General features: G+C 35.6%; 1 protein-coding gene across 1 annotated transcript; it reads right to left on the minus strand.

Moving 5' to 3' along the window:
• Positions 1–5,787: 5,787 nt before the first annotated feature.
• LOC136032839 (phosphoenolpyruvate carboxykinase [GTP]-like) lies at positions 5,788–59,490 on the minus strand. The gene is made up of 11 exons (XM_065713248.1): positions 59,306–59,490; positions 57,767–57,912; positions 51,843–52,027; positions 48,491–48,668; positions 46,115–46,328; positions 42,319–42,532; positions 39,869–40,045; positions 35,470–35,696; positions 26,415–26,564; positions 9,748–9,948; positions 5,788–6,005 (listed from the first exon to the last, which is right to left on the minus strand). The coding sequence occupies exons 1-11, from the start codon at positions 59,369–59,371 to the stop codon at positions 5,898–5,900; spliced, it is 1,866 nt and encodes a 621-aa protein (XP_065569320.1). The 5' UTR covers positions 59,372–59,490; the 3' UTR covers positions 5,788–5,897.
• Positions 59,491–72,089: the final 12,599 nt, after the last annotated feature.

Here is a 72,089-nt window from a genome sequence, read left to right on the forward strand (position 1 = left end):
TACACAAGTCAAAGTAAGATCCAATGCCTGTGTTCCTAAGAACTTGCCATCCAAAAAACTCCCAAAACCTTATGACTGGAAGGCATGCTAATTCTGCTAGAAGTTGATGAAACTGTTGGCTACTGCCACTAATATACCCTACCTATTGGAATTTTGTCAAAACAATAGCCTATTCTACCTTATTTTTCAGTTCTTAGTCCAGGTTCCCTGTTTTTAGTTCTGAAAATGTAATTCCTGTTATTTAAGTAAAATTTTAAGCCATATCAATGGTTTCTTCTAAATTTAGGAAATGTGTTTGCAGATCTTTGAAACCTCATAGCCTAGGCTAAATTGGGATTGAGCAAACTTTTGAATCTGAAAATAGTTTTCTTGCACATTATTTATGAAAAAGATCTATTTTGCATTACAAAGTTTTTAGAGGTCACCAAAAGGCATTACCATCTAGAGGGAGAAGAGGCAGAGGTAGGTACTTTAAAATACCTTCCCAGGACATACTTTAGTCTGTAGACCCATTCCTGAAAGATTCATCTTCCCAAACTAACCCCTTTCCAAACAGCAAGAAGTAGCTAAACTAGAATTTTACCATATTTGTAATCAAAATATTTTTCAAGATTGGGTACTGGTTGAGTCCTGTGATTAGGTTATTAAGGAAATAGCCATGTCTAGTCCATGGTTCATACTAGGCAAGCCCATCTCAGCAGCATAGTTTAGATAAAAACATATTTTTTATTCATAGTGAGAAAACGTATGCAGTATTCTCTTTACTAACCATCGTAACAAATACGACAAAAAGGTCCGCCGGGACTTTGCATAGTGCTAGTTTAAATTTAGGAAATTTTTTTCTGCGGCAATGTCATATAAGAATCAAGCCCGAAAAACAATTGATTTTTGCCATCAAATACATGATGGATCCATGCTTCTCCTTCCGCAGAACTATTGTGGTTTTTACCATTTTTCTCGACACTTAACCAAATTTTTTATTTTGTTAATTGGCTCACCTTTGCTCAAAAACAATCTAGACGAACTACAAACTGCTTTTTTTGCAATCAAGCTAACCAACAACTTCAAAAGAAGGCAACAGATTTTCGATTTTACGCGACTGGGACTTCCTGAATTTCTAACTGCAGTCTATTACATTCTACTCCTTTTTGGCAAGTGGCTTGGTTTGAAATAGAGTAGGGATGGGATTAACACCATATCCCCCCTTTCTTCTTGGGAAGAAAAAAATGACAATTCATTTTAAGCCTGCATAATATAAAAACAAAAAGAATAATTAATTAAGAATATGTTTACACAAATCCTGAGGCTAGTATTATGATTTTTCTTCCACCCCAACAAATCAATTTCAAATAAATATTAGAGAAGCGCATGCATTTTGATACTTGATCAGAATGCTCTTTTTTAAGCTCACAAAAATTACAATTTAACTGTTTATTTTTCAGAAGATATAAACTAAAAAAATCCTACAAGGATGCTATATTTGATTTCTCCGTAAAAGTGGGACTAGTGACTTTTCAATGCGACAGATATTGTTTAATTGCTTATATTCTGAATAAACTGCTGATAAGGAAATGTACGGAAATAACTTAGGTAGAATTAAAACAATATTTGCGTTTCTAGGACAACTTCAAAAGTTGCAGCAGCTGTTCGTCATGTTCAGCAACTAGCATTGCAGAAGCAATGTTTTAAATGCATTTCTCCGCAATAAATTGATTGTGGCAGATTATAGCCACTCAGAACAATAAGTCTGAAGAAGAATGTTTTGTTTAAAGTACAAAAGCAATAATAAGTTATAATGTGTTTCTTAAAGACGAATTCAAAATATGATGTACTCTTAAAACTAACTTATTCCCTATTTCCTGGCCTTTAATCAATTTTGTTAATAGTTGATTTTTTAGTTTGTCTCACAGCATACGACTTGGCAAAGTCTATGTTATTGTTTTTAAACTGGCACAAAGTACAAAAGGATACGTAAATTTCCTTTAAATTATAGCACCCGTTCATTACTCAATGTGTATCTTTCATTGAAAATAATTTTGATTCTATTTCTTTCACTAGCTAACTGCCAGATATTTGAAAATAGTGATGTCCTTTCTAATAGGATTAAGGACAGAGGCCTTTTAATTTGTTTAAAAAAAAATGTCAAAATTTTCCCGTCAATTAAAATAACCGAGCTGAACAAATATGCGACAGGAGTGCTTCATTTTCGATTTCTGATGCTGTTGTTTATTAAGGGTCACCTTATTGTGCTTCAGCTCGAGAATCAAAGTCAATACTAATTTAAATATTCAAAAAAAAAAAAAAAAATAGAAAGGTATTTGGCTCAATAAAATGGCTTTGTGGTATCTATTGTCATGTTATTTTAGGTTCTCTTTTTAACGCACTTGCCCTCCCGCATGTTCTCTATCCCAGTGGTTCCCAACCTTTTTCGGTCCGCGTACCCCTAGTCAAGGCCCAAAAAGTTTGCGTACCCCTTTCTTGAGAATCGTTCGTTTTACTTTTTTCTTAACTAAAATCAGATTTTCAAAAACACGAGATTTATTGTCCAATATGACGGTGCTTAAATGTACGTACAAAATCAATGAGAAACTTGAGGCTGCTTTTTTGCTAAAATATTATCAAATCTTGGCTCGATGTCACTAACGGCAATTATAAGGTCATTTTGTACACTCAGTCTGTTTCTGTGTTTGGTTTTGATCAATGACATTGCCGAAAATGACACTTCACAAAGGTAAGTGGATCCGAATGGTAACAAAGCAGACATGGCGATTTCACTTAGTTCCTTGTATTCTCCTTTCACCTCCAGCCAAAACTGGGAAACAGTTACATTTTGGAAGTTCAAATCTAAGGCGCGATCACTGGCAAGTTCGATCAGATTCTCTGTAAGCTTGTCACTAAGACCGGAGCTTGAGATCACGTCTTCAACAAATGGATTTTGGATCCAATCCTGCGTTCTATCTTGGTTCATAATCGATGGGAAATATGACACAAGTTCATCTCGCAACTTTGTCAGATGCTCCCGAATACAATCACAGATTGTATTGAGGTTATCAATTTCACTATCGTCCGCAAACTTGTCAAGGGTCGGGAAGACACTAACGCTGTTTCTTTGAACCTTTTTAAGCCAGAACTCCAATTTCTTGATGAAAGCACACATCTTCGAATTCAGGGAGAGTTCGTCCGTCCGGAAACCTTGCATTGACAGATTCAAGTCATTCAGTTTGTCGAAAATATCCGCAAGATAGGCCAGCCTGCAGACCCAGTCCTGGTTTTCAAAAAGTGAACTGAATGCAGATTTTTGCTTCAGAAGAAACATATGAACTTCTTGTCGAAGCTCGAAAAGTCTGTTTAAAATCTTCCCACGAGACAACCAGCGAACTTCTGTGTGCAGAAGTAAATGTTGATGTTCTGAACCCATCTCTTGGCACAGCAACTTGAACATTCTTGAGTTCAGTGGTCGGGCTTTGATGAAGTTGATCACTTTTACAGCCTCGTTGAGGGTCTCGTGCAGATGTGCGTTAATCCTTTTCGATGCAAGAGCTTGCCTGTGAATGATGCAGTGCAACCACTTCACCTTTGGATTTTTCTTCCTTATCCAGGCCATGAGCCCATTATTCTTCCCTGTTAGGGCGGCAGCTCCATCACTGCAAACTGATAGACACCAGTCCCACAAGATGCCCCCTTCTGCGAAGAATTTGTCAATCACCTTGAATATTTCTTCTCCTGCTGTTCTTGACTGTAGGTTTTGACAAAACAGAATATTTTCTCTTATGTCAGAACAATCTTGATATCGAACAAAGACGATCACCTGGGCTTCACCTGACACATCCGTGCTTTCGTCAAGCTGTAACGCAAACATCTTCGTCAACTTTATTTGCTCAATAACCTACATGACAATATCGCTTGCAATGTCTTCTATCCTTCTTGAAATGGTATTGTTCGACACAGGTATAGACTGAAGGGCAGTAGCAGTTTTCGTGTCAAACATTATTTCACTGACTTTCACTAGTGCTGGTAATATCAGACATTCGGCGATGGTGTGCGGTTTTTTCTGTTTCGCAACTAAATATGAAACAGCATACGAAGCCCGGAGAGCCTTTGAAGAAACTGATGCCACTTTTGCAATTTCCAAACAGTTACTAGCGAATGCTTCTTGTTTACGCTTGAAAAACTCTATGGGCTTACCGACATGAGAAGGGTGCACAGTACTGAGATGCCGGTTCATATGCACAGTTTTCATGGAACTGTTGGCCAAGACTTGACCACAAAGAACGCACTGTGCATTCACTGGATCAGACTTTGTCGCACTAAATCCGAGCCCTAGGTATTCTGACAAATATCGACGCACTTTGACCGATGATTCGTCATATTTCTTCTTCTTAGGTGCAGGTTCAGAGTTTTGGGTACCATCATTCGGCTTCTTGTTATTCCTGATCAGGAATCTATCCATCTTTGTTTGCAACCACAATTCACGAACTTCGTGTTTCAACAGATGACAAGATACTGAACCCGCTGAATTTAAATCGGTACCTTACGGCTATGGAGAAAAATTAGCGGGTTACTGAAAGCGAAAGTTTTGAAAATGAGTCTGAAATTACGTACAATGGGTTATGTTATCTGATTTTGAGGGAAATGTTGGAACTGAGTCAGAAACAAGTTTTAAAGATGTAGACTAAATTAATTTTGGGACCTTCGCGTACCCCCTGCGAGGGTTTCGCGTACCCCCTGGGGTACGCGTACCACCGGTTGGGAACCACTGCTCTATCCTGCCCTTCTTTTTGTGATTTTAAAATCTGCGATTTGTCTACAATTCGTGTTTGTTATTTTCAATATTGTAAATTTTTACTTGGGTTTCTAATTTGTTTAAGTAAAACTGAACTAGCACACTGGCTCAATTTTATCAATGGTCCTTCAAAAGGAACCAACCTTAAAATTTTTGCATACGAACTACTCTTTGTGATAGAGGAAAAATCATCGAACAGTTCTTTATGCCTCCTAGCACATTGGGCATTACCTAGCACCACATTTACCCGCAAAGACGATCTACGACTTCGACCCTATCAAAGCCGGTTGGAAGCGACCTCACGACCGACCGAAGAAACGTTGGCCCGACAGCCTGTCCGAGTTCCTGACGATGGCAAACATCAGGCAGGGGGGAGAGCGAATACTCGCCATAGACCGAAGCGGATGGAGGAGCCAGACGTCACTCTCTACGCTGAGCAGTGCTCAGCAGGAGACATAAGTCAAGTAAGTCAAGTCAAGAATTTTCCACGACAGTATTTTTTTGGGAAGAATCTTCGACCGAAGGAGATTCCTAAGCATTATTTGAAGAACAATCAGATATTGAATTAAAAAAAAAAATCAACTAAAAGTGAGGTCCAACTTGGAGCAAGACTCCCTTCTCCCAAAAAAACTATGAGCATGAAAAAAGGCCTAAAAACTCATGTCTTGATAGGCTCAGAATTTATAATCGTAAGGTACAGGACTAATTGGACCCTATCATATAAGGAAAAAGTATTACGTAAAAGCTTTTTAGTGCTTTAATAAGCTTCTAATTCCAATTCAGCGGCCCTTGTTTTTCAGTTGTTGTTTTTAAAGGATTTCGACAAAGTCAAACTTTAATGTAAAAAGGGATGGACTAAAATGGGCAGTCCCCTCATGTAAAGAATAATTTCTCCTCGTTTCAAGTTTTAATACTGCTACTTACTTTCATTGTGAAAAAGTTGCTTTTTTGTTTAATTACAATAAGTAAATCTTTCGTCAGTTAATGAATATCTAATGGTGAACAACTTTTAAGCATCTTTAATTGCAGTATCTAAAACACAGTAGAAAATAAAGTAGATAAAAAAGAGAAACGTAGAAGCCTAACTTGAACCAAGAGATTAACGACCATTTTCTCACTTAGAAATACCCAATCTCTTTTTCTGGTTCTCAATTTCTTCCCGTATAGCTGGTGGTAGATCCTCTCCAATCTGCTGATTGAAGTAGGTTTCAATGTCATTCATCTGAAAGTAGAGGCTTATTCAATTTATCACTAGAACGAAAAAGTACATTTAATTCCAGCTTGAAAATACTAATCATGATATAAATAAAATGATGAAATGATAGGGTTGACAATTAAATCAGGTAAATTACTGTCATCAAGTATCTCAATAAAATAAAACATATGTATTGTTAGGATAGATTTCAAACCAATCGAAAAAGAGGTTTCGCCCCTTTTTAGAGGGCCATGCTCGGACAGTTTAATTTTTCATTGTACATTAGTTTACTTTTCTAAGCGACTTTCAGACTTAAGTTTGAATCTTGTCTAAAGACAAGAGCTGTCACCTTTTTCGGGCCATCTAATGCCCTCTAAAATTGCTTAAAATGAAAGTTTTGCTCAAGCAATTAATTTTTATTTAAGAATTAACGACACTTCTTGACTACTAAGGTCCCTGCGTCGGCCCTGCAGTGCATTCCTGCAGCGTGATTTGATCTCTGGGTCCCGTATTACCAAGCTAAGGTCAAATCCAAAGCAATTAATTTTCCTATCTAATTGAAAGGAATACAATTAAAAGTAAAAACAGTAATAAATATATCTTAAGCGGGTACGTTAGAATGCTATTTTCATCAGTTCAGCTTTTGATTCAAACACTTGAATTTGAGTAGGTTAATAACACACATGGAAGTCAATAGGTTAACACTACAACAGGTACACAAGTCCTTTGTTCTATTGTTCTTTTTTTTTTACTTTGAACGAACTCTTAAAATTGTCAGTGGAATTTTAGTGTGAATAGTTGGTGAGGAGTTTTCGCCGATTTTACTGTAGTTTACCGTGCTTAAGACCGATTTTTCTATTGTTTTACCGACTTTAAAGTTTAGATCCATTATTTGCCAAAATAATGTCATCAATATGATCAGCCAGTCAAAAAAATTTCAGACTCCTTGCAAAAATATTTTGGCTAGTTGATAACCACTTCTGAATAATTTTTTGAATTAGGTTAGGTCTTCGATGAAAGTGTTGTGTTTTGTTTCTGATTTTTTTTTCCATTTTAAGCTATCATGGCAAATATTTAAGTATGATCTTAAATACCTTCTAAGTAGTGACATTTGCCCCTTTAGAGCCGACTGCTGCAGCTTAGATCAATTTTTACATGTTGGTGCAGGAACAAAAAATTTAGCTTTCAGGTTGAAATTTGTTATTTTTTATTGGAGCTTAATTTACAGATTACTATATATTACGTGTTATAGTGTCCTACCTTAGGCTGATATGGTGCAGAGAAGAGAAATAGCAATCGTAATCTACAAGACATTATATGTATCTAATCATAAGTTAATTTGGTGCCCACATCAGGGTAAGACACTTCATCTTATTGGTGATTTTATTGTAAATTAAACATAAAAAACAAGTTTTTTTAACTGAAATAAGGAGCGGCATTAAAACTTAAAACGAACAGAAATTACCCCGTATATGAAAGGGGCTGTTCCCTCTTCAACGCTAAAGTTAGACTCTTTCTCTCAACTCTACTTTTTAAAACAGTATAAACTTTAGCGTAAAGAGGAGGGTGTTGAAGATGGAACATCCCCTTTCATATACGGGGTAATTTCTGTTCGTTTTAAGTTTTAATGTCGCTGCTTACTTTCAGTTAAAAAAAATTGTTTTTTTATACAATTTCTGAACGTTTTTTAGTTAATCTATGTTTTGATTTCGGCTCTCCACAGATAAATAATTAAAGCGAAATTTGTATATTTGTTTATTTGGCTAAATGGCTTTCCCATGGTTTTGATCAAATGATTATAAGAAAAAATGAGGGGGGAGGAGACCCAGTTGCCCTCCAGTTTCTAGGGTACTTAATAAAGCAACTAGAACTTTTAGTTTTTTACGAACGTTTTCATTAGTAAAAGATATACGTAACTTACGATTTAGCTTACGGAACAAACTTCTATATTCGTATGTTTTTATTACGTATATGAAAGGGTTCGCCCACTCGTCAATACCTCGCTCTTTACACTAAAGCTTAAATTTTGTCCCCTGAATCACAAAGGCCGTAGAATAAATAGTTGAAATTACTAAAAATACTTTAGCGTAAAGAGTGAGGTATTAGGAGGAGGTGAACCCCTTATATGCGTAATATTTTCCGTTCGTTTTAAGTTTTAATGCTACTACTTACTTTCAGTTGAAAAAAAACTGTTTAATATTTATTTTAATCGTTTTTTAAATGTTAGAAAATGCTGCGCTCCCTTCATGGAAATCTTCTTCCCCCATGAAAAATCCCTCCATGTAAAGTTTCCCCCACATAACCCCTCTTCTCAACCCCTCCTCCCAACCAAAAAATCCCCCTGAAAACGTCTATACACTTCCCAATAACCATTACATTATGCAAACACTGGTCAAAGTTTGTAACTTGCAGCCCCTCCCACGGGGACTGTGGGGGAGTAAGTCGTCCCCAAAGACATAGTTATAAGGTTTTTCGACTATGCTGAATAAAATGGCTATATCAGAATTCTGATCTGACGACTTTGGGAAAAAAATGAACGTGGGAGGGGGTCTAGATACCCTCCAATTTTTGGTCACTTAAAAAGGGCACTAGAACTTTTCATTACTGTTCGAATGAGCCCTCTCGCAAAATTCTAGGACCACTGGGTCAATACAATCACCCCAGGGAAAACGAAAAAAAAAAAAAAAAAAAAAAAACAAACAAATAAGCACGCATCTGTGATTTGTCTTATTGAACAGTAGGGTTCTCTGATACGCTGAATCTGATGGTCTGATTTTCGTTAAGATTCTATGACAATTTAGGGGTCTTTCCCCCTATTTTCTAAAACGGGACAAATTTTATCAGGCTCGTAACTTTTGATGGGTAAGACTAAACTTGATGAAACTTATATATTTAAAATCAACATTAAAATGCAATTCTTTTGATGTAATTATTGATATCAAAATTTCGTTTTTTTAGAGATTTGGTTACTATTGAACCGGGTCGCTCCTTACTACAGTTCGTTACCACGAACTGTTTGATCAAAGATTGGCAAGACGGTAAAGAGAATTTGAGCACACAGGGACCTAAATTTAGAATGGGTACATACCCGGTAGATATGACTTTGATAAACATTAGAATAAGAAGTTTAAAGGAATTTTCCAAGAGCAGATTTATATGCAATTGGCGACTCTTAAATATTATAATTCACACAAATGAATGGGACAATTATAGTTCGTCAAACATCAGAAAACATTCTAGGGATAAAAATTAGACATGTAACTAGGAATATTAGCAAAATGTTAGGAGAAGAGGTATGTTTTGAAAAGGCATATTTCACCGAAAAACTCAAAATTTTATAAAAATATTTTACTATTTTGTTTATTTTCTCTTGTAATTTTGTCTCTTATTACGTTTCTCTATGCATTTTTTTTTACGATGAACAAAAAAAAATCATTCTTTCTATATAGCCACAAATGACATGCATTTTTGATACACACACTTCTGTTTCTTTTGCAGCCTATAGCGATAGTAATAAAAAATTACTGATTAAAAATGGCCACGCTTTCTGATTAACTGGCTCCCTTTGACTTGAGGAACACAACTTTGAATTGAAAATCACGCAAGGCTTAGGAAATTGAACAAAAAGAAGATGTGATAGTAATAAAAGAGAAAAATGAAACAATATCTTCTGAAGTACTTTGTTTGAAATTCATGGTTGTAAACTTTGAAATAATACCAATATTCTCTATGAGTCAAAAGCCAAAAATCAAAACGGATTTGGCCGTACCTCTCGCCTCCAAAAATCTTCTGGTAATTCAAACAGCTCCTCCCAGTTGATAGGATCTGGTAAACCTTCTAGATTAATGCTCCCCTCTTTTGGCAACAATCCAATGGGAGATTCAACAGCAATTGGTTCGTTATCACACCTTCTCATTATCCAATCAAGGACCCGTATATTTTCGCCAAAACCTGGCCATAAATAGTGACCCTACTAAAAAAATTCATGAAAAGTGGAATACAATCGATACTTTTCTGTGGCAAAAAATAGTCAAGTGACAGTCATGTGATGCTTGAAGAGGCGGGTTTGTCAAAACCTTTGCACTATTTTGAACTGTTATGTAGAATGGTCTGTTGTTATGCAGTGTTATGCAGTAGTTATGTAGTATTATGTAGAATGGAACATTTTTAAATTTCACACTGAGGTAAAAACGAAACTTTTACATTACCAAGAAGAGCAAAAACTAGACCAACGTTGCCTGAACAACGTGAAGTGTTGCTGCAACCTTTGTCCGGCTTCGCCGAATAAAGTGTTGCGAGAGCAACACTTTGGTTTTCTTTCTTTGCTGTCGGTTAAACGCTGAAGTTGTCAGCGTATCGAAACTTTTAAAACGTTATGTTCAAAGAAAAATGCGATCAGTAATCACATGATCAAAGGCTATTCCTCAGCGTTGAAAAAACAACAATAACAAAAGAATATCGAAAGAAGGGACTTAATTGACTTAGCAGCCAGTTGAACTTTATCCTTTTCAATCATAGACATCGTGACGGATCAAGACTTAGAACAATATCTTATATAATCTAGTTGGTATTATAAAGCTATCCGTAACTTTTCATGATCAAAATACCATAGATGAAACTCTATTAATTATTACGAAACTGCCTCATTGTTTCACGTTATCGTTTGTACCCGTTGCGTAAACACTTAATTCTATGTTACAGTGAGTATGGGTACAACAACTCGCAAGTTACAAACCCCGCAGTGCTTTCATTGTTTTATGTTATCATTTGTACCCGTTGCATAAACACTTAATTCTAGGTTACAGTGAGTATGCGTAGGCTACAACAACTAGCAAAAGTTACAAACCCCTCTTCACTGAAGATGATTGTAGCCTAACAGACGATTATTACTTACAAGTCCCTTGCATGTCTTACCACTGGACTCAAATTGGTCTTGCCATCAAATACACCGGAAAGAAATATTAGGTACACCAACTAGCCAAAGTTACAAACCCCTTATTGCCGAAGATGATTATGGTATAACAGGCGACTGTTGCTTAAAAGTCCTATATTTGTCTCACAATTGGTATCGGCCTATTTTTGGTTTCAGTGTGTACCCTACTACTGAAGTTGTCCACCCCTTGAAACTATGAGTATATCTCATGAAAGAATTTTTGTGCCAAAAAATGGATGACATATACTTTGATGAGTTCATCAAGAGCTATCGATTGCCGTCGAAAAAAATTCTATCTGTCTTAGTTCAAAAGTTGATTTTTTTGCCACAGGCCAACTTTTTAACGCAAAATACCGAATTGGATTTCCCTATGCAGAATCTCTTGATGTACCCATTCACTTTCAGTCAGAAATGCTTCCTAGTAGAAGCATTATGCGTCACCAGTACCCTTTACAACTAGCATGGAGTTTGACCGTCCATAAAGTTCAAGGACAAACCTTTTCAAGCGCTGTCATCAGTATCTCAAACATATTTCAGCCGGGACAAGGCTATACAGCTATTTCACGCGTAAAGGAACTGACTAACCTGTACATCGAAGAACTGAATACTGACAGTTTATACTGTGATGAAAAGATTGAGAACGCATTACAGAGCATGCGAGTTTTCAGTTGCACATTAGCAAACTGGTATTTCCACGACAAACACATTCCCTTCCCGTTCACAATCTTTTCCCAAAACGTTGAAGATTTTGAAGTGCACCGACAAGATATCATCGCCTACACAGATCTGTTACAATGCGACATGTTCTGTTTCACAGAAACAGGTGATACCGAACAACCTCAGCTTCAGCCGTTCTGCCAAATGACAACAATTGCCTCCAACTACACGAAAAAAAGAAACAGAGGAGTACTTCTATTTCTTAACCCAAAGTCTAAGTTTGTCTCAACCGTTGACATGTCAAACACAAATCTTGATTTTGTAGCTGTCACCGTTGTAACAGAACAAGGAATTACACTGCTAATTGCTGTGGTATATAAGCCACCGAAGACGCCAGAGAAATATCTTAGGACGATACCAGAGCAACTCGTACAAATTGCGTCTACGAACAAAGACATCAAGCACACAGTTATCGTTGGAGATTTCAATGTCAACATTAACGAAGACTCTTTTCTTCCTTCCCATTTTGAAAAATGGAGTTTTCAACAGCTTGTTGAAAAGTATACTACTAGAAAAGGAACGTTACTAGACCATGTATATGTAAAATCGCCAGCAAAATGGTTAGCCAAGAATCTAGTGACGTATTACAGTTACCACAACCCAGTTATCGTCGCACTAGAGACAAGTTAGCCAAAACTGATGTTTTTTCTTTTTTTTTTTTTTACTTAGTTCCATTTTTAGTGTTTGTACCAAGTAACTTGCATGATATGTAATATAAACATTTGTCATATTCCAATGTTGACCTTCTCTTCCTTTTATGTTTGCCTATTATAAATGATACATATTACAATATTTGCTACTGAACTTTTTACCTCTTGAGTTTTACTGTTCTGTGTTCTTTTGCCCTGTTTCGCATAACCAACGAATATAATTCATTTTTCTCTATCTTGGACCATATTTGCTTCTCTTGTAAATATTAAACGACTACTAAAGTTACATTTTTTAAGACTTTTAACAGTTGTATTTATGATCTGAATAGTCGAAAAAATTTAATATCACTGTTTGTATTTCCGATACATTTTATTCACAGCCTTGTCGCATGACATGTTCTATATTTAGTTGAGTTACACCTATCGTATTCTCATCTGGCAAAGTTACGGATAACTTTATAATGCCAACTAAGTTCCATGACATAACTAGCAAATTGACTTTGCAGCCAGTTGAACCTTATCCTGTTCAATCGTAGACATTGTGACGGATGAAAACTTGGAACAATATCTTATACGATCTAGTTGGTATTATGAAGCTATCCGTTACTTTTCATGATCGAAATACCATACATGAGACTGTATTAATTATTTTGAAACTATCTCATTGTTTTACGTTATCGTTTGTACTCGTTGTGTAAACATTTAATTCTGTCAGATTTACAGAGATTGAATACAATGTGTACCAAACTGCACACATTTCTAGCCCGAAGTGAACCGATTCTTATTTACAAGTCCCTTTCCCGTGATAGACGTTAACTTCACAGGAAACAAATAAATGGGTACAGCAACTAGTAGAAGTTGCAAACCCCTCATCGCTGAAGATGATTGTAGCCTAACAGCCGATTATTATTTACAAGTCTCCTACATGTCTTGAACTAAATTGATCTAACCATCAAATACAGCGAAAACAAATATTACGTAAACCAACTAGCAAAAGTTGCAAACCCTTCATTGCCCAAGATGATTATGAGCTAACAGCGTACAACAGATTCTTATTTACAAGTTCCTTTCCCGTGATAGACATCAAGTTTACCGGAAACAAATAAATGGATACACCAACTACCAAAAGTTGCAAACCCCTCATCTCTGAAGATGATTGTACCTAACAGCCGATTATTACTTACAAGTTCCCTACGTGTCTTACCACTGGAACCAAATTGGCTTAACCATCAAATACACCGAAAACAAATAATAGGTACACCAACTAGCAAAAGTGACAAATCTCTCATTGCCGAAGATGATTATGAGCTAACAGCCGACTGTTGCTTACGTGTCCCCTACATGTCTCACAATTGGTATTGGCCTATTTTTGTTTTCTGTGTATACCTTGCTACTGAAGTTGTCAACCCTTTGAAACTTTCAAACTGGTAGATTTACAGGGATCGAATACAATGTGCACCAATTTCCACAAATTTCTTGCCTAAAGTGAACCGATTGTTACTTACTAGTCCCTCTTCCGTGATAGACATCAGGTTCAACCGGAAACAAATAACAGATACACCAACAGGCAAAAGTCGCAAACCCCTCATCGTTGAAGAGGATTGTAACCTAACAGCCAATTATTACCTACTAGGCCCCTAAATGTCACTTTGCAGCCGGTTGAACTTTATCCTTTTCAATCGTAGACATCGTGACCGATGGAAACTTGGAACATTATCTTATATAATCTTGGTATTATAAAGCTATCTGTAACTTTTCAGGATCAAAAGACCATAGATGTGTACCAATTTGCACAAATTTGTAGCCCCTCATGAGCCTCCTCTAGCAACCGATTCTTACTTACAAGTCCCTCTCCCGTGATATACATCAAGTTTACCGGAAACAAATAATGGGTACACCAACTAGCAAAAGTTGCAAACCCCTCGTCGCTGAAGATCATTGTAGCGTAACAGCTGATTATTACTTACAACACCTCTACATGTCTCACAATCGGGAACCAAGTTGTTCTTACTATTAAATACACCAGAAACAGATAATAGGTACACCAATCAGCAAAAGTTGCAAACCCCTCATTGCCAAAGATGATTATCAGCTAATAGTCGACTGTTGCTTGGAAGTTCCCTACATATCTCACAATTAGTATCAGCCTATTTTTGGTTTAAGTGTGTACCTTACCACTGAAGTTGTCAACCCCTTGAAACTTTCAAACTGGTGTATCTCATGAAGGAATTTTCGTACCAAAAAATGGATGAGATATACTTTAATCAGCTCATCAAGGTCTATCGATTGCCAGTGAAAAAAAAAATTCTATCTGTCTTGCTATCCGTAACTTTTCAGGATCAAAATACCATAGATGATACTCTATTAATTATTACGAAACTACCTCACTGTTTTACATTATTGTTTGTACTTGTTTCTTCGCTATCGGTTAAATGCTGAAGTTGTCAGCCTGTCGAAGCTTTTAAAACAGTATGTTCTAAGAAGAACGCAATCAGTAATCACATGATCACACCCCAGCGTTGAAAAAACAACAACAGAAGAATATTGAAAGAAAGGACTAAATTGACTTTGCAGCCAGTTGAACATTATCTTTTTCAATCGTAGACATCGTAACGGATGAAAACTAGGAACAATATCTTGTATAATCTAGTTGGTATTAATTATAAAACTATCCGGAGCTTTTCAGGATCAAAATACCATAGATGACATTCTATTAATTATTACGAAACTACCTCATTGTTTTGTATTATCGTTTGTACCCGTTGCGTAACATCTTAATTCTAGGTTACAGTGATTGATAGACCATCGATATGAACTTTCTTACCGACAGATTTACAGGGATCGAATACAATGTGCACCAATTTGGACAAATTTCTAGCCTAAAGTGAACCGATTTTTACTTACAAGTCCCTCTCCCGAGATAGACATCAAGTTCAACCGGAAACAAATAATGGGTACACCAACAAGCAAAAGTTGCAAACTCCTCATCTCTGAAAATGATTGTAACCTAACAGCCGATTATTACTTACTAGGCCCCTAAATGTCACTTTGCAGCCGGTTGAACTTTATCCTTTTCAATCGTAGACATCGTGACGGATGGAAACTTGGAACATTATCTTATGTAATCTAGTTGGTATTATAAAGCTATCTGTAACTTTTCAGGATCAAAATACCATCAGGGACCCATAAATTTCCTGTAATGACTCGCCATCCAGGATCGCTTATTATTGGATGGCGAGTCATTACAGGAAATTTATGGGTCCCTGATTCCATAGATGTGTACCAATTTGCACAAATTTGTAGCCCCTCGTGAGCCTCCTCTAGCAACCGATTCTTACTTACAAGTCCCTCTCCCGGGATATACATCCAAGTTCACCGGAAACAAATAATGGGTACACCAACTAGCAAAAGTTCCAAACCCCTTGTCGCTGAAGTCATTGTAGCCTAACAGCCGATTATTACTTACAACTCCCCTACATGTCTTACAATCGGGAACCAAGTTGTTCTTACCATCAATTACACCAGAAACAGATAATAGGTACACCAATCAGCAAAAGTTGCAAACCCCTCATTGCCAAAGATGATTATAAGCTAATAATCGTCTGTTGCTTGGAAGTCCCCTACATATCTCACAGTTGGTATCGGCCTATTTTTGGTTCAAGTGTGTACCTTACCACTGAAGTTGTCAACCCCTTGATGGGTCAACGCTTATAATAAAAATGACAATTTAGATGAGCATGAAATTAAAAGAGAAAATTTAAATAAAATTATGAATAGCCCGGTAGATAAAAGAGCCTCATAAAAATTAAGTAGACAATTTTGAAAGATTATTGTTATTTTCAGTGAGGATGGAACTTTCTGGAGGGAACTTGAAGAGGGGGAGGGGTTGTACTTTACGTTTGATGAAATTTTCACGAAGGATTTTTCAGTGAGGTGGAGGATTTATATTTCAAGGAGGGTGAGCCAGAATTCTCTGTATTATCGGAAAAACGAACAGAAATTAAATAAAAAATCAAGTTTTTTTAACTGGAAGTAGGAGCAACATTAAAACTCAAAACAAACAAGAAATTATTCTGTATATGAAGGCTTACCCGCTCCTCAATACCTTACTATTTACGCTAAAGTTTGACTGTTTGTCCCAATCTTTTTAAGACTACTGAAACACAGGGATAGTTTAATTAGAGTAGAATTTTTTAACTATCAACAGTCTTAGCGTAAAGAGCAAGATATTGAGGAGGGGGCAACCTCTTGTATACGAAATAATTTCTGTTGGCTTTGATTTTTAACGTTGCTTTGTTGTTTTAAGTTTTGAGATAGCCATTTGTTCAAAAATCAGAGTAGAACGTTCAAATATGCTGCATTAGACGGCTATCTTAAAATTTTGATAGGATTTTCTTAGGGAAAAAAGGACTTGGGAGGGGACTAGGTACCCACCAAATTTTTGGGTCACTAAAACAGGGCACTAGAACTTTTTTCCGTTGGAAAGAGCTCCTTTCTGATTTAATAAGACCATTGGGTCGATGCGATCAGCCGTGGGAAAAAAGACAAAAAAACAAACAAATAAAAAAAATATATAAACCCGCATCAGTGGTCTTTCTTCTGCCAAAAAAATACAAAATTCCTCATTTTTGTAAATAGGAGCTCGAACCCTTCACAGTAGATTTCGCTGACAGGCTGAATTTGATGGTGTTTCTTGGATCGCTTTTTATGGCACTTGGTATCTACCAAGTGATGTAGCGATCGTAAAGTCTGTCGGTCTGTCGGTCCCAGTTTTGCTAGTTTAGGCACTTCCAGGTAAGCTAGGACGATGAAATTTCGCAGGCGTATCAAGAACCAGACCAAATTAAATTGGAAATTGTCATTTTCCAATTCGACCAACTGGGGGGGGGGGATGGAGTGGATGGACGGTTAAATCGAAAAAAAGTAGAAAAAAATGAGGTGTTTTTTACTTACGAACGGGTGATCGAATCTTAATGAAATTTGTTATTTAGAAGGATATCGTGTCTCGGAGCTGTTATTTGAATTCCCGACCGGATCTGGTGACATTTAGGGGAGTTAGGAGGGGGGTCCCTAAAATCTTGGAAAACACTTAGAGTGGAGTGATCGAGATGAAACTTGGTGGGAAAAAAAAGCAGAAGTTCTAGATACGTGATTAACATAACTGGAACGGATCCGTCCTAGTTGGGAGAGTTGGGAGGGGAGGGTAATTTTTGAATTACGAAGGATTGATATAATCCTACTGAAATTTCTTATTTAGAAGGACCTCGTAACTCAGATCTCTTTTTTAAATCCCGACCGAATACAGAGTCACTGGGGGGGAGGGGTTGGGGGAACCAGAAATCTTGGAAAACACTTAAAACGGAGAGATCAGGATGAAACTTGGTGGGAAGAATAAAAACAATTCCAAGATACATGACTGACATAACCGGACCGATTACGCTCTGGATCCGGTGACATTGGGGGGAGTTGAGGGGACCTAAAATCTTGTAAAACACTTAGAGTGGAGGGATCAGGATGAATTTTGGTGGGAAAAATAAACATAAGTTCTAGATACGTGATTGACATAACCAGAACGAATCCACTCTATTTGGAGGAGTCGGGGGGAGGGGAGGGTTAATTCTGAAAAATTAGAAAAATGAGGTATTTTTAACTTACGAAGGAGAGTTCGGATCTTAATGAAACCTCATATTTAGAGGAAACTCGTAAATCAGATCTCTTATTTTAAATCTTGAACAGATCCAGCGTCATTTGGGGGGGCATAAATCTTGGAAACACTTAAACCGGAGAGATTAGGATACAACTTGGTGGGAAGAATAAAAGCATGTCCAAGATACGTAACTGACATAACCGGACTGGATTTTCTCTCTTTGGTGGAGTTGGGGGGGGGGGAATAATTCGGAAAAATTAGATAAAATGAGGTATTTGTAACTTACGAACGGGTGGTCATATCTTTATGAAATGATATTTAGAAGGATCTTGTGCTTTAGAGCTATTATTTTAAATCCCCGACCAGATCCGGTGACATGGGAGGGAGTTGGAGGGGAAAACCCGAATTCTTGGAAAACGTGAAAATTGAGGTATATTTATCTTATGAATGGGTGATCGGATGTTAATGAAACCTGATATATAGAAGGATCTTATGTCTCAGATGCTCTATTTTCAATTAGAATCGGATCCGGGGACACAGAGGGTTGGAGGGGGGAAACAGAAATCTTGGAAAACGCTTAGAGTGGAGAGATCAGGATGAAACTTGATGGAAAGAATAAGCACAAGTTATAGATACGTGATTGACATAATTGGAACGGATCTGTTCTCTTTGAATGAGCTGGGGGCGTTGATTTGGAAAAATCAGAAAACTGAGGTATTTTTAACTTAAGAACGGGTGACCGGATCTTAGTGAAATTTTATATTTAGAAGGAACTCATGTCTCAGAGCTCTTATTTCCAATCCTAACCAGATCTGTTGACATTGGAGGTAGTTGTAGGGGGAACCAGAAATCTTGGAAAACGCTTAGAGTGGAGAAATCGGGATGAAACTTGGTGAGTAGAATAAGCAAATGTCGTAGATACGTGATTGACGTAATTGTACTGGATCAACTCTCTTTGGGGGAGTTAGGGTGTGGGGTTCAGTGCTTTGGCGAGTTTGGTGCTTCTGGACGTGCTAGGACGATGAAAATTGGTTGGCGTATCCGGGAGCTGCACAAATTGACTTGATAATGTCGTTTTTCCCAATTAGACCCTCTGGGGGGCTGAAGGGAGAGGAAAAAGTAGAAAAAATGAGGTATTTATAATTTACCAGGGGGTGAATGGATCTTAATGAATGTTGATATTTAGAAGGACCTCGTGACTCAGAGCTCTTGTTTTAAATCCCGACCGGCATTAAGCCTCTGCTTTTCCTTTTAAATCAATCTATTGATTCTTAGAATTTTGCTAGAGCTCATACCATATGAACTCTTGGCTCGTCTGGCCTCGTCACAAGTGCCATATGAGGTCTTAGCTCTCGTTCTTCTGGTGGATCCCCTTTTTTTGAAAATCAGAAAATTTTTCAAAAGGTCATACCTTTTGATGGGTAAACATTAAACTTTATTGAACTTTATATACTTGGAATCAACTAAAAAGCCAGTTCTCTTGACGTATCTATTGCTATTAATCTTCCATTTGAAGAGCTTCCAGGGTGAGTCACTCAAAGTACAAATTGTGTTCTTGTCTTTAGAAGACATGGGGGTCGTTAGTCCACTCATTTTAGTACCTGATTATTTTGAGGTCAACTTGGTTATCTTTGTAATTTTTGGGTTTCATTTATTTATTGATGGTGATTTGGCGTGATTTTAGTTGGGAAAATTATTTGACCTTATTTCAACTCTTGCCTGGTTTATTATACCTCTTTACTTTTCTTTCAAAAACTTCTCTTGATGATTTTCTTTTTTATTAATCAAAATTTAAGACAAGCAAAAATAAAGTCTTAAAATGAAGTGAACTTAAACGGAGCCTGATTAACGACTAATAAGTTGATCTTTCTTTTTGTACAAAAGATAAGATATTCTATAACACGTCTCAGAACACTTTTTAAATTTGTGTTTCTGATGACAGAGAAATTTGTATTCGTGCTTATTTTCTTCCCGTTTGTAAAACACCACGGCGCTTATCATATACTCCCCTTAATCAGAATAAGGTCTTTCAACCTCTCTACTTGCATGGAATGTTAATGATCGGGAGCGAATTAATCCATCCAGTTTGAATTCGTGACACTGTTAAAAACAAAATTAAATTAAGAAATGTATTTTATCAAATGAAATAAAAAAATGAATTAAATTTTTAAAACGATGAAAACTATTCCGTGTTTTTTCGATTCTAGGCATTTATCATTCCCCCTTTGAAAATACCCCCCCCCCAATAAATACCACTCGTAGAAAATAAGGCATTCTAAATTTGAGAATTGTATTTGAGTTGTTTTCTATAGGGTGAAGGGATTTCAGTTCTTGTGTATTACATGCCGCTAACTCAACAGTTTCTTAGTTCGTTTCATACCCGGTATACTTACCCCCCCCCCCCCCTAATGTGCAAATATACAGCCCAAATTTGTTTCTAAAGTAACGAACAGACCGTTTTTTTTCTCGAGTTTCACATATCGTAAACTTGAGTGAGTGGCGTATAATAAAAAAGTAGCGGAATACTTCATGGAGAAAGTCGGATTATTCCAAGAAGATCAGAAATTAAATTAATACAAACAAGTTTTTTTCAACTGAAAGTAAGGAGCAACATCAAACCTTAAAGCGAACAGAAATTATTACGTCTATGAAAGAGGTTGTCTCCTCCTCAAGACCTCATTTTTTATTGAATTTTGAAACAAATACTATTCTTATAATTAAATGGCCATTGTATTTCAGGAATCGTTCTAAAGAATCAGGACAAAAGTCAAAACTTTAGCGTAAAGAGCAAGGTTTTGTGTAAGGGACAACTTCAATATACGCAATAATTTCTTTTCGTTTTAATTTTTGATGTTGCTCCTTACTTTCAGTTGAATAACTTTTTTTTATTTAATTTCCGATCGTTTTTAAATAATACCGGGAAATCCGGCTCTCTTTCCATAAAAAATTCCAGACACTAGTGTATTACACGCCACTAACTCAAGTTTACGATGCGTAAATCTCGAGAATAAACAAGTTTCTTCGTCAGTTTCTTCGTTACTTAGAAACAAATTTGGGCTACATATTTTGGCTATATATTTGCATATTAGGGGGTTGGGTAAAGTATTGTGGGTCTGCATGTAAAATGTGTTAGGTACAATAATTCTGCTTTTTATGTAAAATGTGTTAGGTACAATAATTCTGCTTTTTATGAAGTAAAAATTGTTTTCTGACTTAAAACTGTCCAAATAATTTACACTCCCTCCCCTCTTATGTGTAAATATATAGCCCAAATTATATATTTCCCATCTATTCTATCACTTGTCTTGATCATGTCTCACGCTAAGCAGAAAGAATCTAACGAAAGAACTGGTTTGTTCTCGAGCTTTGCACAGCGTAAACTTGAGTGAGTGGCTTAAAATACAAAAGTACCTTCCCCCTACGGAAGAAAAAAAAACTAAACTCAAATAAAATTCTCAAATTTGGAAAGCCTTATTTTCCGTTGGGGTATTTCCTGTGGGGATTATTTTTCAGGGGGTCGGGGGGTATATTTTTAACGGGAAGTATTTTCTAGGGGGTATTTTCAGTGTACGGAGGGTATTGCCCAGGGTATAAAGACTGGGAGGGGGATATTTTCTCGGGGGGGGGGGGGGGTAAACGCTTTTTTCATAACCCTCCTTACACGACCTGTAAGTTGTTTTTCCTAAGTTTTTTTCATCAGTTACAGTTCGATTTCGTATGACTTAGCTATAGTATTTGTTAGTATTAGGAGTACTTATAAAGTAGATTTAACTTTTCTGCTTAAGAATTAAGATGCTGGATTGTAACTAAAATTTTGGACAAGATTAAAATCTTCAGATTTTTTGAACAGCAATAGCTTTTTTTTACAATGAAAGTTTAACAAAAATATTGCAATATTATTTTTGCTGAATGGGCAAATAGATAGCTATTGATGGGGATAATCATGACCCCTCGCAACTGTTGGAGAAAGGCCCGTAAGTCATGAAATTTGTCCATTGTTTACGTATAGCGTTTGCTATTGGTAAGTATATAGACACTTTTCCGAGAGGGGGGGGGGTGAGTGAGTTTTCATCTATAGGGATTTTCCACAGGGAGAATTCTTGATGGAGAGGAAAGTTTATGGGGACTGAACTTTCCAGGGGAAATTGTACACTATATGGAATTTACTAGAATTCCTATATTAAACTATTTTTATTTGTTTTACCGATTCAATTTTTGATGTGAAGATGTTAAGGGGAACCGTCCAGGAGAGGTTTTTTCCTGGTTGGAATTGTATAGTGTCTTTCTGTGGGTGGGGGGATTTTTCTTGGGATATATTTTTCAGAGGGAAGTTTCTGTGGGGGAGAACTCTCACCTATGGGATGGGTGGAGGGGGTTACTTTTGCTAGAAACTTCCACAGAGGAGGTGATTACTGGCACTATTTTTTTGGTTTTTAAACAATCAGAAATTAAAGTCTGTTTCAAATTAAAGTGCGCTAAGAAAAATTTCTCAACTGAGATCATCCACAAGAAATTTTGTGGGTGGAATTTTTATCTAGAATATAATTGTCTGGGGGGAATTGGAATATTTTTAATTAAAGTTTGTTAAAGAAAAGTAAAGAGCTCTGTTAAGCCAAAAATGAGAAGAAATAAATGCAAATAATTTTCTAAGCGTAAACCTACCACGAATAACCTTCAAAAACGAATTAAACCCAAAACGAACAGAAATTACAATAAATAACCGATTAAAACTCAAAACAAAATACATTTTGAATGTTTTCATTAAATAAAGAAGTATTAAGACTTTAAGGACTAAATATAAGAATATGTATATTGAACTGACAATCCACGATTATTTGTTTTGTTTTTAACAAAGTGCAAATTATGCTCTGGTCTTCAAAAGACCTTGGGGTTGTGAGCCCAATCCTTTGAATTCTTGGACGTTTCCAATTTGACTAGATTATCTATTGTAATTTCTATTCGTTTTGGGTTCTGTTTATTTATAAATGGTGATTTGAGGTACTTTCTACAATTCGAAGATAAGAAAAACTAACTCGCATAATTTGACAACGCTTTCGTCCGTAAAAACTTAAACAATAATAATATGTTGGTTCCTAAAAGAAGAGGTTGTTCTCAAATGCTTTCAAAGGAAAGCTAAACCTTCTTAAACTTTATGGTGCCATATGTTTTCAGCTCAATTTTTATGATTTTCGCCTACATTTTGTTCTTCTTTTTTTTTTTATTTGGTTCCCGCTGCTGCCAAAAGTTACAGAGGTTCATATAGGGGTCTTTTAACAAAATGGATATGCGATTTTTTTTTTTGTTCCAAGCTTTAAAATACTTATGGTGTATAAATTCCTCGTTTTCATTTTCCTTAGATCTTCTCACCGAAACTAAAAAAATAAAATAGAACACAACTCAAATAAAATTCTTAAATTTGGAAAATTCTATTTTCCGCAAGGTGGGAGGGGGGCTCCTGGAGGCATTTTTCAGGGGGGTATTTTCCTCGAGGGGGGAGTAGACGCCTAGAACCCAACTGTAATTCATAACAATTATAATTTTTCCTGTAGACACCCTTTAATATTTAGTCCACCGTTTTATTAAAAGAATCTTTTCGTGTTACATTTCAATGCAGCCAAAATAGCAAAATTGCAAAAACTACAAAATGGAACGCTATGAACCAATACAACCAGATTTATTCCTCAGCTTGTTACCGCATTAAATCAATGAATAATGTTTCAACATTATTAACATGCTCTCCAGGTCTCTTCACCCTTCGGGATTAAATTTACAGATAGGGTGCTTTGTTTAAGAAAGCTTCTACCCCATTTTGACAGCATACTCCAATTCAAAATACCCCTGTGCAATCCCTCTAGATACTGTGTTGATTTGCGAACAAATCTTTCTTTCTCTTTAAAAATAGGCGTTTGTATTTGGGGCCCAAGTGACACTAGCAGAAAAGTAGATTAGAGGGAATATTCTAAATTAAGAGCAAGAGTAGGGCTGGTGAGCAGACGACTTAATTTTCTTCAACTGCTTTGACAGCATCCTTTTGAAGGGAATATATCTTTAAATAACATAGTCTTTTATAAATTTTCGCCTGAGCTTTATCACTCTGTTTTCTAGATTCATCCTTTCAGCTCCTTATGTGGCTCTTAAAAATCTATACTAGATTTGTCTTTGCTTGATCCTTGGTTCTTGTGTATTCTCAGCTTTCCTTCTGTTTAATGAGCTATTTTGTTAATACCCAAAAAACAAGTATTTATATTAATTTTAAAAAAGATTTAAAAAGAGTTGTTCAAAGAAAATTAAAGAGCAATATAAAAGCCTAGATTAATATAATAAATAAAAACTTAAAAACAATAAAAACTAGACCTACGTCGCCTGAGGAACGTGAAGTGTTGCGGCAACCTTTGTCCGGCTTCGCCGAATAAAGTGTTGCGAGAGTAACACTTCGGTTTTGTTTCTTTGCTATCGGCTAAATGCTGAAGTTGTCAGCCTATCGAAGCTTTTAAAACGTTATGTTCAAAGAAGAACGCGATCAGTAATCACATGATCAAAGGCTATTCCTCAGCGTTAAAAAACCAAGAATAACAAAAGAATATCGAAAGAAGGGACTAAATTGACTTTGCAGCCAGTCGAACTTTATCCTTTTCAATCGTAGACATCGTGACAGATCAAGACTTGGAACAATATCTTATATAATCTAGTTGGTATTATAAAGCTATCCGTAACTTTTCAGGATCCAAATGCCATAGATGACACTCTATTAATTATTACGAAACAGCCTCGTTGTTTTACGTTGTCGTTTGCACCCATTGTGTAAACACTTAATTCTAGGTTACAGTGAGTATGGGCAGGCTACACCAACTAGCAAAAGTTACAAACCCCTCTTCACTAAAGATGATTGTAGCCTAACAGACGATTATTACTTACAAGTCCCCTACATGTCTTACCACTGGAACCAGCTCGGTCTTATCATCAAATACACTAGAAACAAATAATAGGTACACCAAATAGCAAAATTTGCAAACCCCTCACTGCTGAAGATGATTATGAGCTAACAACTGACCTGTCCTTACAAGTCCCCTACATGTCTCACAATTGGTATCGGCCTATTTTTGGTTTTAGTGTGTACCCTTTAGGTTGACAACTGAAGTTGTCAACCCCTTGAAACTTTCAAACTAGTATATCTCATGAAGGAATTTTGTTTCAAAAAATGGATAAAATATACTTTGATCAGCTCATCAAGAGCTATCGATTGCCGTTAAAAAAATATTCTATCCGTCTTAGTTCAAAAGTTGATTTTTTTTTGCCGTAGGCCAACTTTCTAACGTCACCACTTAGAAAGGAGCAAAGGATAAGCTCCAATTTCTTTAGCAATGAGAGAACTTTCAAAGTTTAAGATGTACATCTGATAACATTTCTTTACCTCAATCCCAAGTCCAAAAAAACAAATGATAAACCCAGCGAAAATCACGGCAGCACTTTCGGACCCGTGGGAAAATGCCGCTTTTTTGCTTCTGTAAATATTTATATTTATCACTCAAAAAAGATATATTGGCTGTGGGGCCGGGTAACTGCCGCATATATTTAACACTTATAGATTTTAGTCCCTCTTCAATTTGAAAGTGGTGCATGCCTGCTTGCCTGCTAGAACGGAGCTTTCCACTCGAAAGCAGAAACATAATTTGATGAAACGAAAGCTTGGCTGCACAACTAGATAGTCCTCTCTGACGTAGGCTACATAACTCCACTTCACTTTGCACACCATAGGCTCTGGCTTGTGGACAAGCAAAAACCATACTTTTTTGCCACAGGCAAGAGTCCTGCGGAGCTTTCCAAAATGTAATGCCATATTCATCAATCCAGCCTGAAGTCCACACTGTCCGTAAAAACCGCACAGGTTAGACCCTTACCAGTTTCCAGGAATAAGCCGACATCGGCGGCATAGGAAAATAAAATGGACAAAACCAATGTGTTGCTCTCGCAACACAATTACTACGAGTGAATGAATTAAACCTAAAACAACAAGAAACTAAAATAAATTGCCAATCAACGTTTCCTCCTATCTGACAATTTCTTTAGGCGTCTTATAGATGTCTGAGGAGTTTTTAAGGTATTTGACGTGTCTTTGGAGATTTATATAAAACAAATTTATGATCAAATTTTGTGGCATAATTTGACTTATTGCTCACAGTCACTTTCATTATTCAGACTCAACAAGTTTTGATATAAGTGTATATCAGTAAATTTTTCAGGTTACTGGGGAATAGAATATTTTTCAAACATTAGAAATGGAAGTTTAGAAGGTTAAAAAAAGCAGAAGCAAAAACGAAGACAAAAATTTTAGGTCATTGAATCACCAGCACCATTGAAGGACCTTCTCTCTTGCTGCTGGACCAGGCTTTGTCACCTCACCTGGTATCTGAACATTAGATGTTGCTTGGGAATTTGTTTAACTATAAGCTCCCAAAGCCCATTGATGGTCTTATTTGGTCATTACGTACCTCTTTATTTTTTCTGAACCAATTCACGTGGAATATTTTTGGCATTTTCCTGTTATCCTTCTCCATTTGAAGCCACTGCTCTATGTATTTTCCCGCATTATAACTCAAGAAAGGGCGTGCGGAGAATGGATCATGCATGACCTTATGTCCCTGAAAAAAAAATTTTTCTAAGAACTACTTCCTGAATATCTAGTAGATTCTTATGAACTGTTTGCATAGACATTACCAAGTCAGAAGTCGAACAAGTTTCTAAAGCGATAAAAATATTGTTTTATTTTGTAATTTAAAAGGTGAATACCAAGACCAAAATTTATAGTAAAGATAAACATTAAAAGATGGGTTTTACGATTTTAATAATAGAAAAGTATCTGAAAAATAACAGATATCCTTACCACACCAAATATGTGATAAGTAGAAATTTTTACCACCAAATGATGCAGTCAAATGGGGTTGTACTCCTACATTACTGTTAATCATGAAACAATAAAGAAACAACTAAGGCAATGCTGTTAAAATAAACAAGAAAAGTCTTGGCTATATTTAACAGGCGTAAATATTGAGCATAATAAACAAGGAAATAATATAACAACAAAAACAAGAGAATATCCTACTCAATCTATTTGAAAGCTTGACAAAGTAATAAGAAGCCCCAAAGCTTAGTTAGTGTGAACAAACTGAGCCGTTAGTTGGACAATGGGTGGAGTAAAAACAAGAAAGAGAAAAAAATACAACAAAAATTTTTAGCGAAAAAATCGGATAAGACGGAAACTCTTAGCTCTAATGAAGAGAGCTAAGAGTTTCCTATCTTGTATTTTCTATTTTGAAATCATATTGGAGATGCCGAAATCAGACAGTTTCATTTTAAGAAACTATATGTAAAGAACCCTCGAGATAGTAGTAACCAAAACTTTAAAAACCGAATTTTGAAACAACAGTATCAAGATCGTAAATTTTCCATGGTGATTCCAAATGTGCCAAATTGATTGAGTCTAAATCACCAATAAAAAGCTATTAGCCCGAGAGAACGTGCCAAAGTTCATAAAGAAAAGGGGAAAATATTCCAAACATCGGAGTGATCATGATAAAATAAAATAAAAAAGTTTTTTTTCAACTGAAAGTAAGGAACGACATTAAAACTTAAAACGAACAGAAATTATTCTGTCAATGAAAGGGGCTGTTTTGACTCTTTGTCACAGTTCAACTCTTTTGACTCTTTGTCACAGTTCTATTTTTTAAAACAATATAACACTTTAGCGTAAAGAGCGGGACGTTTAGGAGGGGACAGCCCCTTTCACATACGAAATCATTTCTGTTCGTTTTAAGTTTTAATGTCGTTTCTTACTTTCAGTTGAAAATTTTCTTTTCCTTTAATTTCTGAACGTTTTTGAATTAATGCGTTTTGATTTTGGCTCACCACACATGAATAATTAAAACAAAATTTGTATTTTTTTTTTGGCTGAATGGTTTTCTCATAGTTTTGATCGGACAATTTTGATAAAACAAAAGAGGTGGGGAGGAGGCCTAGTTGCCCTCCAATTTTTGTTTACTTAATAATGCAACTAAAACTTAAAATTTTTTATGAGCGTTTTTATTAGTAATAAATATACGTAACTTACGAATTAACTTACGTAACGAACTTCTATATTTGTAGAATTTATTATTACGTATATGGGGGTGTTTTTTCCCTCGTCAATACCTCGCTCTTTACAAAAAAGCTTGAATTTGGTCCAATTCTATAAGAATGACCCCTGAATCACAAAGGCCGTAGAATAAATAGTTGAAATTACTAAAAATACTTCAGCGTAAAGAGCAAGGTATTGAGGAGGAGACAAACGCCCTTATATATGTAATAATATCTGTTTGTTTTAAGTTTTAATGCTGCTCCTTACTTCCCGTTGAAAAAACTTTTTATTTATTTTCTCATTTACAACCGCGTCTCATTTGCTACCACCCTTTAAGGAGTTTATGTGCAATATTAAAGGATGCTGGAAGGTCATGTTATTGGTGCATATGATATTAGTAATGCTTTCGGATTTCTAATTCATTCTCAGGTTATGCTTGATTTATTAAAAAAGGTAGGGGGGGGGTATCTGTTGATGTAGTTCGACCTCTTTATTGTATGTATAGACACCAATCTTGGAATTAAACAAAGGGTCATTAACTCTCCTACTATTTATAATAATGCGACCCTAGGAGCCCAAGGGGATATATTGCTTTGCTGTAGATTGAATGGTGCTAGTGTCTGTTTTATGTGGATGACGCTCTTAACCTAAGTAGGAATGTGTTTAGTTTGGAAAACAGTTTTAGGGAGATGAAGAAAATTAAATTTTAACACAACTAAAATCATAACATAAATGGATGGCAGCACTCTCGGACCCATGGGAAAATAATTCTTTTTTTTCTGGATTTCTACATTTTTGGATTTATCAATATAAGAAAATTCTTTGGCGATAGGCCGAGGAAACTCGGCACATCATTTTAAATTTTCATCTTACTGGAATTTGAAACTGGTGTCTCCTTGCTTGCTTGAAGAGATTCCCAAATCTCCGACAATTCAAATGAAGTTTTCTGGACTTTATTAGCCAAAATTTGCTTAGCATCAGCAATAATCAGTGAATCGATATTTATCAGTGGATCGTGAGAACTAATTTTTGATCGTGAAATTTTCAGAAAATGTCAAAAAAAATTGAGATCACTAATGTAGGAAAACAGTCTTCCTTTTCTCCTTCTGTCTTTTTTTTTATGTATTTGTCCTGTTGCACTGGTGATTTCTCTTTTCATTATATATATATATATATATATATATATATATATATATATATATATATATATATATATATATATATATATATATATATATATATATATATATATATATATATATATATATATATATATACTAGCTGTTGGGGTGGCGCTTCGCGCCACCCCAACACCTAGTTGGTGGGGCGCTTCGCGCCCCCCAAGCCCCCCCGCGTGCGTAAGTCGTTACGCGCCATATTAGTTACGCGCCATATTAGTTACGCGCCATTGTAGTTGTGTCCCTGTGTCCCACCTGTGAATATAGATAGATTTATATATGTGTTTCAAACTACGTAAAAATTGCGAATATACAATATTCTTGGCTTTCCCATTGTCTGTCCATATACAAAGCCGTATGTACTAATAATGACGTCATATGCAAACGCTCTTTTTACAAACAAACAAACATGCATACACACAACTCGTTTTTATATAGATAGATAGATACAATACAAATTAACTACGTAAAACTTGTGAATATACAACAGTCTTCGCTGTCCCATTGTCTGTGCGTATAAATAGATTGTCAGGTTTACCGACCCTCAAAGATGCAACATACAATTGTACATTGGTAAAGCAATCTGTATTAAGATCTATACCGCATTTTTCTAGTGATTGCCCTTGAGCTTTGTTGATGGTGGTTGCAAATGCTAATCGAATTGGGAATTGCAATCTTTTAAATTGAAAAAGCAGATCCGTTGGAATCATGGGAATGCGAGGAATAAGAACAGCCTCACCCTCATAAGGCCCTGTCAAGATTGTGGCATCTATTAGGTTTTCCATTGTTTTTTTTTTTACGGCAAGTCGCGTGCCATTGCAAAGCTTTGGTGGGTTGATATTTCTTAAAAGTATTATTGGTACGCCTATTTTTAGTTGTAGCAGGTGTGGTGGACACCCTGAAGGATCTATGGAATTTAAAAATTCAGATGGATAATTAACCGCTTCATTTGGTTCCAAAACTGTGTCGACTGACTTGTAAAGGACTGCCTGGTCTTGAATCTTGGTCAAAACAATATTGTTGATTTCGTGGACGTCTATATTTTTGGGTGCGAGAATCGCTCTTTCACTTAGCCATTTATTATTTTTATAATTTTTTAGAATATTCGGAAATACTTTTTCAATCAATTCATTTTTGGACGTCACTAAATTACAGAAATCAGCAGGTAGTTGTATACGTCCTGAAATTGAGTCTACTGGGAGCTTTCCGTTTCCCATTGCCAGCAATTGATCTGAAAATGTTTGACCAGAGTCATCGTTTTGCAATCGGACACGCATATTTGTAGTTAATTTTAATGTTTTTACGTGTGCCCATAAATTAGAATTTTTCAGGCAAGCATTCATTTCGTCTGCAGGAGTTGATCTAGGTATTATAGGTAATGTTTGCCTGAAATCTCCCGCAAGCAATATTAAGGTGCTGCCAAAGGGTTTCGACTTCCCTCGCAAATCTTTCAAGCATTGATCCAGAGCCTCGAGCGATTTTTTGTGTGCCATTGTGCACTCATCCCAAATAATAAGTTTGCATTGCTGCAATACTTTACCCATCCCAGATGATTTGGAAATATTGCACGTGGGAGTTTCTGTAGAATGCAAGTTCAGAGGCAATTTCAAAGCGGAATGAGCAGTTCTTCCACCAGGCAGCAATGTTGCGGCTATTCCGGACGACGCAATTGCCAACGCTATATCATTTTTAGATCGAATTGATGCCAGAATCAGTTTTATCACAAACGTTTTACCAGTACCTCCTGGCGCATCCAAAAAGAAAATTTCTCCAACGTTGTTATCGACACAATGCATTATCGTATCATAAATGTCTTTTTGTTCCGACGTTAACTTGGAAATGTTATTTTGTACATACGACAATAGATCACTCGTACTGTAACTTTGTTCACGATCCAATTCTACACATGTCGAAACAGCAGCGATACGGTTAGGTGAAGGCATTCCCAAATCCTGAAGAGGTTTGTTTGCCATACTTATGCACAAATCTTCTATAACAACTAAAGTGTAGTTATAAATTTCTGATGTAAAATCAAAAGTCATGTCTGACGTCTCTAACTGTTTTCGATGAAGTATATCTTCGGACATTTTTTACTTATATTTTTCCCATAACTCTGTAGGAGCTGATGGAGAGCAAGTTGTTAAAATGATGCCAAACAATGCACAAATTTGACTTGGGGTTGACGTTTCGCACGCGTCATTGATGCAGTTATCCCAGTGTTGGTCATTCTCCAATAAATTCAGAGCTTGGCATGCACTACGGTAAGTGTCATGTATAGTACCATTTACAGTCCTCAAATACTCAAAGGATGTCGGACCGGGTACATTCACCAAAAGCAGGCGTAGAAAGAAGCATTCATGTTGATTGGGGTGAACGGTGTAGAGTCTTCCTATCGTGATATCTTTGAAGATGGTAGGTTGGCCGTCGACTGACTTACCCTGTTTTCGACGTTCAAATACTTTATTTTTAGTATTCCACGTGTAATACGAAGGCACTTCAGTATACAGCAGTTTTTTTGCAAAAGAATCATTTTTGCAAAGCGAAAAAAAAGCTGTTAATGTTGTATCCGGTGGATTCAGGACTCTTTGTTGCACGTTGGTTTCCGTGAAATAAACACGTTGACCATTCTGTAAATGTACCGCTAAGTGAACAACACCTGGACTACGTTCATGTATCGGAAATGAAAGAATTCGCCAAACAGCTTCATTACTGCTTATGTATCTTCCAGCCTGATATTCTACGATTTCATCGAAATCTTTGATTTCGGACTGCAAGCCAAAAACTGCCATGTCACTGCCTTTGTTGACGTATTTACATATGTATTTGATTGCCTTTACGGAGTTACAGTATTCAACGTTTATGTGTGCATTAAATGTTTTTGATAATAATGGGGAATATGGAACAACCCACTGGTTATCTACTTCGATGGTGGTACCGTTACGCTTCTTTATTATTGCTGTTTTACCGCCATCTTCAGTAGATCTTCTTCTATATTGTGGGTAACCATCATTGCCAGTAATTGTTTTGGGTACTAAAAGTCGAGGATATTGCTTTGTGCACCTTCCTTTGGCCATGCATGGTGAATTTTCGCTCAGTGCACCGCAAGGTCCATGTATCATATTTTTTACAATAATATCATGTAACCCCTTATCGACATTTTTATCAGGTATTTCAGCGGAAATCACATCATCAATTTCGTTTGAAGTAATTTTTTTATGTAGCCAGATTAGTATATGTGCGTGTGGCAAACCTCGTTTTTGCCATTCCACTGAGTACATCCAGCATCGCACTGACCCAAACACTTCATGTTTTACAAGGTAGTTTATCAGTGATTTCAACTTTTGCCGGAAGACACGTGCCGTAATGTCATGCCTATGAACCGCCGATTGTCCTTGAAGTAAAAGCTGCAGTATCTCGTCCCAAGATTGATTACATGTAAATGTAATAAATAAATCTGGACGACCATAGAGACGAACATACGCAATAGCATCTTGAGCATATTCATGCATATGACGGGGACTGCCAGCATATGACGAAGGTAAAATTGTTAATCTTCCAACGTTTGTGGTATTACCGTCATTTATAACTGCATCTCGCAAATGAATGTATTGTTCAGAGCGGAGCTTGGTCTGATTCAGGCGGATATATAGCAAACGTTCTGATTCAATTTTAGCATACATATCCACGACAAATTGGTGAAACAATTCACGGCATTTTAAAATATAATTTTCTTCATCCTGCCGAATCATTAGTCTATAGGAATAATAATGCATTGCACTGCATTTCTTATTCATTTCTTTGTTAGTGGCTGGATTCATCAATTTAATATTAAAGTGATAGCCGTCGGCTCCATCCCAAAAAATGATAGGATATTGTAGGGCATCGTAGCATCGATGAGTTTCAGCAATTCTTAACAACTGAGCGTTTCGCTTATGTAGAATAATATCTCGAGGTAAAAACTGATCACCGACCATAACGATTGCCACTTCGTCGATAGTCGGAGCATTGTATCTACGCACATGTTGGCCAGCAGGCGTTTTGTCAGCGGAAATAACAATTTTATGAGTATCAGTAGGCATCAAATCGATGGCTGTTTTGAACAGACGCACTAAATTATTATTTTCGTGGAAAAGATGTTGCAATTGGGAAACGATTGTCCTTTCAACGTTGGGAGAAATTTCGCAACGTGCATTCAATTCAGAATTTCTATTTCTGATGAAGTACAATTGTAAAAATTTATGATTCTCGCCTGAGAATGGTAGAAGGGACCCTGCTTTATGATAAATTTGCCCTTTTACTTTGAAAGTAGACATAAATTGATCTGGATTTTCGATTTGGGCTCCAAACGACGTCATTTGGAAACATGAGTTGTATTGTCTGATTTTTGACAAAAAACGCTTAGATTCTGACGTAGTTCCAGTAAGGAAAGTCTTCAATGGCTCTGGTGGTGCAGCCAATAGAGGAAGTTTAACTTTTCCTGAGGCGCAACACATTCCCATTGTTTCACCATTGAATTTCAAGGCCTTGCAATAGGGACAAATTTTAGACATTGTCCCGATTTGAACACATCTACTCAAGCTATAATCGTCGACTGGGTTGTACCTGAATGCCAGGCGATAACTTTCAGGTTGCTCTGATTCCTCGGCACACTTTCTTTTCTTACTTTCTCTATCAGCAGCAAGCCTGATTTCTTGCTGTTCTTGTGATTCCTCGGCACGCTTTCTTTTCTGACTTTCTCTATCAGCAGCAAGCCTGATTTCTTGCTGTTCTTGTGATTCCTCGGCACGCTTTCTTTTCTTACTTTCTCTATCAGCAGCAAGCCTGATTTCTTGCTGTTCTTGTAATTCCTCGGCACGCCTTCTTTTTTCACATTCTCTTTTAGCAGCAAGTCTGCTTCTGCGTTGCTCTGGTAGTTCCTCGGCATGCTTTCTGTTCTTTCTTTCTCTATCAGCCTCAAGCCTGTTTCCCTGCTGGTCTTTTGATTCCTCGGCACGCCTTCTTTTTTCACTTTCTCTTTTAGCAGCAAGTCTGCTTCTGCGTTGCTCTGGTAGTTCCTCGGCATGCTTTCTGTTCTTTCTTTCTCTATCAGCCTCAAGCCTGTTTCCCTGCTGGTCTTTTGATTCCTCGGCACGCCTTCTTTTTTCACTTTCTCTTTTAGCAGCAAGTCTGCTTTCGCGTTGCTCTGGTAGTTCCTCGGCACGCTTTCTTTTCTGACTTTCTCTATCAGCAGCAAGTTTTTTGGCATAGACTCTTTGAGCATCTTCATCAGTCATTGTAAACTTAAACATTAATAGATTTCTACGCGAACATATGTCTTATATAACTTGAATGACGTCACCTTCAAAGCAAAAATGACGGCAACTAATTTCATGACGTTAGCCGAAACATGACGTCACCTGATCCACAGATCCACAGATCCACAGACAGACAGACAACTTATTTTTATATATATAGATAGATATATATATATAAAGTTTTACCCACGATAAACTACTAATAACCAAATTTTTCTACTTTATTTTTCTATCCAACCAGTTGCAATAAGTGAAACCAAACTGAAACAAATTTGTATTATTCTAAAGTAGCATAATTTCAATTAAATTACCAACGGATATTCATACAAAAAATCTGAGAGAAACCAATTACCATTGCAATTGTCTGCTAAGAAATATGTAAACTGGTGTGTTTATCTTTTTTGCTAGTGCTACACTACTACATTACTAGTGCTACATGTATAGCAATAGTCTGTAGTACTAAAATATTTAAAAAGAAGCTTAATTTTGATATATAGAAAATTATAATCTCAACTCAAGGTCAACTTTTATTCTGATCCAATAAAAATTCTTGAATTAGATTCATTTTATGCTTTTTTTTTATTAATATTGAATATTATGGAATAGTTAGGGTTATTCCATCAGAATAGGTTATTCCTTCAGATATATAGTTAGGGTTGTTTTGTCAGAATGCAGAACAATGGCTAGATTTTAAGAATGTGTAGTTATAAGTCTAGAGCGCCCTTCTTATACCTAATGTCAGGCCTAATGAAAGTAAAAGGAAGAAGGAGATTAAAAATGCAAGTAACATCTTTATTTGGGTATTTGTATAGTTGATTTTGATTTTACTGACTAAAGCTAAATGCCATTGGTTTTTTTTTTAGACGAATCTGAGCTTTCTTTAGAGGTAACATTCACTTTTTATAGTAAGTCATTCGATACTCAACGCGAGGCAACAAACAAGAATAGAAAAACGGTGCACCTTGTATTCTGCAGCAGAAGTAGCTTCAGATGAAACAGAAGCACCGGCATAGACTCCATGCTTCCACGATCGTGTCTCATAAATTAAAGGTATACCTTCTGGACGTCTTCCACCAAAAAGAATAGCAGAAATAGGCACCCCTTCAGGACTGTTCCAATGGGGATCCAGGATTGGACAATTGACGAGAGGAGTACAAAATCTTGCGTTTGGATGGGCAGCAGGTTTACCTAAAAGGATGTTTTTATGTCTTACTTTACATAAGTCTGTTACATTACTTATCTGAAAGGAGTAATTCAAATTTAGGTTAGAATTTAATCTTTATTCAGCTTGAGTTTTTGAAATTATTTTAGTCATTTGTTGTTTTTTGGTTTTTATCTCCTTGAATTCTTTTTTTGCTCGCACTGTTTGGATTTTCAGTCATTATTTTTAAATACCATTCTTTTTTTTGCTGCGAGAACGACTTGTTGCTTATGGAGGCGAAATAGATTCGATCTATTTTTCTTCTCTGAAATTAAATTGGGTAAAGTTTCTCTTTTGTCTTTGTTCAATTATCGGCTAAGTTGTCTAATAATGAAACATTTTAAATACAACTTATGAACGAATAAAGGAGGTTATGTCTCTCTCTCCGTGTTTCTATGGATATTTTTAAGTTATTCAATTGGAAAGACAAAGCTCAAGAAAAAAAAGTTCATAGAGAAGGGATAGGAAAAAATATTACTTTGGTAATAGAAGATGACATTAAAAATTTCAATGATTTTAAAATTCTTTAAAACTGTTTTAATTTAAACGGTATTTTATCGGTGAAAGGTATTATTATGGTCTTAGATCTTCTAAAAATAATCATCTACTCATAGCCTTATTTTCTTAATAACAAGTCCATAAGGATTAGGCCAACACCATTTCTGCGTTGTCTTTTATGTGTGTCTGTTTTTTTTATTGTGGTTGTATACTTTCTTCTGTTTGATTATAATAATAAATTCAAAAACCAATAATAAGTTGCTCTTTTGGCATTTAAACCAAACCGTAAAAAACCCTTTTTACCTTGTTGTTCTGTCTCTGGCTTTGCCTACTTAGAAAAATGTTTTGGTTAAATTCTTGAATATTGATCTGTTGATCATGCAATAAATCACGGTTATAGTAAGACTAGAAATTCAAAAACAAACAAATTTATTCATCCATTCAAGTATCCGACTTATTTGAGCCTTTGAAAATAATATGACTTTTTGTCACGTGCTAAAAAACTTTAAATCGTTTTATAGGACATAACTTCAGAGCACACAGCCTCTTCTTGTATTCTGAAGTGTTGTGGCTGTCTCGTGGATGCATTTCGAGCAGGTTATTTGACCTTCTATAGAGAATAACAGAATTTTTGCCGATCATCTTGCAATACTCCCAACAATTTTTAATTTTATGAAGACTTAAACCTCAAGCGTTAACTTATCCCAAGATCAAAGTATGGATCGTTGATCAGTTAATATTTCCTGAAAAAAATTTCTTGGTATGTTTATATAATCCTAGGAACAACTAGTTTTTAGATCCTTTGCGCAAAAGAAAAGTAATATCAAAAACGTTATCATTTTTAAGCCATCAAAATTTGTTTTTTTCTTTTGCTTTTTCTTACTGGTGCACGAAAACAACTACGACCTTAACATAGTTTTATATTAGTCGTAAGCAGCATCAATCCTTGCATCAAAGAGAAAGAGAGAGAAAGAGAGAAACAAAGGTTTATTTAAACAACAATCGTAGGTCAAATGGCTAATTTGATGTTGAAATACAAAACATGTTATTATGCACTGTTATATATTGACATAAAAAAAAGGGACAAAATAGTTCTGGTAGCGGTTTGTCCGAGCACGCACAGGCACAAGTCTTAGCTTCTGTCTCGTACGGCTGACTGTCAAGGCTTCTGGTGGTAAAATATCACGGTGAGCAGGGTTAGACAGCAGCATTTTGCCAAAGCTCAGGATAAGCTCGCCCAAACGGAGTTCCAAACTTTGGAGTTCAAGGGTTGCTAGGGCATCGTGGTAGGAAATGTCTCTGTTACTCAGGATGATCCTGGTTGCCCGTTTTTGAACTGACTCCAGTTCCTGCATTAGATGGGTGGCCAATACTGACGAGCCCCAGACGGGACAGGCGTATTCAAGTATGGGGCGTACGTAGCACAGGTATGCCCGCAGAAGACTGTGGGCGTTGCACCCGAAGTGACGCATTTTTGAAAGAGTTTGCAGAGATGCGTTTGCTTTACGGGTCACATTATTAATATGGGTAGTAAAGGTGCAATCATGTGAGAAAATGACACCTAGTATTTTCACCTCACTCACAACAGGGAAAGGAACTTCAGGGGGACGAAGTCTCTCTTTAGCGGGTTCAGTCTAAGTATTTTTGACTTAACAGAGTTAATAGTCATTTTCATATCAGAGCACTGTGAACTTAGTAGATTGAAAGTGATTTCAGGGAATTGTTTGGTGGGGACATTGCCATGAAGAAGATAGGGGAGTAAGAGCGACAAATCGTCGACAAATTTGTATTTGTCAGTATGTTCTACCATCAAGTAGTTGATGACGGCAAGAAACGTTATTCCTGTCAGTTTCGTCCCTTGCGGGGCACCACAGGTTATTTTACTCCACTCTGAGTCACAGTCCTCTTCTTGTCAAGCAAATACTTTTTGCTGCCTTTCAGACAGAAAAAAATTGAGCACAATGGCTAGCGTTTGGCTTTTAGCACCCATTCCTTTTAGGTTTTGGCAGGCCACTAGGTGTGATAGGAGATCAAATCTCTGATGGTAAAAAAAAAACAAAAAAAAACAAGTATCCCATTAAAAAGACAAAACAAAAGACATTTGAATTAATACTTTTATATAGAAACTAATTAAAAAAATTTATGATACACGTAGTAATTTCTGTTCGTTTTAAGTTTTAATGTGGCTCCTTACTTTCAGTTAAAAAGAGATTTTTTTTAAAATTTAATTTCTAATCGTTTTTTTAAATAATGCTGACAAATCCGACGCCCCCTTCATAGCAGTGTCTCTTCCCCCATGAAAAAAATTGAGCGTGGGTGGGGGCCTAGTTGCCCTCCATCTTTTCGTCACTTAAAAAGGACAATACAACTTTTAATTTCCGTTCGAATGAGCACTCTTGCGATATTCTAGGACCATTGCTTCGATGCGATCACTCCTGGGAAATAACAAACAAATGAACACGCGTCCGTGATCTTTCTTCTAGCAAAAAAAAAATTCCAGATTTTCGCATTAAGGGTTTGATACCTCTACAATAAGTTTCATACGCTGAATCTAATGGTGTGATTTTCATTAAGATTCTATTACTTTTAAAGGGTGTTTTTCCCTTTTTTCAAAAATAAGACAAATTTACTTAGGCTCGTAACTTTTGATGGACAAGACTAAATCAGCATAAAAATCTGATTCTTTTGATGTGTCTACTGGTATCAAATTCCGTTTTTTAAGAGTTTCGGTTACTACTGAGCCGGATCTCTCCTTACATTCCGTTACCACAAACTGTTCACTTAGGCACCAGTGTACTTACAATTTATAAGTTCACTGATATACTGTATTTAACAAATAATTATTTGTTAAAAATGTGTTTACAATTTTGGGGCACAGTCATGAAATAAGGTTAAAATACATTAGACTAGGATACATTATTCCAACAAGACGTTGTTTAGTGTAAAATAATGACTTCTATAGTGCTTTCAATACAATAAATTTGCTGGTTTGAAAATTGGGGACACACTGCCAACTAGGATGTTCATGATCATTTGTAGGGAGTTAGTCACTTGAAGACCACACTTTTATTCAATAAGTGTTCCATCTACAGTAAGATATTTTTTGTATTGAGATTCAGCATGTCCAGAAATCTAATATAAGTAAATGACAGTAAGCAGATTTCAGTGTTAATTCTAATTTTAAATGAACCAACGCCATAACCTTATCTTATGATTAAGAAGATTTTTGCCAATCAGAATCTACCAAAGAATCTTCTGACCAGCCAGTGTGAGGTAAAGTCCAAATATCCGGTGGTGGCTCAGTGAGTTTGACCTCAGTTTGGTAATATAGCACCCGGAGTGTGAACTCAGCTGTAGCAGCACATTGCAGGGCTGGCAAAAGGACCTCAGTAGCTAAGAAGCCTTGTTAATTCGATACAATACAATACTAAATACTACAATACCAGAACTTGTACTACAAGCTAATCAGCCACTATAAACAGGTTTACGTTCCATTGACTCTAAAAAATAATATAAGCTGAATTTTATTATTAGTGAAATGTTTATGCAAATGGGGCTTCAGCAAGTTTAACTTGAATTTCATTATAGTTTTTTTTTCATTTATATTTTGTGGCAAACAATACGACGGAGAAAAGTAAGAAAAGAAGGAGATAGAACTAACCTGAATCCCTCGTCCAGTTTTTTTCTCCCGTCCATGCGGTGATGGAAACGTGTGCTTTCAAATCATTTTCAAGACCCTCCCAGAAAACACCACCGTCACTGGTTTTTGCTACATTTGTAAAAATCGTATTTTTGAATATCATATCCATAGCCACAGGGTTTGTATGGTGATTTGTTCCTGAAAATACCCAAAGATACACTTAGAATAAAAATGGAAAGGACAAAACAATAAAAACTAATTTTATACAAATGTCCCTCTTTGTAGGAAGTGTCACTTGAAATCTAGCAGCGAACACTGGTGCCCTATGATACAGGATATGTAGTGCATAAAACAGATAGTTAACGCTTAACCTTGAAGGTTCTTGCAATGACTGTAAAGCTTACCCCTATCAAATCCCAATTCTATTCTACTGAACGCTTGCACGTTTAAACCTGAACGCAAATAGATGTCGTTAGGCATCCTTTCAAAAGACTCTTAAAGTACAACCAGTTTTTTTTACTTGTATTTGCAGCAGAACCAGGCGTTGTCCATCTTTCTAGTGAAATGATACTGTTTCATGAATACGTTTGCCTAAAAATCTAGTAAGATATAATAGATGTCTTCTAAAAAAAGTGTCCACAGATATTTCTAGGTACCGAATATCAAATATTCATCTGTGCAAAAATATCGTTCGATCTCGCCTTCTAAGGCCCTAATAAAACGACGGTAGGTTAAATTTTTGAAAAAGAAGATAGCTGGTCAAAGATTGTCCAGCATATAGAAGGCAAATGCCACAAGAAGTAATTTAAATAATACTGACAATTCATGGCAAGGAGTAGGGTGTAATTATTAAAAGATTGGTATGGAGGGGGAACGTGCGCAACTGTTTTGACATGAAGCACCCCGGTGCTTCGACGAGTTGTTGATAGTAGCGGTAGTACTAGTTTTGTTTAGTATGTTACAGTTTTTCTTGTGTACTCTGCATTTATTGCTTTGTTTCCTCTGACTATCTCCGGATAAAGTTCTTGGGTATTTGCTCGTCGTTAATCAAATTAATAACTAGAGGTTCCCTAATTATTGGGTGCGTACATGTTGACAATAGCACTGATCTGCCATGCCAATATGTTTCTAGAATCTGAAAAAATGTTCCTCCCTAGAATCTGAAAAATACTTTTTTTGGTATATTAATTAAAACAAATCGGAAAACAAAACAAAATCCTTTCCTAGATTTTGAATTTTTTTTGCATCTTCGCAAAAAAACTGAAAATCATCCTAGCACCCAACACGCTGGCATTAGCCCCCTGATCTACCATGCTACTATCTTTCCAGATAAAATAATAGATCCCCCCTCCATATTTTGAATTTTTTTTTTAGATACAAGCATTAAAAAAAAATCGAGAAAAAACCAAATAACCGCCTAAATTCAGAATTTTTTGCCCCTTGGCAAAAGACTGGAAATCATATTTGATTTCCATGAATCATCATGTGCTCAACTGAGCTTCAAACAGTGAAAACGCTGTATTATTCCCAATATTTATTATATAGCAAACACACTCAGACCTTGTGTGTTGGCTGAGTTTTGTAAAGAAACTGAGCAAAATAACTGAGATCAATCAATATGTAAGAACGAAATTTTCTATTTCAGCGGATTGTTTTGAAATATTTACTTCAAAATTCTTTTTCTGAAAACTCTCTGCATGCATGCATAAAAAGCTTTATAGTTTGATTGACGCAATTATGCTAGAACCTCATTTTAGAATTTACATTATAATTATTCTTTTTTTATTTTTAATAAAGGTGAAACGTTTAATTTGTGATATTTTTAGAAAGAGGTGGTAGATTCGAATCAATAGATAGCCTTAGGGGATACTATTTTTACAGTCCATTGATCTGTTTCAGGTAATCATAATAGCAAGGGCTTGAAACCAGTGCCTACCCTTCAAGTCTCGAAATTTTGGTGATTTTCCCCATTATTTTCAATATTTTCCACATCCTTCGTTTTTTCATCTATTTTGCAAAGCTGTGGCCCTTTCAACAAATATCATCCCTCCTCAGATATGAAGTCGGGTAAACGTTATAAAACAAACCAGGTCCCATGTATTATAATAACGACACCTGTTTGCCATTATTGTTATAAAATGGCATCACGGACATAAGCACTGACATTAATGGTATTTCTGGCACGAGCCAAAATACTTTGCTATCACAGCTTTAAGCAATTTGCAACTTAACAAAGATAAGCTACTTTTTGGTGGAAGAATATAAAATCACCTGTGAAAAATTATAACAATAACTACACATTATCACCTTAACATTATATAGGCTATAATACAGCATGGATGGATTATCTGTAATTATTCATTCTGCACATAATATCTCCACCAGTAGTTACTGATTATTTGCCAATAGGCTAAATTATCATTCAGCACAAAGTACACTTATACATTGTTAGGTAGATATATTAATCTAACCTGGACAAACACCAAAAAAACCAAATTCTGGATTTATAGCTCGTAATACCCCGTTTTCATCGAACCTCATCCAAGCTATATCATCGCCAACACACTCAATCTTATATCCAGGAATAGGCGAGGTCAGCATAGCTAAATTTGTCTTCCCACATTGACTTGGGAAAGCACCAACAATATATTTCTTGACACCTTGGGGGTTTGTAATTCCCACAATCTGGAAAATATATAAAAATGTGCAATCAATATGAAACCAATGCCAAAATCTGAAACGGTGTAAAATCCTAAAACTTAACAGTGAAAACTGCACTGTCCAATTCAACAAGCCTGAAAAGTCTAAGATGAAATATTGAGCTTCTATCTACAAAATATAAAATTTCAAAATTCTGAAATTTCTGAAATTTTTAGCAGTCCTTTTAAGTAATAAAAGTAAAGTGCCACAGAAAAGTGCCGATTTACTCCAGTTTATGCCACAATCCAATAATTTAAACTTTAGGTAGAAGACTACAGGATAACCAATCGGTTTAGTAGCATCAAAAGGCTCTTTAGCCTTCTTGTTTGAGAGGCCATACTGGCGCATGGTTGTGAGTTCGTCTTACACTCACGCATATACATACTATTCGAAATAAACTGTTATTAAAAATCACGCATATAGTAATACAGACAGTTCCAAAACATTGCAAGTTGAGCTTCGTCAATTAGAAGAAGTACAGTTGGCCTTTTTATTTACGGGGGGGGGGGCTGAAACCCAAAAATATATTTTTATGTATAAATCAAATTTTTTGTAAAAGACCTTTTAGATACATATGGCAATGCAAATTAACCCATAATCTTCCTCCTTTTGGAGACTAAGCGTTCAACATATAGATAGATAAGTGTATTTCAAAAGCCGATGGGCCATATACACACAAAAATATAAATAAATCACAAACAAGCAAGGAAATTAAACAACAGTATGTGTTGCTGAAAATATTCAGCTTCCCAATTATTTTGGAGACAGTATATTCAAATAGACAACATAGTTATTATAAAATTACAAAAGAAGATAATAAATCAACTTAAACTTAAGGAGCAGGGGAGGGAGGGAATGGAATGATGGTGAGGATGGAATCTTGCTAAGATGATCTTAATTTATGGCAGAAAGCAAATACACCTAATCGTTATTCTTCTAGTTTTGTTACGCTAAGTTTGATCTTTATCATAAAGGGCAGATGGCTGAAGGGGGCTACGAACCTTCTTATAATTGGAACAACCCTGAATATAATACTAAATAAACAGCAATTAAAATACAAAACAATATCCAAAAGAAAGTAAATAGCGTCGCTGGAGTTTAGAATGAATGTTCTTGTTGTTAACAAAACAATAATATGATGAAAGTTCAACTTTTTTTTTTTACCGCTGTTCTTCTTGAAAGAGAAGTTTTGTCTATTTTAATTTATCTTAAACAATAAAATCTTCATATTTGAAAGTACATAAAGTACATAACATAAACCTCAGTGCATAAAGCTCATGAAATAGCTTAAAAGACTTTCAGCAAATCATTGATCACACTTTGACGTAATGAGCAGTAGGGTAAGAGAGGAGTATTCCCAGCTCCTATACAGGATAATTCCTGTAGCCTTTTCTTGCACCTTTTCAGGTTAAACGTTTCTATTTGCCTTCATTTGAAAAAAGACGCCTTTTTTCGAAATTCGATTTTACGCAGATATAAAGCTTATGATATGAGATTTTCTTCAATGTAAGTACGCGAAATATTCCAGAAACTTTTTTTTACTATAAGACAGGAGTTGACAGCTCCATTAAGTGATCCTTCGTAAAGTGACTGCTTGTGAACTAGGATATTAATATGGAAACAAAGGAACTACACGGAATAGCTTACCATTTCAGAAAATTGTAAGTCGGAAAAAAGGGAGCAATTTACAGGGATTTCACGGACTATTGAAATTTAATTTCGTCAAAATCCTCAGGGAAGGGCAAAGTTGATGCCAATTTTCCCAAATCAAGTGGAAATGACAGTAAAAACTAAAACAAAATAAGCTGTTTGGTGCCATAAAGGTTCTATTTAGTACTTTAAAATTTAACATGCCAGATTTCGGATTATCCCCTCACACACACACACACAAAAATCTTCTTTTTATTTTCCATTGAACTAGCTTTTCTGTTATTTTTATAACATTTATCCGTATTGAAAAAAAGTTAACGTAGATGTTGTCGTTTTGAGCTAATTATTTAAGTTGGATGCCAAACGCTAAAGGGAGTGTAGGTAAGTGAGTTGTAATTCAATAGCGCACCATCGCTATGAGTGTCAGCAGACATAGGACGGCCACGCTTTCATCATATATATGACTTACACGCTTTTGGCAGTGGGAAGCTAAGTTTTCGATGCATTTCATATCGATTTTTCATCGTTCACCTAGTTTTCTCTTTCCCGTGTAGGTTTTATGGCTCCTCTATTTTATCAAAGGGTTGGGAGGAATCCTAATTTACAAACCCCGAAATAGATACTTATAAGCAAACATAAGAGGTATCACAAACATATCGATAAAAATTTTACGAGTTTAACAGCCAAAAGTGAAGGGAAAGGGCTTTCTGTGTAGGAAAAGAGGCTAAAAAATAGGTAAAAAATAGGTCAAAGGATAAAATATATGATAGTTTTATCAAATACATTGAAAATTATTGGAAATCCAGAAATTTTCAGGGTTACGAGGTCGAAGCTATCAGGGAATGAAACTTCAGGAGCTTGTTAAAATTGTCGGCCTCCACCCATCCTAGGATCTTAAAAAGACAAAAACATTAAAATTACGTGCTATAATTTATCAAAACTAATGTTTAAATACTCATCTTACATTGCAAATCATTTGACTTAAGACTAATCAATGTATGGTAAATACACTAAGCAGCCTGATAAATTGACATAAAGATGTCCACGTTTTCCCAGTCTGTAAGAAAACCTTTCATTCTCCTTTAGTTTAGTTCGTTCTTCTTTAGTTTGTTGGCATGGTCTGTGTTTCGGCCCAACACTTTCCACTACCTGTTCATCCCTAGTGAATCAAGCCGTGAAAAACCTACGCGTCGCTTACGGAAAAATATCCCCAAACAAAAGCCGTTACAACCGCAACGGTTTGTGCATGATTTATAACGCTTATTGCGCCCCTGTGCTTTTGTTTTTATCAGGCATGGCTCATCTGTTTCGTAAGAAAGATCGACATACTCTACGTACGGCTTATTTCAGATATTGCAAATTCCTCCTCCAGCTTCCTAGATGGCACCGAAACAAAAAAATAATTGCTCGATTTGGTTTAGTAGATGTGCCTTCTCGGAATCGGTCTTCCAGTGATGATTTATGTAAAAAGACTGTCAACTTTATTCACGTTTATGACCCTCTGCAGCCTTTTTTCCATATTGATACTGGTTGATTAGTCCATGTTGTCTTTTGTTAGTTTGAACTTTGTTTTTCTTCGCTGTTTATCGTATTTGTTTTTGTTTATTTATTTATAATACTCCGTACTTTGTGTTTTTTATACTTTACGGGTAATAAAGTTCATTCATTCATTCATTCATTCTCCCCGTATAAATTCATGAAAACTCCATATACTATTGCAGCTCCATAATGAGCCAAATCTGCTCAAGAATCCCTTACTCCCATATCCATAGAAGCCTAAGTCTACTAATGGTGTTATGGCTTTCAATACAAATTGTGAACTACCAAAAAACTTTCTTTGATAACGAAACTGCAGATAGATAATTTTGTCTTTGAATTATTGAAGCAGTTTATAATTTATTGAATTTATGTACTCACCAGCATGTGCTCAGCAAGCCATCCTTCTCTTCTGGCAATAGCAGAGCCAATACGAAGTGAGAAACATTTTTTCCCAAGAAGAGAATTTCCTCCGTAGCCACTGCCATATGACCATATCTCATTGGTCTTGGTCTTATGAGCAACCATAGTCTTTTCAGGATCACAGGGCCAGTTGTTGATTATTGGTTTTTGTGCAGGCAGAGGCACGCCAACGCTAAAAAAAATTAGGTACAAAAAAGATACATTTTATGGAGTCCAGTAACAACATTCCCTAAGTGTAAGCCAGAGTAACCCGGCCTTATTAAAGCCTGATTTGCTTCTTAGTCGAAATTTAAGCTATTAATAAGAATAAAAAATCTAAGTCCGTCTAATTAGCTCTGCTCGGTGAGAGTTTAAGCTAGTAAAAAAAAAGTTTTGGAGCAATATTTCTTTAAATACACAGTTTCTTTGTGGTGCAAAATTTCGGGCCTAAATTATATATCTTTTCAGAAAATTTGAGAGCACGAGATCAAACGGAGTTATCTGGCTTGAATACTTCCACTCACCCAGGATCAAAAGGAATAAAAAAAAAAAAAACTGTCAATCTTTAATATCCCACGAACAAAAGGAACTATCGTGCTGTAACTTTCAGGAAAGGTTCGAGAGAGAAATTGAAACTCTCAAATTAAAAAACAAACAATTTTAGAATTTGATTACCTTTCTTTTGCTTTACAAATTTGTATGAATGTGAACCAAAATGACAAACAAAATATGAAATTATCAAATGTTATGAATTTATATTACAGCACCAGAACATGCGGATCCTTCAGTTAATACGTAGGAGGGGAACAGAGTCCACAAGGAATTATGCAGACCCTAAGGTAAAAAGGTTTTTGAGTGGCCTGGTCCTTTTTTCGTGTTTTTTTAGTTTTTTTTTTCTCAAGATGTATTCAGAGACATTTAACAACTTTTTTCTGCTTCTCCATCCAGTGTTTCCTTCCTTATCCACTACTACATCTTTTCGTTCTTTTTTTTTGACAGACTGAAGAATTTGCTGAGTTCCGCGCTTGGAATAATCACACATTCAAAAGTTTACTTCTACAGCAGTGATCAGCCCCATGGTATATCCAGAACTTCAGTACTTCGTTCAACTTGCTTAAGTAGCAGGGAGGGGCAGAAATATCATGGTTTGGAACAGTATATAGTTTCAAAAGACCACCATAATTATTTTGATTCTACATACTCCCTTATGTGACAAAACTTAACAGGACACATAATGGGCCACTTCCTATACAGCCGAAACAATAGAACAGAGTAAAGAACATACGCTTGAAGGGAAAATAGAAAGGGTAGGGGCACATTTAGAAGTAAAAAGTAGAGTCAGGACCATCAGTAAACAGGGCATCCCCATATCGGCTACCTAGGCATTCCTCAGGCCCCTGTAGCCTTGGTGGTTGCCTAGTTTACCTGTATGGTAAAGAAGCCCCTGAAAAAATACACAAATGAAATGTTTTAGTAAAGTAGTGGGTGGCATAGAAAATATGATAAAATACATGGTTCACGTTGATTTTAAAGGCAAACAGAGGTCAGAGAACATAAATTACATATAGTAATAGGTAATATAATACAACAATAGGTCTACATAGTAGTAGCATATTCTATAAATACAATAGGTAACCTGCAAATCTCTTTGAGCTTGAAAAAATTTTTTCTGGTTGGATTGAGGTGGGGAAATAGCCTCTGCTTTGCCAAAAAACTGTCATATTTTACCAATGTTACAAATTATAAACTTCTTGTAAACCTTCAAAAATAGGGCTAGAGAATACAGTTATAGGTGTCTGTATACAACTTTATTGTTATAGACTTCTGATTCCAAAGCTATTTGAAGTGTTGCAGCGCTATGACCTTTAAATCACAGTTGCAGAGCAAGACTTATATTGAACAGAGTAAAGGGCATACGAGGGAAGACAGAGGCAAATAAGGCGGGGCTAGAAGAACAAAGTTTTGTGGATCTTTGACAGATAAGCTGTTATCTGATCATATTCTTAAAAGGACCAAGTTATTTCAAGGGTAAGGGTGAAGGTCCAACTAAAGTTTGCTGTTAATGTGTAACAAAATGATACATACTACGCTGCTTTAATAAATTACCTACTTTTTATTATCACTGATATTAAAAATAGCGTGGAAAAATGAAGATCGTTGTTACAGTTTTCACAAAACCTTGAAAACTGCGCAAGCCCTATGTTGTTAATAGATCATATTGCAACATTAGTCTCACACTTAAAGTCACTGACCTTGAATTCTGAATTTGAACTTCGCGTAAAGCCAGAAGAAATTGACCTAGTTTACTGGATTTGGGACCTTTGTCCATCTTTAAAAATGGTGAAAATACATTACCTGTGTATACATTTGACAAAATCCTTATCACCTAGAACTTTGTATACATTTTTTCCCATTCTAGTCATGATTCTCATTGATGCTGCAACGTAAACTGAGTCAGATGCCTGAACTCCGATGTGACTGATTGGTGATCCTATTGGTCCCATTGAAAATGGTAAAATATAAAGGGTTCGACCTAGAAAGACATTCCCATAGTATTTGGAAAAAGGATAATTCCTATCTGAAGTAAGTTTGAAGAAAGCAGTAAAATAAAAGCGAATTTATGACTATACTTCAAGGTAAAAATAAGTTTTATTTGAACAATGCCGTAACGTGATGACATTTGATTAGGAAATTTGGCGCTTTGCATTGATATTTCAGTTCCATAGTTTTATCAATTTTTTCTCAAAGGGAAATTATGTGGTCGGCATGAATGCAGACTCGCAGCTAAATTAAATTTAGTCACTTCATTTTTTCACATATGTTTATTGATATTGGCTTGATTTTTATTTTCTGTAGTACTGAGGAGCTCATTAAGGAGATAATCAAATATTAGTTTTTTTAAATTTTGCCTATTTGTCCAAAAAAGGAGATAATAAATATTTAAACAACTAAAACTAAAATAATTAATTGCTATTTTATTTTGTTTGGTCGGGATTTTTTTTGATTCCACGATTCTTAAATTTCACTTCGTAATATGCACGTGTGCGAAAAAAATATCGAATAAATTGTTCAAGGGCTAAGTCCTCGCAACCAATTTTCCAGTTCAGATCTTTGCACTCAAGCAAAATTCGATGGATTAGTCCCGGTTCTCAACGAGAATTTCTATGATGTTTAGGGAAAATGGAGTTACAGTCTTGCAGAAACGGAACGATACCTAGCGAAGAAGCCGTGAAGTTGGATAAATGTAGGCTTGACAGATCGTAGGCGTTTCCAACCCCAGAACAAACATTCAACCCCCTCTCAATCTCCAAAATGTCATATCAGTTAAGATCTTTTGTTATGTCATATTGAACTTGGTAACTTGGTAACTAGGATGATTAAAAAATTTCAAATAATCTTAACACGATTCTGAAACATTTCAAGTTTTATACCAAACTTATACGTAACCCGAAACTAAAAAGATAATGAATAGAAACGTGACGGTTAACATAATAAGTCAGATATTAGTTGCAGTGTTTTATCAAACGTGGCATTCAATATATGCCTTATTTGGTGAGTAATTTTGAACCATTCGTAAAACTTTTGCATTCAGGACATTTCTTAAGCTTCAGCGTACATTTCTTTTGTCTAGCACGGCAATATATTTCAGACCCACTCAGAATTAACTAATTAATCCTTATTTTTACTCTATAATATGTATAGGAGTATATGTTATCTTTATGTTTGATGTGATTTTTTGTTTTAATTTCTGTTCGTTTTGAGTCTTATTTATTGATTGGTATAATGTTTGTTCGTTTTAAGTTTAAATTAGGACTTTATTTATGTTCTTCTTAGGTTTTAGTATGGCTCTACTTTTCTTTGAAAATCTTTTTTATGGAAACATATTTTTTTCCAATTTTTTTTTTTCATTTTAATTAACATGGTTTTATTCATGGTTAACATTAGGCATATCTGTAAAGTTTTTTTGCACAAGTAATTTATCTCACTACTTAGATTTGGATAAGTTATAATTCCTATTGGTGCTTAAAGTTCAAAAAAGAATTAAGGTGATTCGGATACATGATATTTTTAGCTGTCTCCTAACATCACAAAATTGGATTCTCACAGCCCTCTCTTTCTTTTCTACTCCAAACCTAAAACTGTTCCCAAGATATTGGAAATATGGTATTTTGATAACCTAGATACACACAGTGTCATTTGATTAATTTTACCATACATTCTCGAGCCCTTGTTCTCTTTCAAAGTTTCAACTCGATGTCCCGAGGTGTTTCCAAATTTCACAGATACAGTATTTTGACAGCTTGGATGCATTTAGGGTCATTTGATCTAAAAAGACTCTCTCCCGCAAGATATAGCTCCTTTTACCCCTTACACTCCCTCCGAAACAAAATTGAAGTAGCCTTCGCCCATTCACCTTCCTTTCCTTAGCAGTACCTTAAAGTTTTAACTTCAAACCCCAAACCTTTTTTCAGACATTGGACATATTCAATTTTGAGGATCTGGTACAAAAACCTGGAATTTTGTATTTTTTGCCAGAAGAAAGATCACAGATGCATGTTTATTTGTTATTTTTTCCCAGAGATGATCGTATCAAACCAACGGTCCAGAAAGTAGGGAAAGGGCTCATTCAAACAGAAATCAAAGCTCTAGTGTCTTTTTTAAGTGACCAAAAAGACTGGAAGGTATCTAGTCCCTCTCCCAGACCTATTTTATCCAAAGACACCTTATCCCCATAGTCCCTGAAAATAGGGCTGTAAGCTTTGCATTTTCCCTCTTATTCTCATAAAGTATTTGGAATGGGAAACATACGGACAGTTTTTTGGGGACAATTTTTGCAGGGGTGGAGATTTTCCAAGAGGAGAAATTTTCATCTAGAGGAGAGTTTTTTAGAGGGGGTAGGTCAGTGTAAAATTTACACAGGGGGAAGAAAGGGGGATTTCCAGGTATTTCTGAAAAAAAACGGTAAGAAATTAAATTAAAAAATAAGTTTTTTTCAACTGAAAGGAAGGAGCAACATTAAAACTTAGAACAAAGAGAAATTATTTCATATGAGGGGGGCTGCCTCTTCCTCATATACGCTTTTTAAGGACTATAACAACTGTTACAAGACATTCCCACTCAATAAAACAAAATCTAATTGGATACAAAAGAAAATTAGTACTTTAATTATCCACTACAATCGTAAAACTTTGCTCGATGCTTCTCTTGCCCTTTGACAACAAAAACAAAATTGTTCCTTATATCTCTGCCGGCCAAGAAAGTCATATTTTGGAATTTCAAGGCCAATATTTTGTCACTTGAACTTGAATATCTTACTTAACTTTAAGGTTAGTGAAACACTCCAAATATTCCCAAAGATATTTAAAAATATAACATGCGAATCAGATATTGTCAATAAGTTAAAATAAAACAACATAAACAAGCAAACACTATCATTTCCATCTAGAAATAAATCTATTGTGAAATGCATTGTTCTATGTTAAAAATTGCAACAAAATTAAGTTAAGTCGTACCCTGTGAGGATTTTCTTGAAATTCCTGGGAAAACTGGGAAGTAAAGTCGTGAATCAAAGCCAACCAAAACTTAAAAATGAAATGCTGTTTGTATATTTTATTGACAACGCTGAAAACAGACTGTGTCGGTCTGAATGAGGCTTAATAGTAGCTGGAAATATTGTTTAATAAACTGTAGTGCTTATAAGTGATACCTTTCATGCATCCTGGGAATCGATATTTGATCTCCTCATCAAGCTGCTTCAGTGACATCCAATTACCAAGTGTCCCCTTTACTCCGGGCTTAGGCTCAGGAATAGCTTCTCTTTTAACTTCAGTGCAAATATACGTTTTTGATTCCATTCTTGCGACATCTTGGGGGTTTGTACGAGCCAACACGCTACATTAAGAAATTCTTAATAGGATATCAGTTTTTCCACTATCCCCGAAATATCCAGGTTTCACTTATTTTCTCGAAAAAAAAAATCGAGCTCTCCGTAAACTCCTCGAAAATTAATTTGTACGAAAATTAATGTCGTATGTTTGTGCAAACAATTGTGTATTAAAGAACGTTAATTTTCGGAAATATTTGGAAGAACCTAATTTTCTTTCGAAAAATTCTGGACAACCTTAAGCAAATTAGAGATTTAGAAACATTGGATAATATATAAGGCATTTTCTTAGGATATTGCTTATCAATATTGGTAAATGTAATTTTGTTCTTTTAGGATTTTTATAACCAGAAAATCTCTTCCCGCTATCAACTTTTTTTGGTTATTTATTATAAGTAAAAACAACAAACATACAAAATTGTTGGTTGAAAACTATGTTCGTGAATCTTATAAGCTAAAATAAAATTCCAGTTCCAAGGAATCATCGACATTTGCTGAGTCTATAGAAATGTTAAAGTATTATAGTTATTACAGATTAAACCAAATAATAGTTCTGATCCGTGGAATTCTATTTTCGTGAATTTTCGACGAATAAAATCGCAGCAAATTTTTTTTAGGACCACGAGAAACCACTAAGCTGGTTCTGGAGACTATACAAAAATATAAAAGGGAAAATTAAAATGCAAGGAAACTTCTTATTATTAATGTCACTATAATAAGCAATTTTTCTTTTAACATAAAATTATCAGGTACATACTTAAAACAAAAATTTATTTCTCTCATGTTTCCATTAGAGCCTTATCACGTTTACAATTATTGCTTTTGCATTGCTCTGTAAGAATTTAGACTTCAATGCTGAAGCAAATAAAATGTACAGTGACTGATGAGCCGAAAATGACTCATCAGCCACTGTTCTTTTTTATTTGTAGGTAAAATAATGAGTTCAGAATATTCTGCCAAGGGGGGAGGGGGAGGTAAGGAGGTTATGTTTCCCTATCCATTTATCACTCTCAACGATCATTGTTACCTAGAGCCAATTCCAGTAGCACCATTGGGCAATTTTTTTCCACAAGAAAGGGGAATTCGTATTCGGAGAATATCCAACTACTTTTTCCTTTAAGGATATATTGGGAAGTTGCCAAAGGATATATTGCGAAGGCCTAAAGAAGGACAGGATAAAGAAGGATTTTTTTACGAGAGAATAGGCCAATGTGGTTCGACACTGCAACAATAGTTCTAGCAGCGGTAGTTTCCAAAGGCTATATAAGAAAAACTTGTTTCTTTTTTCTAAGTATTTTAACACCCGTTTCAAATATCATGCATAGCACTTAATGTTGAAATAAATGTATTATATTGGTCGGAGAAGACTTTCACGACATCCTATAGAACATATTTACTTGCTGTAGATTGTATAAGCCTACGCATAAAGAAACATATTTTCAATTTTTTACATTTTTTTCAACTTAAAAACTTCAAGATAAAAGGTTTCCACAAAAAAGCCTACACTCTTAATATAATTCTGATTTCAAAACGAAGAAATAAAGACGGGGCGAGCTTCATTTCAAATAGCTCAGCTTGGTTCCATTTCTTGTCTAGTCTAGACAATTCTAGTCTAGAATAAAGAAATAAATTGAAGAAATAAAGAATTAACTAGAATAAACTAGAATTGAAGAAATAAAGATGGGGTGAGCTTCTTTCCAAACAGCTCAGCTTGGTTCCATTTCTTTATTTGTATAATGGAAGGACTATGTAAAAACTTGTATAATAGACTTATACGATGGAAATCAAATAATTTTCCAGAGAAATCAATTTTGATAAATCAATCCTTATTATTAAAATGAATAAATAAAATTAAAATGAAGTCCACATTTTGTCAGTATTGCCACGTTGAGTCATTAAAATAAATAAGCAAAATAAATTAGTTGAAGTTGAAAGCGATTTACGTCCGTAGAACACTAATAAACTGTTCATTCCCAAAGACAAAAACACTTTCAAAGGAAAGTCACACCTGTTTAAGGTACTTGGTTTAGCTTTTTTTGGTAGATTTTCCACTGAAGGTTTTTTACTTTTTTTTTAATCTGGCAACCCTACTTCCAACAACTGCTTAGTTTATTAAAATATTTTCAGTGCGTTAGCCACAATATAAAGTAAATAAACTGGTTTAAGATATAACAATTTCATATTTATATAATGTTTCCTAGACCTCAAACGTAATACACTTATTTCCCAGTATCAATTAGTTCTTAAAGCTTAAACAAAAATTCTGATAAGTCACAGGGTAGAAATGACAACGTTTTGTATTGAGGAATAAAACTTTAGGAGTACTGCCTTTAAGAAAACATTTATTACTGCAGTATAGAAGCCTGAAAATGCAGCAGTAACCCTGTGTCACCCATCCTTGAGTGAAATTAAATAAAAAAACAAATTTTTTTTACTAAAAGTAAGGAGCGACATTAAAACTTAAAACGAACAGAAATTACTCCGTATATGAAAGGGGCTGTTCCCTCCTCAACGCCCCGCTCTTTACGCTACAATTTGACTTTCTCTCAACTCTACTTTTCAAAACAGTAAAACAGTAAAGTTTGACTCTTTTTCTCGACTCTACTTTTTAAAACAGTAAAAACTTATACGTAAAGAGCAGGGCGTTGAGGAGGGAACAGCCAATTTCATATACGAAGTCATTTCTGTTCTCTTTAAGTTTTAATGTCGCTTCTTACTTTTTGTTAAAAAAACTTGTTTCTTATTTAATTTCTGAACGCTTTTTATTTAAAGCATGTTTTGATTTTGGCTCACCACATATGAATAATTAAAACGAAATTTGCATATTAATTAATTTTTTTGGCTAAATCACTTTCTCATAGTTTTGATCGGACGATTTTGAAAAAAACGGAGCGGGGGAGTAGGCCTAGTTACCCTCCAATTTTTTGGTTACTTAAAAAGGCCACTAGAACTTTAAATTTTTACGAACGTTTTTATTATTAAAAATATACGTAACTTACGAATTTTACTTACGTAACGAACTTCTATATTTGTATGTTTTTATTACGAATATGAGGGGGTTCTTCCCCTCGTCAATACCTTGCTCTTTACACTAAAGCTTAAATTTTCTCTCAATTCCTTAAGAATGACCCCTGAATCACAAAGGCCATAGAATAAATAGTTGAAATTAATACAATTACTTCAGCGCAAAGAGCGAGGTATTAGGAGGAGGTGAACCCCTCATATGCCAAATAATTTCTGTTTGTGTTAAGTTTTAATGCTGCTCCTTACTTTCAGTTGAAAAAACTTTTTCATATTTATTTTTTCATTGTTTTTTAAAAAATTGCTAAGAAAATCCTGCGCCCCCTCATAGAAATTCTCTTCCCCCACGACAAATTCTTCCATGGAAAGTTCCCCCCGCATAACCCCCTCAACTCAACCCCCCCCCCCCACGACCAAAAAATACTCCTGAAAGCGTCTGTACACTTCCCAATAACCATTAATATATAATGAAAAAAGAAATCACCAGTGCAACAGCACAAACACATAAAAAAAAGACAGAAGGAAAAAAGGAAGACTGTTTTCCTACATTAATGATTAATATAGATCAGCACTTGAATGAGGCCTTAACCCTACTCATAGTCAATCACATAGGTCAAACAGCATAGCCATACACAATCAACCATAAAGAATAATCCATGGACAGGCAGTCGTGTCGTCCGTAAGTATAAGTCGTCATTTACCAAACATTAAAAAAAAGACAAATAATTCAGAGGCAACAACCCAACACAAGGGCTCATCAGGAGAATACACACTTGCCTATAGGGTTTCAGCACTTTAAATTCTCTACCCAGGCAAGTGGCGTGCCTACCATAAATTCCCCATGGTATCCCCGTGTTAGGTATCACCCCCAAAATATATGCCTATGAAAAAACAAACAAATGTAGAACAACCAAGTAACACCAAAACAAGCTTATCCTACCTTAGTTCTGGCTCTCATGTATTTAAGTTACCAATTCACAATCTATATTAAAACTAAACAATTATTCAAAGTTTTTCACTATGTCAAAATTTCTCTATTAATGTAAATGTGACCTAGATAAAAATCAAGGAATGCATGTAAAATAAGGCCATTTGAAACGACAATATATGAAAAATCCTCCGGAAATTCACTATCAAAAACTAGGGACACGCCAAACTCAGTAACAAGGAAAATCTAAATTAACCAAAGATTTCGCTCAGTATTTCAAGATAATTCTTTTGGTATTTATTTAAAAGTTCGTAATAATGAAAACTAAATTTTTTTAAATTGCCAAGTTAATCTATTTGCAGAAAAACCTCTTAAAATCAATTTTTGGCTGAAAATTTTACATCTGTTTTTAAAATCGATATAATTACTACAAATCCTTGCATATCTAAGTAACTGTGAGAAAAATGCGCCGAATATGCGATATTTGAGTGTATATTATTTTCAGGGAACGGGAAATTAATCACTTCAAAATCGAAATCATCCTTTTTATTATACATTTTAAAACTTAATTTATTATTATCAGAAATATTAATATTCAAATCTAAGAAATGATCTTCTAGACCAGTGCCATGACTAGGTTCAAGAGTAAGCTCTGATGGATATATATTTTTAGAAATATCAATGAATTCCTTACAATTTAAAACCAAAATATCATCTAAATATCTTTTATTATTTGACAAAACATGTTTTAAATTATTTGGATTATTCTTATCCATCATATATTTATATTCGAGTTGACTTAAAAACAAGTCAGCTATAAATGGGCTGGCATTACCCCCCATGGGAATTCCCACGATTTGCTTGTACAAATTACCATTAAATCTTATATAAGTATTGTATAAAACAAATTCCAATAAATCAAAAATCAGCGTGGAAGGGGGCCTAGATGCCCTCCAATTTTTCGGTCACTTAAAAAAAGCACAAGAAATTTCAATTTCCGTTAGAATGAGCCCTCTCGCGACATTCTAGGACCACTGGGTCAATACGATGACCCCTGGGGAAAAAACACACACACAAAAAAACAACAACAAAAACCAAATAAACACGCATCCGTGATCGGTCTTGTGGCAAAAAATACAAAATTCCACATTTTTGTAGATAGGAGCTCGAACCTTCTACCGTAGGGTTCTTTGACATGCTGAATTTGATGGTGCGATTTTTGTAAGATTCTATGACTTTTAAGGAGTGTTTTTCCCTATTTTCTGAAATAAGACAAATTTTCTCAGGCTCGTAACTTTTGATAGTAAGACTAAACTTGATTAAAATTTTATATTCAAAATCAGCATTAAAATACAATTCTTTTCATGTAACTATTGATATCAAAATTCCGTTTTTTAGAGTTTCGGTTGCTATTGAGCCGGGTCGCTCCTTACTACAGGTCGTTACCACAACCTGTTTGATGTAGGAATCAAATTGAGTTTTTAACCAATCTCAGTTTGCATAAACTGGTTAAGTGTCGGCAAGGCATTTTTGCTATTCGTTTTTTTTTGTTTTTTTTTGCATTGCTAGCTTAATATTATTGTCAGTCATCTATTGTCAATAATACTCTTCGGCAACATTATTATTGTGTTTACAGGTACTGTGGAACAGGAACAGTTCACAATCCTGACCAGTAGCCCGTTTTACAATTTTGAAAGCATCCACTTTCTGATTTAGAAATACATTGAAACCAATTATAATTTGCTTAATTAGCATGTAATCAGTTTAAAAGTATCAACAGAGAGCAATAATAACTTACCAGTTCTCATATTTTGGCAAATTAACGACCAGGTTTTCTTCTAGCATAAGCCTTGTAAAATCTTTATTTTCATCTTCGCTTCCATCACAGAGCCATATCTTATCTGGTTGACACAATTGAGCTATCTCACTTACAAATTCAAGCACCTAGAACAAAAAAAAAATATGAATACCGAATATTTTGTTGCCTTGGAATTTCACCTGGGCCACGTTATAGTCACACTCGTCGATAAATCAAAATTATGCACAACTACAACGCTAATTATGCAGTCAGTATTTTATTTTAGACAGACCCCATTTGCCAATCTGATCCTAGAGAGGAAAAATATCTAGATTTTGGTAGAATTTGAGTTTTATTTATTTGTTTGTCTTTTGGTCATCTTTTTCTTGTTGTGTTGTTTTTGTGTTTTCTTACTGATTTATGTTATTTTTTTTTTTTATTTTATGTTGATAAAGGGTAACGGACGTGGAGTTGAAATATTTGGAATTTTTTATTATTTTTGTTGTTGTGTTTTTAGTAGCCGACAAAAAAACAAAACTAGTTTTCAGTGGCAGCCCTAACTCTTTGAATACATTTGAAAATAATGTCTGTTATTTTATCTTTCGATATTTATATTTTATTGTTTATATTTTAAGTAAAATGCAAAGTATATTTTATGTAACATATCATTTTTACAAAAGCACACAATTTTTATTTAGTATGCAAAACAAGATTTTATTTGGTATATTTTATTATTTTGGATATATTCGATAGAATACATTTCGTTTTCGACCTTTGACCAATTACTATACTACTGTTGTTGTTCGTTTTAGTACGTTTCTCTATAAATTTCCTTAAATTTTCGTAAATAGAAAAATAGTGTGGTCTAAGAAATTACCTTGGTACTTTAATAAAAATAAACACACACATTTAGACGTGCCGTTTAATTTATTATAACTTCAGAATAGAAATCAAATAATTAAGGACCACAATCGATAGTAGTTCTAGGCCTGGGTGAGGGGGCAGCTGCCCCCACCAGTCTTTCTGACATTAAATTCATTTTATTTATATTTTGATACTCCTTTGGTATACCTTGCCCCCCCCCCCCCAGATTATAAGCCCTAAAACCACTAATGACCACGAGATCACAAAATACTCGAGGTTTTGATCAAGGTTGAGACTTTATTAGAAAATTGATACAATTATGATAATTTTTTTGGAAAAATCAGCAGAATAGCGACCTTTTGCACCACAATTTTACGTAATGTTTTTTATCGACAGGTCAAACTAATTGGGGAGAGAGGAAAAGCGCATTCTGGGCTCTGGCAAACATTTTATAGGCTAAACGGTTCAGTATAAAGGGAATTTGAAATATCTCTATATTAAGTCATCATTATTTTTGTGTAACCATCGAGAAAACCTAGAAGTACAGGCTTTTCTTTCAAAGGAAGTTAATCTATCAAACTTTTTTAAACCTTTGAAACTGAACTGTACTTATCAAGGAGGAGCATCGTCTGCTCTATCCCCTTCTAGTTGTAACAATAGTAATAATGTACATACCTTTTTTGGCAGCTCTTGTGGATCGCCATGGACGACCTCGGTATTATCAATTTTCGGATTTCCCATTATCAAACCAAACCTTGCAAATGACTGCTGCAAGAACGAGTAAGACAGATGTGTATCAGCTGGTCAAACAAGTTCAATTATCAACGAAGGCAATATGTTGATGCCAAAAGCGTCTCCAACCAGCTCTGAAGTGAAACCAATATTACAGCCGTCTATCCGCTCACTCTAGGAAAAAATAATTCCAAGCAATTGATCAGTTCAGACATGGGTGGTGTCAATATATGAAATATTGAGGCGAGGAAAAATATATATTAAAATCTAGGGGGAAGGCAATTCTGTTGTATTTTTCAGTAAAAATACCAAAAAGCAACTTTTAATGAAAATGCCAAAATGTAACTTTTAGAAAAATAACCAAAATAGGTATCTTTCCAAATCCAGAAGGGGGAGAGCAGATTGACCTTGAGCGGTGCTAACACACTTCCTCCAATTGACGTGACAGTCAAAGAGCAGTCGGATAAAGTTCATGTTTTTTTTTTTTATTATTTAGATCCATTATACAAAAGAACAGATGTGTAACCAAGGGTGGAAAATCAAGTGCAGCTTGCCGCTGATAGCTTGCGAGGGACGACTCTGCTTTCTTTTGAGGGATGATTTTTGCCTGACCAAGCCAGTCCGAAGCTGGTGGATGCGCTTCTCCAGATGGGGAAATACAATGTTGGATGGTGGACACCTTGACACTACCGAGGAAGGCTACAAAAGGAAAAAAAAAGAGAGAGGCAAGCACTATCTTGGAATATCATGTCCAAGTGGTTACCAATACCTCAGTTATTATTGGATATATATATATGTATATATATATATATATATATATATATATATATATATATATATATATATATATATATATATATATATATATATATATGTATACTAGCTGTTGGGGTGGCGCTTCGCACCACCCCAACACCTAGTTGGTGGGGCGCTTCGCGCCCCCCAAGCCCCCCCCGCGCGCGTAAGTCGGTACGCGCCATATTAGTTACGCGCCATTGTAGTTGTGTCCCTGTGTCCCACCTGTGAATAGAGATAGATATATATATATATATATATATATATATATATATATATATATATATATATATATATATATATATATATATATATATATATATATATATATATATATATATATATATATATATATATACTAGCTGTTGGGGTGGCGCTTCGTGCCACCCCAATACCTAGTTGGTGGGGCGCTTCGCTCCCCCCAAGCCCCCCCGCGCGCGTAAGTCGTTACGCGCCATTGTAGTTGTGTCCCTGTGTCCCACCTATGAACATAGATAGATTTATATATGTGTTTCAAACTACGTAAAACTTGCGAATATACAACATTCTTGGCTTTCCCATTGTCTGTGCATATACAAAGCCTTATGTACTAATAATGATGTCATATGCAAACGCTCTTTTTACAAACAAACAAAGATGCATACACACAACTCGTTTTTATATAGATAGATAGATAGATAGATAGATACAATACAAATTAACTGCGTAAAACTTGCGAATATACAACATTCTTCGCTGTCAAATTGTCGCTGCATATAAATAGATTGTCAGGTTTACCGACCCTCGAACATGCAACGTACAATTGTCCATGGGAAAAACAATCAGTATTAAGATCTATACCACATTTTTCTAATGATTGACCTTGAGCTTTGTTAATGGTGATTACAAATGCTAATCGAATTGGGAATTGCAATCTTTTAAATTGAAAAGGCAGATCCGTTGGAATCATGGGAATGCGAGGAATAAGAACAGCCTCACCCTCAAAAGGCCCTGTCAAGATTGTGGCCTCTATTAGGTTTTCCATTGTTTTTTTTTACGGCAAGTCGCGTGCCATTGCAAAGCTTTGGCGGGTTGATATTTCTTAAAAGTATTATTGGTACGCCTATTTTTAGTTGTAGCACGTGTGGTGGAAACCCTGAAAGATCCATGGAATTCAAAAATTCAGATGGATAATTAACCGCTTCATTTGGTTCCAAAACTGTGTCGACTGACTTGTAAAGGACTGCCTGGTCTCGAATCTTGGTCAAAACAATATTGTTGATTTCGTGGACGTCTATATTTTTGGGTGCAAGAATCGCTCTTTCACTTAGCCATTTATTATTTTTATAATTGTTTAGAATATTCGGAAATACTTTTTCAATCAATTCATTTTTGGACGTCACTAAATTACAGAAATCAGCAGGTAGTTGTATACGTCCTGAAATTGAGTCTACTGGGAGCTTTCCGTTTCCAATTGCCAGCAATTGATCTGAAAATGTTTGACCAGAGTCGTCGTTTAGCAATCAGACACGCATATTTGTAGTTAATTTTAATGCTTTTACGTGTTACCAGTACGTTTTACCAGTACCTCCTGGCGCATCCAAAAAGAAAATTTCTCCAACGTTGTTATCGACACAATGCATTATCGTATCATAAATGTCTTTTTGTTCCGACGTTAACTTGGAAATGTTATTTTGTACATACGACAATAGATCACTCGTACTGTAACTTTGTTCACGATCCAATTCTACACATGTCGAAACAGCAGCGATACGGTTAGGTGAAGGCATTCCCAAATCCTGAAGAGGTTTGTTTGCCATACGTACGCACAAATCTTCTATAATAACTAAAGTGTAGTTATAAATTTCTGATGTAAAATCAAAAGTCATAACTGACGTCTCTAACTGTTTTCGATGGAGTATATCTTCGGACATTTTTGACTTATATTTTTCCCATAACTCTGTAGGAGCTGATGGAGAGCAAGCTGTTAAAATGATGCCAAGCAATGCACGAATTTGACTTGGAGTTGACGTTTCGCACGCGTCATTGATGCAGTTATCCCAGTGTTGGTCATTCTCCAATAAATTCAGAGCTTGGCATGCACTACGGTAAGTGTCATGTATAGTACCGTTTACAGTTCTCAAATACTCAAAGGATGTTGGACCGGGTACATTCACCAAAAGCAGGCGTAGAAAGAAGCATTCATGTTGATTGGGGTGAACGGTGTAGAGTCTTCCTATCGTGGTATCTTTGAAGATGGTAGGTTTGCCGTCGACTGCCTTACCCTGTTTTCGACGTTCAAATACTTCATTTTTAGTATTCCACGTGTAATACGAAGGCACTTCAGTATACAGCAGTTTTTTTGCAAAAGAATCATTTTCGCAAAGCGAAAAAAAAGCTGTTAATGTTGTATCCGGCGGATTCAGGGCTCTTTGTTGCACGTTGGTTTCCGTGAAATAAACACGTTGACCATTCTGTAAATGTACCGCTAAGTGAACAACAGCTGGACTACGTTCATGTATCGGAAATGAAAGAATTCACCAAACAGCTTCATTACTGCTTATGTATCTTCCAGCCTGATATTGTACGATTTCGTCGATATCTTTGATTTCGGGCTGCAAGCCAAAAACTGCCATGTCACTGCCTTTGTTGACGTATTTACATATGTATTTGATTGCCTTTACGGAGTTAAAGTATTCAACGTTTAAGTGTGCATTAAATGTTTTTGATAATAATAGGGAATATGGAACAACCCACCGGTTATCTACTTCGATGGTGGTACCGTTACGCTTCTTTATTATTGCTGTTTTACCGCCATCTTCATTAGATCTTCTTCTATATTTTGGGTAACCATCATTGCCAGTAATTGTGTTGGATACTAAAAGTCGAGGATATTGCTTTGTGCACCTTCCTTTGGCCATGCATGGTGAATTTTCGTTCAGTGCACCGCAAGGTCCATGTATCATATTTTTTACAATAATATCATGTAACCCCTTATCGACAATTTCATCAGGTATTTCAGCGGAAATCACATCATCAATTTCGTTCGAAGTAATTTTTTTATGTAGCCAGATTAGTATATGTGCGTGTGGCAAACCTCGTTTTTGCCATTCCACTGAGTACATCCAGCATCGCACTGACCCAAACACTTCAAGTTTTACTATGTAGTTTATCAATGATTTCAACTTTTGCCGGAAGACACGGGCCGTAATGTCATGTCTATGAACCGCCGATTGTCCTTGAAGTAAAAGGTGCTGTATCTCTTTCAAGATTGATTACATGTAAATGTAATAAATAAATCTGGACGACCATAAAGACGAACATACGCAATAGCATCTTGAGCATATTCATGCATATGACGGGGACTGCCAGCATATGACGAAGGTAAAATTGTTAATCTTCCAACGTTTGTGGTATTACCGTCATTTATAACTGCATCTCGCAATTGTTAGTGGCTGGATTCATCAATTTAATATTAAAGTGATAGCCGTCGGCTCCATCCCAAAAAATGATAGGATATTGTAGGGCATCGTAGCATCGATGAGTTTTAGCAATTCTTAACAACTGAGCGTTTCGCTTATGAAGAATAATATTTCGAGGTAAAAACTGATCACTGACCATAACGATTGCCACTTCGTCGATAGTTGGAGCATTGTATCTACGCACATGTTGGCCAGGAGGCGTTTTGTCAGCGGAAATAACAATTTTATGCGTATCAGTAGGCATCAAATCGATGGCTGTTTTGAACAAACGCACTAAATTATTATTTTCGTGGAAAAGATGTTGCAATTGGGAAACGATTGTCCTTTCAACTTTGGGAGAAATTTCGCACCGTGCATTCAATTCAGAATTTCTATCACTGATGAAGTACAATTGTAAAAATTTATGATTCTCGCCTGAGAATGGTAGAAGGGACCCTGCTCTATGATAAATTTGCCCTTTTACTTTGAAAGTAGACATAAATTGATCTGGATTTTCGATTTGGGCTCCAAACGACGTCATTTGGAAACATGAGTTATATTTTCTGATTTTTGACAAAAAACGCTTAGATTCTGACGTAGTTCCAGTAAGGAAAGTCTTTATATATATATATATATATATATATATATATATATATATATATATATATATATATATATATATATATATATATATATATATATATATATTTGGGGAAGGGGGGTTTGGAGGCAATGGACCTTTTTTTGGCCTGAGGTTTGACTCAGTTTTTTCTTCTTTTTTTCTGTTTTTTATTCTGACTATAATAATAATAGTAACGATCCCTATAAAATAAACTGTTAAGAAAAACCTAGATTAGTTTCAATGTGAGTTATGATTTTAGTGCATTAATTTTTTGTGAGAAAATATAATTTTTTATGTTTGCTAATTTTCGGTGTTTGGAGTGTTATGGTCAGTTTATTTATGTGTCTTGGTTTGTACAGTGCAACTATAAAAAATGTTTAAAGTGCATTGAAAAACCAAATTAGTTAAATTTTCTTCAAAACCATTTCCTTTTTAATAATAAAATAGATTTTTGTCATTTCTGGATTTTAATCCTCACTTATGACTTATAATAGTACATTAGGACTGTGTAGAATTTGAGAGAGCAAATATCTTAAAAAACTTAAAAGACAACAATCTTAGTTCTTGTTTGAAGCATTGTTTGAAATTATCCGGCTATATTACAAATGGTAGAACTTTCTCTCATGCCGAAAAGAAAGTGCACATCTCACTTTATTTGAAATCGAGTTAGAAAATGAAAGAGATGCCTCTAATGGTTCTTTTTCCATCTCATAAGCAAAGAGACACCTAAATTAGTGTGAGAAAACTATTTCACAATTTTGATATTTAACACAGTTATTATCTTACTATGGTTTTAACGTGGCTTCATATGTGGAAAAATGGAAATAACCAGAAAAAGAACGAAACTTAAGGGACTCATCCACCAATTTAAACAACTCTGCATTTGACCCGAACATAGGTTGTAATCAGATGTTTTACTCAAGTCTCATCGACTTTTCAACTTACTTGGAAATAAAGAATCCAAACCCTCCTTAGAATTACAAGATTTTCACAATAAACTAAAATTTTTCCTACAATACATCAACTAAAAATTTTTGTATGCCCCCCCCCCCTCAAATAACTCCTTTAAAAAATTACTACAAGCCTGAGCAATATTGAATATCGGTTGCACTAAAATAGGTACAGTAAAATTAGGTAATAGTTACATTGCATTTGAACCAAAATTTCTCGATTTACCGCTATAAGATATTCCATGTCTTGAAGTTGATGCGTGTGTATTTAAATAAGGTTGGGGGAAGGGTAGAGTTATAATCCATAATTGTAGTGCTGATTAGGGAAGTTTATTTTCAGAAAATACAATAACAGACTCACTATGTTCAAAAGATCAGTCATCTAAAGCGCTTCTTGATGAATGATACAATGGTAAACAAGTATCTCCTGATTAATTTTTTCGTAATACCCAATCTCAGGGAGAAGAGGGGGGGGGGCACTTTTCGGTCTCCTGTCAGAACTTGGTACGGCAGTTACTTTTGAAATATTTCAGCATTAGCACCCCAATTGAAGTCTGGATCCAGTGTCATTGGGAGGAGTTGGAGAGGGGACTGGAAATTTTGGAAAACACTTAGAGTGGAGAGATCGAGATGACACTTGGTGGGAAGAATGAGCACAAGTCCTAGATACGTGATTGACATAACCGGACCGTTTCCGCTCTCTTTGGGGGAGTTGGGGGGACCTAATTCGGTAATTCAGAAAAATTAGAAAAATGAGGTATTTTTACTTACGAACTGGGGATTGGATCCTAATGAAATTTGATCTTTTGAAGGACCTCGTGCCTCAGAGCTCCTATTTTAAATCCTGACCGTGATTAATGTTTTTCTTTCACAATAGCAACAAACCTTTTTTTCTTATGCCAGTCATATTTTTGGTCCCATCTGTTGAAATCAACACAATTTTATCGAGGGGAATATGATGTTTATCCATACACTCAATTACAACGCTTGCGATATCTTCTCACGTGTCTGACCTTTGAGTGACAGTAATCCTAAAATTTCTTCTTTGGGGCCTGCATGAGACATAAATGATTACAAAAAGTGAAACTTGTGCTACATCATTTATGTCACAAGACTTCTTAACTGGTATTGATAAAGCCACAACCAATTTCAGATCTTGGATATACTGTGTGTTTATATTCAAATAAATTTTAATTGTTCTATCTTTAATGGTTTCGGAAGACAGTGATAACTCTTTAATTGTTTTCAGAATATCTGATTTGTTCTTAAAATATTTTAAATTAAACAAAAAATTATGCATGTTCTCGATTTGTAGAAGAATTTAGTTTAAAAAAATAAATGCAATTTTTTTCTTAATAAGTTTTTTTTTAATGCCCATTCTATGGGTATGTTTTTTTTTTATAAGCCATTTTAGTCATTTTTAACAACCCATTCTTTCACATGTAATTTTTCCACCACATAATGTATAGAAATTCATCATATAAGCTTTTTCCAAACATAAATCAAAATATTTACCACAAAATTTTTTTATCCTCCCCCCAAGAAAAAAGCTTCGTGAGTCTACTGCTCTTTGGGGACCTCCCCCAGGCTTCTTAGTGTGTCTCCAGGTGGCAATAGGGGAACACCATACAGATATGTAGGGTACCTTTATAGGATGTACGGACCAAGGGGGACATTGTCCCTGGGGATCCATAATAGAAACTGGGGCACCCTCACCCGGAGCCATAAATAAAGGTGTAGGAGGAAGAAGGCCCCTCAAATGTACACTCAACAGGGTCTACCAGCGTGTCCATACATCCCAGTAGTTACAAACCTTCTCCCAGTAATGGGTTAAATTACATGGCGACGTAGAACACCATCGTGGGAGGATTCGCTATAGAAGGACAACTGCGGCAGGGCGTAAAACCCAGATCTATGGACAACGGCCTCTGCAAAAGGCTGCCTAAACCCTTTCGGGGTACCTGCAAGACTGGGAAACTAGGGCATCCTCGCCGGGGCCATAAATACAGGTGAAGGAGGAAGAAGGCCCCTCAAATGTACACTCAACAGGGCGTACTGGTGTGTCTAAACGTCCCAAGAGTTACAAGCCTTCTCCCAGTAATGGGTTAAATTACATGATGACGTAAAGCATTATCGTGGGAGGATCCTCTATAGGAAGACAACTGCGGCAAGGCGTAAGATCCAGATCTATAAACATAAGCCTCTGCAAAAGGCTGCCTCAACGCTTTTGGGGTACCTGCAAGACTGGGGACTTTGCGGTCAACTCTATTCCCACTTGAGGAGTGGCACCCCTCGAGGACATTATAGCCTAGTAAAATACACAGCATTCACATGGGATCCTGATTAATGGATAATTCTTCTGGGCTTGGTATATTTTGACGGGTATTTTTGGTCCGAAAAACCTTTTCCTAGCTAATTTATCTACTATGGGTTGCCTCCCCGTAGTAGCATACTATTTGTAGGCATGTATATAGAATGATGCGGAGGTAATAGGCTTGGGACTGTCTGTGCAGGATTTCAACTTTTGTTGATAGAAGAGCATCGTCAAGTGGTGAAAACCATGTTGTGACCAAGCTGGCCCAGGATTGCACAAAGCCTCCATTCCTATTTGAGCTCCCAGGAACTTCTTGGTGTCCGGTTCTAAGCCAGCTTAAGCGCTTCGGCGTAGACTTTAGAAAATATGCTGGATCCCTATCCAGCAGTGATATCCGGGACTATGGCTTTTCTTGAGGCCAAAATAATTTCAATGATTTATAGAATATGAAAATTGGAACTTGGAATGTTACGACGTTAAAAAATAACTATAGTATCGACGTTTTGACTGACGAATTTAGACAATACGCAATGAACTTGTTAGGAGTTTCAGAAATTCATATCCCAGGGGTAGGAAGCATGAAAATAGGTGATATAGAATTTGTTTACTCAGGCAGGAAGGATGGGGTACATAGACAAGGAGTAGGGCTCATGATGAATAAGGAAGCTGCTAAATCTTTATTAGTCTGGGAAGGTATTAATAATAGAATACTAATTGCTCATTTTATGAGCAATAAAAAGCAGGGTAAAAAAATATATAAAACCATTTTAAAAAGCGGGGTATCAGTTATAGTAGTATATACCCCTGTAGAACCGACTGACAGAGATACTAGTGACTCAGATGAATTTTATTTATAGTTACAGGAGCAAATAGACAGGGTCCCAGGTACAAATATGGTGTTTTTACGAAGAAATTTTAACGCCCAGGTCGGTAGAAATAGGGATGGATGGTATCCTAGCATAGGTAAATTTGGTATAGGAAAACAAAACAGCAATGACTATAGACTTTTGCAATTTTGTAGGTATAGCAATCTACTTATAACCAATACGGTGTTTGGTCGTAAAATGTCCCATAAGTTGACATGGTATTCGCGTGATGATAAGACAGCAAATCTTAATGATTCTCTTAGAGTAAACCAAAGACTGGTAGGATCAATACAAGATACTAGGGCATATAGGAGTGCTGTTATTGATGTTAAAAGTAAAGATCACAATCCAGTAGTGCCTAGGGTTAAATTAAAGCTGAAATTTCGGAAGGGTAACTACCTTCAGGGAAGTTATGATTCGGTAGACTCCAGGATGAGAGTTTGAGAGAAACTTTCCAAGAACAGTATAATACTAAATTTGAGAGTATAAAATTTTACAATGTGGAAGATGGTTGGAATAATTTTTACAACACAATTTGTGAAGTTAGTGATGGTGTTTTCGGGTAGAAAGTTAAGACTGCAGCTAGGAATATTAGTGAAAAAGCTTTATGTTTCATAGAGAGGAGAAGAAGTTTGTACAATAATTATCCAGGGATAGATCATATGAAAACAAAAGGAATGTAAAGATAGTGGAGAAAGCATTAAAATACGAACTAAAAAGGTGTGAAGTGGAGACCATCGATAAAATTGCCGAGGATCTGGAAGATGCAGCTAGACGGCATAATAGTAAAACATTGCACTGGCATGTTAATAAATTTAGAGGGAGTAGTCAATCTGGACTTGTCAAAGTTAAAGATAAGAATGAAAAGGTGACGTTGGGTAACGAAAAGATTGATCAGGTGGGCAGCTTCACTTAACTTGGTAGTATTATTAGTATCGACGGTGGGAGCAGTGAAGATGTTAAAAGTAGAATAGTCAAGTCTCAGGGTGTTTTATTTTTCACAGTTAAAAAAAAGTTTGGAAGGATAGGAAAATAAGCCTGCAAATAAAGATTAGAATATTGTAAGGTACAGTAATGACAGTGGTCAAATATGGCTCTAAAGTATGGGCGCTCCGAAACGTGGATGTAGATTTACTAGATATTTTCCAGAGAAATTGCGTACGGATTGTTCTGGGTACCCGGCTGACTGACCATATTTCAAACAGTAGGCTGTACGAAAAAGGTGGTACAATCCCACTTTCAACGGCTATAATGAAAGAAAGGTTGAGATGGCTAGGGCACATTCTTCGAATGAAGGATGACAGACTGCCAAAGACTGTCCTTTTCGGCCAACCGTCTAGGGCTAAACGGAAAGTAGGTCGTCTGCGTCTGAGGTGGGAGGATGACATAAAGAAGAATTTAAAGAAAGTGAAAACTTCCTGGGAGGGTGTAAAGAGGGAGGCTTTGAATAGATTGGGATGAAGGAGGAGCGTGCGTAGTTGTGATGGTCTCAGGTGGCTTGGTGCTGCGGTGAGTTGTTAATAGTAGTAGTAGTATATAAAAAAAGCATAACATAACATATAAGCATAACCTATAAGCAGAAACAAGCATAAATTTGACAAACATAAACTTAGAAACATTAAGAGCAATGACTAAATTAAATGTCTATAATAATGCTTTAGCAATAACTAAACTAAATTACTCACTTAAGAGTATTCTTCATGTTCAATCGTATAGGTAAAATTAAAAACAAAATCTTGTTTTCTAAACAGGGTCATTGGTGAGTTAGAATCAAGATAATTAGTGAATCAAAAGCAGAACCAGTAACTAATCTTCTTCTTTAAATTTTTCACCATCCTGTTCTGATAGACTTGGTCAAATTGGCCTACGAATGGTCATACCAAGCTAATTAAGGATGAAGAAATTTTAGTTACATACAAGTCTGTATTTTCAATTAGTTTATAAATACTATTGGTTGGTTGACATTCTTTATGTTTTCCTTCAATTGTCCTATCGTAAGGCATCCTAGTTTTTTTGTTTTTTTTTGTAGTTCCAAACAAAAAATAATCCTATTCAGTTTAAATCAGAAATAAAGACCCAATTCCCAGATATTTAAATAAATCATCCAAGCAGATCTAATTAAGCTTCTAGAGATACAAGAACTAGTACCTGTTGCTTCGTTTGCCTGATTTTCTTTCACTTGGCTGCAGGCGCTTAATATTTTTAATTTAAACGAAAGCTGGATTAGCTCACAATATAATATTTTAATTTTTGTCGGTAGTTGGCTAAGGGTGCCCCATGGACATTCCCTTATACTTCCAAATTTTACTTACGGGTCTAATCCTATCATAAGAATTCTAATATTATGTAATTTTAGACACCTGTGCACCCATGAATCACATTTAAGAGTGCAACCACCCAAATTAGCGTCCCACTATTAGCCATTGCATATAAATTGTGTTCGTAAATCGAATTTAAGCTTTTCAATGCTGTGGTTTTCAATTAAACTAAATTAAAAAGTAATAATAATAATAATAAATGTTAAAATAAGAAGGCATAAAGAAAACAGGCATTAAATAGAAAAAAAAACTCCTCAAAGTGCATAGTAAGCACTCCTCACTGAGCTCACTCACCAGCAGAAAAGATAAGCACTCATCACAGTGCATAGGATCCCATATTTTTAACTTCAAGTTTACTATAGGCAACATAAGATTATACATCAATGCATCAGGGTACGCAAATTTTTAAGGAAATACTATATGTTTAACTTCAAGGTTATATACAATAGGCCACAAGGGTGTATTTCGGTGCAGCAGGGTTTACGAATTTTTAAGGAAATTCTAGACTATTAATTTTAAGATTATATATAATAAGAGTGTATTTCGGTGCAGCAGGGTTTACAAATTTATAAGGAAATCCTATATTTTTATTTTCAAGTTTATATAAAATACGGGTGTATTTCGGTGCAGCAGGGCTTACGAATTTTTAAGCAAACTCTATACTTTTAATTTTAAGATTATATACAATAAGAGTCTATTTTGGTGCAGCAGGGTTTACAAATTGATAAGGAAATCCTATATTTTTATTTTCAAGTTTATATACAATACGAGTGTATTTCGGTGCGGCAGGGTTTACGAATTTTTAAGGAAATTCTATATTTTTAACTTCAAGTTTATATACAATAGCCCACATAAGAGTGTATTTTTGTACAGCAGGGTTTACAAATTTATAAGAAAAAAAGAAGGAAAACAGGTGAGTTGTAGGAAAATTATACACAAGTAAGAATAAATAGTAAATTCACTTAAAACAAAGAATCCCTTCTTGAATTTTATGCTGGCTGTATCAATATGTGTGGAATGACATACCACAGCATAACACTAAGTAGCTCATAGTGATTCCGATCTTATTAGAAAAAAAATGGCTTCCCCACCTTTTTTGGATAAACTGATCGGGATAGCATATTATGATTATCAGTTTAGGATAGCATGTTATGTTTTCCCATTCACTAGGTCTATGTCTTTTAGTATTTCCGATTATTTACTTTTACTTGTACTTGCTGTGGGACCAGACATGGACGCCTTACCCGGCCTCTAGAAGACTTTGTATGCTTGACTCCCATTTGTTGTGATCTTGTGACAGCTCTTCAGCAAACCAGAACTAGCAGCTTTTCTACTTTCTGCCAACCTTTCGAAATCCACCAATGGTATTGAGCTCATTTTTGACGACTTTCCACCAATACTTCTGGTACATCGCATTACTTA

The sequence above is a fragment of the Artemia franciscana genome, chromosome 11, assembly GCF_032884065.1.
Source record: "Artemia franciscana chromosome 11, ASM3288406v1, whole genome shotgun sequence".
Lineage (NCBI taxonomy): Eukaryota > Metazoa > Arthropoda > Branchiopoda > Anostraca > Artemiidae > Artemia > Artemia franciscana.

Excerpts from the sequence above, each read along its gene's own strand:
- LOC136032839 (XM_065713248.1), bottom strand. The coding sequence starts at position 59,371 with ATGGGAAATCCGAAAATTGATAATACCGAGGTCGTCCATGGCGATCCA. Across the intron at positions 57,913-59,305 it reads CACAAGAGCTGCCAAAAAAG|GTGCTTGAATTTGTAAGTGA; the intron begins GTATGTACATTA and ends TTTTTGTTCTAG. Across the intron at positions 26,565-35,469 it reads CTTCTGCTGCAGAATACAAG|GGACATAAGGTCATGCATGA; the intron begins GTGCACCGTTTT and ends TTTTTTTTTCAG.